The sequence below is a fragment of the Taudactylus pleione genome, unplaced genomic scaffold (assembly GCF_031769625.1).
Source record: "Taudactylus pleione unplaced genomic scaffold, aTauple2 ptg001463l, whole genome shotgun sequence".
Lineage (NCBI taxonomy): Eukaryota > Metazoa > Chordata > Amphibia > Anura > Myobatrachidae > Taudactylus > Taudactylus pleione.
Genome location: NW_028285861.1, coordinates 74,330 through 133,207, shown reverse-complemented (window position 1 = coordinate 133,207; position 58,878 = coordinate 74,330). Strand labels below are relative to the sequence as shown.

The 58,878-nt window shown below is 49.1% G+C and overlaps 1 protein-coding gene across 1 annotated transcript; it reads left to right on the top strand.

Moving 5' to 3' along the window:
- Nucleotides 1-20,924: 20,924 nt before the first annotated feature.
- Nucleotides 20,925-58,299, top strand: STX4 (syntaxin 4). Its single transcript, XM_088463804.1, has 10 exons — nucleotides 20,925-21,110; nucleotides 24,410-24,511; nucleotides 24,628-24,727; nucleotides 27,493-27,567; nucleotides 28,616-28,683; nucleotides 29,097-29,205; nucleotides 32,745-32,818; nucleotides 54,735-54,872; nucleotides 56,905-57,015; nucleotides 57,103-58,299. Exons 1-10 carry the CDS (start codon nucleotides 21,081-21,083, stop codon nucleotides 57,181-57,183), a joined length of 888 nt encoding a protein of 295 aa, XP_088319930.1. The 5' UTR covers nucleotides 20,925-21,080; the 3' UTR covers nucleotides 57,184-58,299.
- The last annotated feature ends 579 nt before the right edge of the window (nucleotides 58,300-58,878 follow it).

Here is a 58,878-nt window from a genome sequence, read left to right as displayed (position 1 = left end):
CACTTATGTCATGCTGTAATGTTACTATGGTATACTGAGGTAACATCTGACACTTATGTCATGCTGTAATGTTACCTCAGTATACCATAGTAACATCTGACACTTATGTCATGCTGTAATGTTACCTCAGTATACCATAGTAACATCTGACACTTATGTCATGCTGTAATGTTACCTCAGTATACCATAGTAACATCTGACAAAAAGGTCTAAAAACACTGAAGCAGCAGTAAACTTTGTGAAAACCAATACTCGTGTCATTCTCAGAACTTTTGCCCATGACTGTAAATAATTGACATAGAAGCCTATGAATAAGCTGACAGCAAAACGCGTCAGCCCATACACTGCACAGGCTGGCTAATGTGCTCAGTGTATTTTAAATTACTGTGTTCCATCACTAATCACACTTTTCCTTATGATGTTAAGTTGCAATTGTGCTTTAATGGGTGTTCATGTTACTAGCAGATTAGCTCTACTGGGCAGGTTATAACATGTGAGTAGGATCCACGATACAATGTATCCAAAACTATTGGCAATTACATACACGGTTGCATATTAATGGATCACTACCTGCTGACTGCTGCATATGGCAAAATTAAGATCATGAAGTTCAGTAACCATAAAGGCAATTCAAAACTTTTGACAGCACAGAATGTGCAATCGATTGACGAGCGGTCATAAAGGCTAATCAGTGCCGGAGCTTTGTAGTGCTCCGAGTACATATGTACTATAGATTGTAAGCTTGCCCTATAGATTGTAAGCTTGCGAGCAGGGCCCTCTTACCTTTATGTATGTCTTTTATGTATGTATGTCTTTTATGTATGTATGTATGTCTTTTATGTATGTATGTATGTCTTTTACAACCCAGTAAAATGTTACTGTTGATTCAAATTGTAAAGTGCAACGGAATTTGCTGCGCTATAACAGAAACTGTTAATAAATAATAAATAAATATGCTCACACTGTGGATAACAAAGTATAACACAGACCACTAGTGCAGAAACAGTACAACTAAACACCAGTACTGGGAACTATATCTCACCCGCACTCACCGCTTATAGAATTTGGGCAACAGACATATTTAATATCTATTTTAGACTTACCACAGGTAGAAGGGTCATGGGGCCCGATTCAGCACGGATCGCAATTGGAACTGCGTTCGCAGATCGGTCGACTGTTGCGTACACCGCATATGCGCCACACTGCCCGGCGATTGTACTGCGATTATGCACGCAGATAGGAACCCCTCACAGAGTGAGTGACAGGCCGTAAGCGTTCGGGGGGTGGCGACGAGGGAGTGGCTGCAGAAAAGCAGGCGTGCCTGTCCGATTGAATGCTGTTGCATGGGCATGCATACATTAGCCACTGCGATGGTCTACGCATCTTGTGTACTCACTGCAATTTCTGCGACGGGTCAGTCCTGCTGTAATTGTGCCCAACGGGCTGATGTTCTCCGATGTTACAGATGTATACACAGGACTGTGAGGTATTACAGATGTGAGATAGCAGAAGTGGGTGTCTCTATGCTGGCTGAGCTGTGGCTGATGTTACAGATGTATACACAGGACTGTGATGTATTACAGATGTGAGATAGCAGTAGTGGGTGTCTCTATGCTGGCTGAGCTGTGGCTGATGTTACAGATGTATACACAGGACTGTGAGGTATTACAGATGTGAGATAGCAGTAGTGGGTGTCTCTATGCTGGCTGAGCTGTGGCTGATGTTACAGATGTATACACAGGACTGTGAGGTATTACAGATGTGAGATAGCAGTAGTGGGTGTGTCTATGCTGGCTGTGCTGTGGCTTATGGTACAGATGTATACACAGGACTGTGAGATATTACAGATGTGAGATAGCAGTAGTGGGTGTCTCTATGCTGGCTGAGCTGTGGCTGATGTTACAGATGTATACACAGGACTGTGAGGTATTACAGATGGGAGATAGCAGTAGTGGGTGTCTCTATGCTGGCTGTGCTGTGACTGATGTTACAGATGTATACACAGGACTGTGTGGTATTACAGATGTGAGATAGCAGTAGTGGGAGTCTCTATGCTGGCTGTGCTGTGGCTGATGTTACAGATGTATACACAGGACTGTGAGGTATTACAGATGTGAGATAGCAGTAGTGGGTGTCTCTATGCTGGCTGTGCTGTGGCTGATGTTACAGATGTATACACAGGACTGTGAGGTATTACAGATGTGAGATAGCAGTAGTGGGTGTCTATGCTGGCTGAGCTGTGGCTGATGTTACAGATGTATACACAGGACTGAGGTATTACAGATGTGAGATAGCAGTAGTGGGCGTCTCTATGCTGGCTGAGCTGTGGCTGATGTTACTGATGTATACACAGGACTGAGGTATTACAGATGTGAGATAGCAGTAGTGGGCGTCTATGCTGGCTGAGCGGTGGCTGATGTTACAGATGTATACACAGGACTGTGAGGTATTACAGATGTGAGATAGCAGTAGTGGGTGTCTCTATGCTGGCTGAGCTGTGGCTGTTGTTACAGATGTATACACAGGACTGTGAGGTATTACAGATGTGAGAAAGCAGCAGTGGGCGTCTCTCTGCTAGCTGAGCTGTGGCTGATGTTAGCGATGTATACACAGGACTGTGAGGTATTACAGATGTGAGATAGCAGTAGTGGGCGTCTATTCTGGCTGAGCGGTGGCTGATGTTACAGATGTATACACAGGACTGTGAGGTATTACAGATGTGAGATAGCAGTAGTGGGTGTCTCTATGCTGGCTGAGCTGTGGCTGTTGTTACAGATGTATACACAGGACTGAGGTATAACAGATGTGAGATAGCAGCAGTGGGCGTCTCTCTGCTGGCTGAGCTGTGGCTGATGTTAGCGATGTATACACAGGACTGTGAGGTATTACAGATGTGAGATAGCAGTAGTGGGCGTCTATTCTGGCTGAGCGGTGGCTGATGTTACAGATGTATACACAGGACTGTGAGGTATTACAGATGTGAGATAGCAGTAGTGGGTGTCTCTATGCTGGCTGTGTGGTGGCTGATGTTATAGATGTATACACAGGACTGTGAGGTATTACAGATGTGAGATAGCAGTAGTGGTGTCTCTATGCTGGCTGTGTGGTGGCTGATGTTACTGATGTATACACAGGACTGTGAGGTATTACAGAGGTGAGATAGCAGTAGTGGGCGTCTCTATGCTGGCTGAGCTGGGGCTGATGTTACAGATGTATACACAGTACTGTGAGGTATTACAGATGTGAGATAGCAGTAGTGGGTGTCTCTATGCTGGCTGAGCTGTTGCTGATGTTACAGATGTATACACAGGACTGTGAGGTATTACAGATGTGAGGTAGTAGTGGGCGTCTCTCTGCTCGCTGAGCGGTGGCTGATGTTACAGATGTATACACAGGACTGAGGTATTACAGATGCGAGATAGCAGTAGTGGGCGTCTCTATGCTGGCTGAGCTGTGGCTGATGTATACACAGGACTGTGAGGTATTACAGATGTGAGATAGCAGTAGTGGGTGTCTCTATGCTGGCTGTGCTGTGGCTGATGTTACTGATGTATACACAGGACTGTGAGGTATTACAGATGTGAGATAGCAGTAGTGGGTGTCTCTATGCTGGCTGTGCTGTGGCTGATGTTACAGATGTTTACACAGGACTGTGAGGTATTACGGATGTGAGATAGCAGTAGTGGGTGTCTCTATGCTGGCTGAGCTGTGGCTGATGTAACAGATCTAGACTCAGGACTGTGAGGTATTACAGATGTGAGGTAGCAGTAGTGGTGTCTCTATGCTGGCTGTGTGGTGGCTGATGTTACTGATGTATACACAGGACTGTGAGGTATTACAGAGGCGAGATAGCAGTAGTGGGCGTCTCTATGCTGGCTGAGCTGGGGCTGATGTTACAGATGTATACACAGTACTGTGAGGTATTACAGATGTGAGATAGCAGTAGTGGGTGTCTCTATGCTGGCTGAGCTGTTGCTGATGTTACAGATGTATACACAGGACTGTGAGGTATTACAGATGTGAGATAGCAGTAGTGGGTGTCTCTATGCTGGCTGTGTTGTGGCTGTTGTTACTGATGTATACACAGGACTGTGAGGTATTACAGATGCGAGATAGCAGTAGTGGGAATCTCTATGCTGGCTGAGCTGGGGCTGATGTTACAGATGTATACACAGTACTGTGAGGTATTACAGATGTGAGATAGCAGTAGTGGGTGTCTCTATGCTGGCTGAGCTGTTGCTGATGTTACAGATGTATACACAGGACTGTGAGGTATTACAGATATGAGATAGCAGTAGTGGGCGTCTCTATGCTGGCTGATGTTACAGATGTATACACAGGACTGTGAGGTATTACGGATGTGAGATAGCAGTAGTGGGCGTCTCTATGCTGGCTGAGCTGTGGCTGATGTATACACAGGACTGTGAGGTATTACAGATGCGAGATAGCAGTAGTGGGCGTCTCTATGCTGGCTGAGCTGTGGCTGATGTTACTGATGTATACACAGGACTGTGAGGTATTACAGATGTGAGATAGCAGTAGTGGGTGTCTCTATGCTGGCTGTGCTGTGGCTGATGTTACAGATGTATACACAGGACTGTGAGGTATTACGGATGTGAGATAGCAGTAGTGGGTGTCTCTATGCTGGCTGAGCTGTGGCTGATGTAACAGATGTAGACACAGGACTGTGAGGTATTACAGATGTGAGGTAGTAGTGGGCGTCTCTCTGCTCGCTGAGCGGTGGCTGATGTTACAGATGTATACACAGGACTGTGAGGTATTACAGATGCGAGATAGCAGTAGTGGGCGTCTCTATGCTGGCTGAGCTGTGGCTGATGTTACTGATGTATACACAGGACTGTGAGGTATTACAGATGTGAGATAGCAGTAGTGGGTGTCTCTATGCTGGCTGTGCTGAGGCTGTTGTTACTGATGTATACACAGGACTGTGAGGTATTACAGATGCGAGATAGCAGTAGTGGGCGTCTCTATGCTGGCTGAGCTTGGGCTGATGTTACAGATGTATACACAGTACTGTGAGGTATTACAGATGTGAGATAGCTGTAGTGGGTGTCTCTATGCTGGCTGAGCTGATGTTACAGATGTATACACAGGACTGTGAGGTATTACAGATGTGAGATAGCAGTAGTGGGCGTCTCTATGCTGGCTGATGTTACAGATGTATACACAGGACAGTGAGGTATTACAGATGCGAGAAAGCAGTAGTGGGCATCTCTATGCTGGCTGAGCGGTGGCTGATGTTACAGATGTATACACAGGACTGTGAGGTATTACAGATGTGAGATAGCAGTAGTGGGCGTCTCTATGCTGGCTGTGCTGTGGCTGATGTACAGATGTATACACAGGACTGTGAGGTATTACAGATGTGAGATAGCAGTAGTGGGCATCTCTCTGCTGGCTGAGCGGTGGCTGTTGTTACAGATGTATACACAGGACTGTGAGGTATTACAGATGTGAGATAGCAGTAGTGGGCATCTCTCTGCTGGCTGATGTTACAGATGTATACACAGGACTGTGAGGTATTACAGATGTGAGATTGCAGTAGTGGGTGTCTCTCTGCTGGCTGAACGGTGGCTGATGTTACAGATGTATACACAGGACTGTGAGGTATTACAGATGTGAGATAGCAGTAGTGGGTGTCTATACTGGCTGAGCGGTGGCTGATGTTACAGATGTATACACAGGACTGTGAGGTATTACAGATGTGAGATAGCAGTAGTGGGCATCTCTCTGCTGGCTCAGCGATGGCTGATGTTACAGATGTATACACAGGACTGTGAGGTATTACAGATGTGAGATAGCAGTAGTGGGCGTCTCTCTGCTGGCTGAGCGGTGGCTGATGTTACAGATGTATACACAGGACTGTGAGGTATTACAGATGTAAGATAGCAGTAGTGGGTGTCTCTATGCTGGCTGTGCTGTGGCTGATGTTACAGATGTATACACAGGACTGTGAGGTATTACAGATGCGAGATAGTAGTAGTGGGTGTCTATGCTGGCTGAGCTATGACTGATGTTACTGATGTATACACAGGACTGTGAGGTATTACAGATGTGAGATAGCAGTAGTGGGTGTCTCTATGCTGGCTGTGCTGTGGCTGATGTTACAGATGTATACACAGGACTGTGAGGTATTACAGATGTGAGATAGCAGTAGTGGTCGTATCTATGCTGGCTGTGCTGTGGCTGATGTTACTTATGTATACACAGGACTGTGAGGTATGACAGATGTGAGATAGCAGTAGTGGGCGTCTATGCTGGCTGAGCTGTGGCTGATGTTACAGATGTATACACAGGACTGTGAGGTATTACGGATGTGAGATAGCAGTAGCGGGTGTCTCTATGCTGGCTGAGCTGTGGCTGATGTTACAGATGTATACACAGGACTGTGAGGTATTACAGATGTGAGATAGCAGTAGTGGGCGTCTCTATGCTGGCTCAGCTGTGGCTGATGTTACAGATGTATACACAGGACTGTGAGGTATTACGGATGTGAGATAGAAGTAGTGGGTGTCTCTATGCTGGCTGAGCTATGGCTGATGTTACAGATGTATACACAGGACTGTGAGGTATTACGGATGTTAGATAGAAGTAGTGGGTGTCTCTATGCTGGCTGTGCTGTGGCTGTTGTTACTGATGTATACACAGGACTGTGAGGTATTACAGATGCGAGATAGCAGTAGTGGGCGTCTCTATGCTGGCTGAGCTGGGGCTGATGTTACAGATGTATACACAGTACTGTGAGGTATTACAGATGCGAGATAGCAGTAGTGGGCGTCTCTATGCTGGCTGAGCTGGGGCTGATGTTACAGATGTATACACAGGACAGTGAGGTATTACAGATGCGAGATAGCAGTAGTGGGCGTCTCTATGCTGGCTGAGCGGTGGCTGATGTTACAGATGTATACACAGGACTGTGAGGTATTACAGATGTGAGATAGCAGTAGTGGGCGTCTCTATGCTGGCTGTGCTGTGGCTGATGTTACAGATGTATACACAGGACTGTGAGGTATTACAGATGTGAGATAGCAGTAGTGGGCATCTCTCTGCTGTCTGAGCGGTGGCTGATGTTACAGATGTATACACAGGACTGTGAGGTATTACAGATGTGAGATAGCAGTAGTGGGCGTCTCTCTGCTGGCTGAGCGGTGGCTGATGTTACAGATGTATACACAGGACTGTGAGGTATTACAGATGTAAGATAGCAGTAGTGGGTGTCTCTATGCTGGCTGTGCTGTGGCTGATGTTACAGATGTATACACAGGACTGTGAGGTATTACAGATGCGAGATAGTAGTAGTGGGTGTCTATGCTGGCTGAGCTATGACTGATGTTACTGATGTATACACAGGACTGTGAGGTATTACAGATGTGAGATAGCAGTAGTGGGTGTCTCTATGCTGGCTGTGCTGTGGCTGATGTTACAGATGTATACACAGGACTGTGAGGTATTACAGATGTGAGATAGCAGTAGTGGTCGTATCTATGCTGGCTGTGCTGTGGCTGATGTTACTTATGTATACACAGGACTGTGAGGTATGACAGATGTGAGATAGCAGTAGTGGGCGTCTATGCTGGCTGAGCTGTGGCTGATGTTACAGATGTATACACAGGACTGTGAGGTATTACGGATGTGAGATAGCAGTAGCGGGTGTCTCTATGCTGGCTGAGCTGTGGCTGATGTTACAGATGTATACACAGGACTGTGAGGTATTACAGATGTGAGATAGCAGTAGTGGGCGTCTCTATGCTGGCTCAGCTGTGGCTGATGTTACAGATGTATACACAGGACTGTGAGGTATTACGGATGTGAGATAGAAGTAGTGGGTGTCTCTATGCTGGCTGAGCTATGGCTGATGTTACAGATGTATACACAGGACTGTGAGGTATTACGGATGTTAGATAGAAGTAGTGGGTGTCTCTATGCTGGCTGTGCTGTGGCTGTTGTTACTGATGTATACACAGGACTGTGAGGTATTACAGATGCGAGATAGCAGTAGTGGGCGTCTCTATGCTGGCTGAGCTGGGGCTGATGTTACAGATGTATACACAGTACTGTGAGGTATTACAGATGCGAGATAGCAGTAGTGGGCGTCTCTATGCTGGCTGAGCTGGGGCTGATGTTACAGATGTATACACAGGACAGTGAGGTATTACAGATGCGAGATAGCAGTAGTGGGCGTCTCTATGCTGGCTGAGCGGTGGCTGATGTTACAGATGTATACACAGGACTGTGAGGTATTACAGATGTGAGATAGCAGTAGTGGGCGTCTCTATGCTGGCTGTGCTGTGGCTGATGTTACAGATGTATACACAGGACTGTGAGGTATTACAGATGTGAGATAGCAGTAGTGGGCATCTCTCTGCTGTCTGAGCGGTGGCTGATGTTACAGATGTATACACAAGACTGTGAGGTATTACAGATGTGAGATAGCAGTAGTGGGCATCTCTCTGCTGGCTGATGTTACAGATGTATACACAGGACTGTGAGGTATTACAGATGTGAGAGCAGTAGTGGGTGTCTCTCTGCTGGCTGAGCGGTGGCTGATGTTACAGATGTATACACAGGACTGTGAGGTATTACAGATGTGAGATAGCAGTAGTGGGTGTCTATACTGGCTGAGCTGTGGCTGATGTTACAGATGTATACACAGGACTGTGAGGTATTACAATTGTGAGATAGCAGTATTGGGTGTCTCTATGCTGGCTGAGCGGTGGCTGATGTTACAGATGTATACACAGGACTGTGAGGTATTACAGATGTGAGATAGCAGTAGTGGGCATCTCTCTGCTGGCTGAGCGGTGGCTGATGTTACAGATGTATACACAGGACTGTGAGGTATTACAGATGTGAGATAGCAGTAGTGGGTGTCTCTCTGCTGGCTGAGCGGTGGCTGATGTTACAGATGTATACACAGGACTGTGAGGTATTACAGATGTGAGATAGCAGTAGTGGGTGTCTCTATGCTGGCTGTGCTATGGCTGATTTACAGATGTATACACAGGACTGTGAGGTATTACAGATGCGAGATAGTAGTAGTGGGTGTCTCTATGCTGGCTGAGCTATGACTGATGTTACTGATGTATACACAGGACTGTGAGGTATTACAGATGTGAGATAGCAGTAGTGGGTGTCTCTATGCTGGCTGTGCTGTGGCTGATGTTACAGATGTATACACAGGACTGTGAGGTATTACAGATGTGAGATAGCAGTAGTGGTCGTATCTATGCTGGCTGTGCTGTGGCTGATGTTACTTATGTATACACAGGACTGTGAGGTATTACAGATGTGAGATAGCAGTAGTGGGCGTCTATGCTGGCTGAGCTGTGGCTGATGTTACAGATGTATACACAGGACTGTGAGGTATTACGGATGTGAGATAGCAGTAGCGGGTGTCTCTATGCTGGCTGAGCTGTGGCTGTTGTTACAGATGTATACACAGGACTGTGAGGTATTACGGATGTGAGATAGCAGTAGTGGGCGTCTCTATGCTGGCTCAGCTGTGGCTGATGTTACAGATGTATACACAGGACTGTGAGGTATTACGGATGTGAGATAGAAGTAGTGGGTGTCTCTATGCTGGTAGAGCTATGGCAGATGTTACAGATGTATACACAGGACTGTGAGGTATTACGGATGTTAGATAGAAGTAGTGGGTGTCTCTATGCTGGCTGTGCTGTGGCTGATGTTACAGATGTATACACAGGACTGTGAGGTATTACAGATGTGAGATAGCAGTAGTGGGTGTCTCTATGCTGGCTGAGCTGTGGCTGATGTTACAGATGTATACACAGGACTGTGAGGTATTACAGATGTGAGATAGCAGTAGTGGGTGTCTCTATGCTGGCTGTGCTGTGGCTGATGTTACAGATGTATACACAGGACTGTGAGGTATTACGGATGTGAGATAGCAGTAGTGGGCATCTCTATGCTGGCTCAGCTATGGCTGATGTTACAGATGTATACACAGGACTGTGAGGTATTACGGATGTGAGATAGAAGTAGTGCGTGTCTCTATGCTGGCTGAGCTATGGCTGATGTTACAGATGTATACACAGGACTGTGAGGTATTACGGATGTGAGATAGCAGTAGTGGGCGTCTCTCTGCTGGCTGTGCTGTGGCTGATGTTAGCGATGTATACACAGGACTGTGAGGTATTACGGATGTGAGATAGCAGTAGTGGGCGTCTCTATGCTGGCTGAGCTGTGGCTGATGTATACACAGGACTGTGTGCTGTGGCTGATGTTACAGATGTATACACAGGACTGAGGTATTACAGATGTGAGATAGCAGTAGTGGGTGTCTCTATGCTGGCTGAGCTGTGGCTGATGTTACAGATGTATACACAGGACTGAGGTATTACAGATGTGAGATAGCAGTAGTGGGTGTCTCTATGCTGGCTGAGCTGTGGCTGATGTTACAGATGTATACACAGGACTGTGAGGTATTACAGATGTGAGATAGCAGTAGTGGGTGTCTCTATGCTGGCTGATGTTACAGATGTATACACAGGACTGTATACACAGGACAAGCGCTATGCGCTCGCAAGCGGGTCGATGTTTGCCCCCTGCACATGCGCCGCCTCCGGCGTGCGCATGCGCGAGACCCGGCCAGCGAAGGAACGCCTGCCGTTTGTTGGAGGCACCACTGACATCACCAGTAATGTCAGTGGTGAGCTTTCTGCTCTATTTAGAGCAGGAAGCTTACCAGGGCTTGCGGGAATGAGACCCTACCACAAGGGTCTCGTCGCAAGCCCCGATGGTCGCGACCATCACCTGGCCGCTCGCAAAAGCTGTGGGTGGTCACAAAAACGCCCTGATTCACAGCGAGCGCTCTGAAAGAGCATCCGGCTCTGGATCAGGGCCAGTGGCTGATACAATCACTGAATATATATGTGCTCTCTCTACATGATGCATAGTATATATATATATATATATATATGAGGAAGGAGAATCACATATTAATACAGCGGCGTAAGCTATACTCCATATATGTTATATTGGAGAATATAAACAGCTTATCCTTACTATTGTTTTGAACACACAGGGAATCAGAATATTCCTCATTTGGAAAAGATAAATATCTAAGAACGCGTCAGTTGTCTATAATCCTTTGTAGATGAGACAGTTACAACGGAGGGCCTGATTCAGCAAAGAAAGTAAGGGAGAGATCGCCCGCTGCGTGTCTAGGCTAATCAATGCATACGCACGGCAACCGCAACATAAGATGTGGACACCCAGCACTACACAATGCCGCCCAACTTCCCTTTACTCAAAGCCTGAGTAGTCCGCAAGACAGCGGAAACATTGGCACCATCGGAACCATACGCACAACTGTTGTGCAGGATTTTGGCCACTTCCTGCGTGCATTGAGTCGCCTGGCTGCGTATGCCTTAATTATGCATGCCCCTAGAACGGCGCCCCAACGCACAGGCACGCCTGCGTTCACCCAACCACCGCCCCCCGTCACCACCCACAAACGGCACTTCCTGTCAATCAATATTGGAAGGGTCTGCGTACAAACTGCGTATAGTCCGCTCTCACTGGCTAGTTCACACACACGCAGTGCGATTCATGCGCAGTGCAATAATATCGGCCGAGTGCGTGCGTTCTCTCACTTGCGTTCCTTGCTGAATCAAGCCCCGAGTCTACCCCTAAAGATTAGCATCTATTATACATGCCTAGTTTATTATTATTATTATTATCCTTTATTTATATGGCGCCACAAGGCTTCCGCAGCGCCTTACATAGTACATAAACACAGTACATAAACAGTTGAACAGAACAAGAAAACACTGACATACAGTATAGGACATTGCAGGTCAAGTACATGGTATATAAAAATTACTGCAACAGTAGCAGGATGGCAAAAGTCACGGGTTAGGTGCTGTTATAAGGAGTATAGAGTAGATAATATAAGTAAAGGAAGGAAAAGCACATGAGGGAAGAGGGCCCTGCTCATGAGAGCTTACATTCTAAAGGGGATGGGCAGACAGACAGGGGTGACACAGATGGGGTAGACAGTGAGCATGGAACAGAGGGTTAGAATGACAGACGGATGGATTCCAGTTTTACATTATGTGAGCAAGTAAGATTTACACCTCTGACATTCTACTTTACGTGACAGTTTTTGTTGGTGTCTGTGGAAAGCCGTGGTTGTTACTGTAGGTGTCTGTGGAAGGCCGTGGTTGTTACTGTAGGTGTCTGTGGAAAGCCGTGGTTGTTACTGTAGGTGTCTGGGGAAAGCCGTGGTTGTTACTGTAGGTGTCTGGTGAAAGCCACGGTTGTTACTGTGTCTGGGGAAAGCCACGGTTGTTACTGTGTCTGGGGAAAGCCACGGTTGCTACTGTAGGTGTCTGTGGAAAGCCACGGTTGCTACTGTAGGTGTCTGTGGAAAGCCACGGTTGCTACTGTAGGTGTCTGGGGAAAGCCACGGTTGCTACTGTAGGTGTCTGGGGAAAGCCACGGTTGTTACTGTAGGTGTCTGGGGAAAGCCACGGTTGCTTCTGTAGGTGTCTGGGGAAAGCCACGGTTGTTACTGGAGGTGCCTGGGGAAAGCCACGGTTGTTACTGTGTCTGGGGAAAGCCACGGTTGTTACTGTAGGTGTCTGGGGAAAGCCACGGTTGTTACTGTAGGTGTCTGGGGAAAGCCACGGTTGTTACTGTAGGTGTCTGGGGAAAGCCGTGGCTGTTACTGTAGGTGTCTGGGGAAAGCCACGGTTGTTACTGTAGGTGTCTGGGGAAAGCCACGGTTGTTACTGTAGGTGTCTGGGGAAAGCCACGGCTGTTACTGTGTCTGTGGAAAGCCACTGTTGTTACTGTAGGTGCCTGGGGAAAGCCACGGTTGTTACTGTAGGTGTCTGGGGAAAGCCACGGTTGCTTCTGTAGGTGTCTGGGGAAAGCCACGGTTGTTACTGTAGGTGCCTGGGGAAAGCCACGGTTGTTACTGTGCCTGGGGAAAGCCACGGTTGTTACTGTGCCTGGGGAAAGCCACGGTTGTTACTGTAGGTGCCTGGGGAAAGCCACGGTTGTTACTGTGTCTGGGGAAAGCCACGGTTGTTACTGTGCCTGGGGAAAGCCACGGTTGTTACTGTAGGTGTCTGGGGAAAGCCACGGTTGTTACTGTGTCTGGGGAAAGCCACGGTTGTTACTGTAGGTGCCTGGGGAAAGCCACGGTTGTTACTGTAGGTGTCTGGGGAAAGCCACGGTTGTTACTGTAGGTGTCTGTGGAAAGCCACGGCTGTTACTGTAGGTGTCTGTGGAAAGCCACGGCTGTTACTGTAGGTGTCTGTGGAAAGCCACGGCTGTTACTGTAGGTGTCTGTGGAAAGCCACGGCTGTTACTGTAGGTGTCTGTGGAAAGCCTCGGTTGTTACTGTAGGTGTCTGGGGAAAGCCTCGGTTGTTACTGTAGGTGTCTGGGGAAAGCCATGGTTGTTACTGTATGGTTAAGGTGTGAACCAGCAGTCTCAGATAAATGTAGAAAGTGGTGAAAGTCATAGTTGTAAAGAGATGTTCAGGTGTAAAATAATGATAGTGTGTGAATTCCATAAGGCACATTTATTGATTTGGAGGGTGATGTCATCAATATTTCGCTGACCTAATTTTAAGGAATTCATTAAAAGTTATATTTTATTTTGGGTTTATTTGGGTCACCGGTGTATGTTACATTTTACCTAGCGTAATATTCAGATTTACCAGTCCAGGAGTTCCCCATAAAGGAACGCTTTTATTTCTGCTTTCCGGTGTATGAATCATTGTTCCAGGACGCACCTTCCTTTGTATATTTATGCGCATACACGTGTAATATATTACTGTTGGGGAAGGAAAGTTATTAGATTTTTGTCTGTGCGGACAGTCTTTTTCTCCTGCATTTCCACACTTCAATAGATTATTTTTATTCATTTCAAATAGAGGCATAAAAGAACCAAAACAAATATCTGTTCTAGGAAATAAAGGGAATGTAATAGGAGCTATTTGTTTAATAAAAATGTACAGTAGTTTGTGGTTAAAGTGAGATTAATCTGGTACATACAGTATGTAAATAACAAAAGTGACGTTATGCTTATTTGTAACACAATAATTTAATATTAAAATTTATTATTGTTTATTTATTAACAGTTTCTTATATAGCGCAGCAAATTCCGTTGCGCTTTACAATTTGAATCAAGATTAACATTATACTGGGTTGTAAAAGACATACATACATGACATACATAAGGGTAAGAGGGCCCTGCTCACAAGCTTACAATCTATAGGGAAATAGGTGTTGATACACAAGGATAGGTGCTACATATTGCAAATTGGTCCAGCCCGATTGCAGATGTTCTTGGTGGGCTATATAATCCAATCACACAGGAAAGTTGGCCTAGGGTTAGGAGAATGTTCAATTGAAGAAAGAGAAGATGTGATAGGTGTTTACTATAAGAAGAGAGTTAGATAGGGAGCTATAAAAGGTTAGGTGGGCGGTCCTGGAATCTGATAAGCTTGTCTGAAGAGGTGAGTTTTCAGAGAACGCTTGAATGTTTGGAAACTAGTGGAAAGTCTTATTGTGCATGGGAGGGCATTCCACAGGGTGGGTGCAGCCCGAAAAAAGTCCTGTAACCGTGCATGGGAACAAGTAATGCGCGGGGATGAGAGACGCAGATCTTGTGCAGAACGGAGATGTCGGGTTGGAAGATATTTTGAGATAAGTGAAGAGATGTATGTTGGTGTGGTTTGGTTAATAGCTTTATGTGTGAGTGTAAGTATTTTAAATTGAATACGGTAGAAGACCGGCAGCCAATGGAGGGACTGACAGAGTGGATCAGCAGACACTGAACGTTTGGTGAGAAAGATCAACCTCGCAGCTGCATTCAAAATGGATTGTAGTGGGGAGAGCCTGTTTTTGGGAAGACCAATAAGGAGACTATTGCAATAGTCAATGCGGGAAATTATGAGTGCGTGTATAAGAGTTTTTGCAGTGTCTTGCGTAAGATATGATCGAATTTTGGCTATGTTTCTTAGATGTATGTAACAGGATTTAGAGACAGATTGAATGTGGGGAACAAAAGACAGTTCAGAGTCAAGGATGACACCTAGGCAGCGAGCTTGTGGGGTGGGGTAGATTGTCGAGTTGTCAACAGTAATAGAGATATCAGGTTGGTAACTGCTATTGGCTGGTGGAAATATAATTAATTCTGGTTTGGATATATTAAGTTTGAGGTGGCGAGATGACATCCAAGATGAAATGGCAGAGAGACATTCAGTGACACGGACCAGCACAGATGGTGAAAAATCTGGGGAGAATAGGTAAATTTGAGTATCGTCCGCGTACAGATGATACTGAAAACCAAAAGAGCTGATTAGTTTGCCAAGAGAGGTGGTATATATTGAGAAAAGCAGAGGACCTAATACTGAACCTTGTGGTACTCCAACTGATAGAGGTAGCGAAGTGGAGGTAGAATCAGAAAAGCGAACAGTGAAAGAGCGATTAGATAGGTAAGATGAGAACCAAGAAAGGGCTGTGTCTTGAAGACCTATGGATTGTAGTGTTTGTATGAGAAGAGAGTGGTCAACAGTGTCAAAGGCAGCTGAGAGATCTAGAAAAATTAGAAGTGAATAATGGCCTTTAGCCTTGGCAGTGACCAGATCATTTACTACCTTAGCCAGTGCTGTCTCAGTGGAGTGTTGGGAACGAAAGCCTGACTGAAGTGGATCCAATAAGTTGTGGGTGTTAAGAAAGTGTGTGAGGCGAGTGTAGGCAAGTCTCTCCAGTAGCTTGGAGGGGCAAGGTAGCTGGGAGATAGGACGGTAATTTGAGAGAGAGTAATGGAGCGTACACACGGTCAGATTTGTCAGATGAACGACTGAACGACTAAACGATTTGAACGATTTTTGACTGCATTAAAATGAATGGAATCGTCCAAGTCTGACTGCAAACCCATCAGATGTCAGATATCGTTATCTGACAAACGGGAACGCGCATCGTTGATCGTCCATCGTTCAGGCATGTCAGATATGAACGATTTTCCTTCAGATATGAACGACTGAACGATTTTTAAATCGTTATCGTCCATATCTGAAGAAAAAATCTGATCGTGTGTATGCACCATTAGGGTCAGAATTTTGTTTTTTCAAAATGGGAGTGATCACTGCATGCTTGAACAGTGATGGAAAGATACCAGTAGAGAAAGAGAGATTACAGATTTTAGTTAAGTGTGGAATGAGCACAGGAGACAGAGCTTTACTGATTTGTGAGGGTATAGGATCAAGAGGAGAGGTAGTAGAGTAGGAGGATGAGAAGAGTGTAGCTACTTCATCTTCATTAGTGGGGTCAAATGATGAGAACGTGCCATTGGGTTCAGGTAGGGAATTGAACAAGACCCTGGCTGAGGAAGTGCATACCATTTCATTTCGGATATTATCAATCTTGTTTTTGAAATAGGAAGCAAGATCTTGTGCACTGATAGTAGCAGGTGGGTTGGGTGATGGAGGGTTAAGAAGTGATTTAAATGTATTAAAAGTTGCTTGGGGTTAGAGGCTTGGGCAGAGATAACAGATTGGAAATATATCTGTTTGGCATTATCCAGTGCATTACAATAAGAGTAGTAGATAGTCCTATATGTGAGGAAGTCACTTGGAGTATGAGACTTTCGCCACTGACGTTCTACTTTACGTGAGAGTTTTTGTAGGTGTCTTGTGAATTTGGAATGCCACGGCTGACGTCTAAGTCTACGCGGAATGTGATGGGTAGCTGGAGCTACTTCATCAAGGGCTAGTTCTAGGGTCTGGTTCAGGTGTGATACAGCAGTCTCAGGAGAAGTGAAAGTAGAAATAGGTAAGAGTGATTGTTGCAGAGAGGTGGATAGTTGTTCAAAATTAATAGCATTAATATCTCTGCGGGTTTGAGGAGGTTTGGTTGATTTGCTTGACATTGAGGCTGATGTAATGGAGGAGAGTGTGCAGGTGATAAGGTTATGATCTGAGAGAGGGAAAGGAGAATTAGTGAAATCAGAGACTGAGCATAGTCTGGTAAATACAAGATCAAGGCAGTGGCCATCTTGATGAGTAGAGGAGTCAGTCCATTGGGAGAGGCCAAGAGAGGATGTTAAGGAGAGAAGTTTGGAGGCATGAGGGGATTGTGGACTGTCAATGGGGATATTGAAATCACCCATGATGATGGTGGAGATGTCAGAGGATAGGAATTGAGGGAGCCAGGCAGAAAAATGTTCCAGAAATTGATTGGGTGGTCCAGGTGGACGATAGATAGCAGCAATGCGCAGAGAGAAAGGAGTGAAAGTCCTAATAGAATGTACTTCAAATGATGTAAATGTAAGGGATAGTACCTGTGGAATAACTGTGTATGTAAAAGATTGGGACAGTAGTATTCCTACTCCACCTCCTTTACTATTACCAGGCCTGGAGGTATGTGTGAAGTGTAGACCACCATGTGAGAGTGCTGCAGGAGAGGCAGTGTCTGTTTGTGTGAGCCATGTTTCTGTTAATGCCAGAAGATTGAGGTTATTAGAAATAAAGAGGTCATGGATGGATGTTAGTTTGTTGCAGACAAATTATTCGCATCACCAGAGATGTACATTAGGCCCTGGAGCTAGCAGGAAGTGAAACGCACGCCCTGTCACCTCCCCATTGGGCACAAACGGGACCTTCCGCCATACCATGGTCCAGTCGGTATACCAATACCAGTGAGGTAAAAATCCCTCTCTCTTTACTTATCGTACTTACGGCACTCTCATTGTGTGTCTTATGCTGGGCATACACGGCCAGATAAAATGCCTGTCAGACCGACAGACATTTTATCTGGCCGGCTGCCAGCCGCATATGTCGCCGGCATACACTGTGATATTTCCCTCACAGTGTATCAGCCCGACATCCGCGCTCTGCCCCCGGGGGAGGAGACATTTCCCTGTTCCTTCCGTAGGAAGGAACACAGGAAATGTCTGTCTGTCGGCCGCGGCTGGGCATACACGGCCCGATGCGGCCGACAGTTTACCGGTAAATATCTCATCGGATGGGCATGCTGGACAATCCGGCATGCCCGACCGAGCAATATTTAACCCTCGGTCGCCGCCCCACACGCTACAATTACAGGGGCGATCCGCCGATATTAGGCGGATCGCCCTGATAATTGTAGCGTGTACAGCCAGCTTAAGTACTAAGTGATGCCTTGTTCTGCCGGAGGGCCGGCTCCAGGCCTACTAGCACCCTGTGGGAGAACCTTTGGAGCACGCCCCCCTCCAACTATATCCATAATTAATACTTTATTTATTTATTTTATTTTTAAATACACATTGTCCCCACAGAAAATAAAAAAAACATCACATTGGTCCCCAAAGGGAAAAAAACAAACAAACACACACATTGGACCACACAGGAATAAAAGAAATCACATTGGCCCTCCCAGGAAAAAAAAAACCACACACACACACACACACACAAAACCACAGCGACTCCCCCAGAAACGGAAACCTACACATTAACCCCCACGGGAAAAAACAAAACAAACATACACGTTGACAGGTAGAAAATAAAACACATTGGCCACCACAGAAAACACAAATTAAACACATTAATTATTGCCCCAGCACCCCAAAGAAGACTTACCTGACCTGTCGGTAGCAGAGGTGAGAGAGGGGCTCCCAGTCTCTCCCTGCCCCTTAATCGCAGGTGGCATTAGCACCCAGCAGTGGCTGCAGCTTAACTGACTAATGGCTTGACTAAGAGATGGACAGTGTTACACAGCAGCAGCAGATGTTCCCAAACGCGGTCCTCAAGGCTCCCCAACAGTACAGGTTTTAGCGATATCCATGGTTGAGCACAGGTGTTAAATCAAATTGACTGGAGGCACTAATTAAGTCACCTGTGCTCAACCATGGTTATCTCTAACACCTGTACTGTTGGGGAGCCTTGAGGGCCGCGTTTGGAAACCTCTGGTCTAACTCAAACGCAACAGGAGGGGCCTGTAGGTAATAGACATCTCCTTGCTGCATTAGCGATTCGAGTGCAGCGTCTGTAAATGCTAACTCAGATCACCACCACGGCTGCTTCTTTGGCCAGTCTGCGTAGGCTGAGACTTACTCCGGCTGGCCGGTTCCCGGCAGCTTGCGAGGCCAGGAAACCTGCGTCCACCAATGCAGACCCTAGCTTTGTCTCACCCGGAAAACGAGGGCAATACGTCCCCGTTTTGAGGGAACGCTGGCCAGCACCGCCAATCAAACTTGTGAGATCCGCAAGTGATAAGGCACGACCCGTTCTGCAAATGGGTCCTGTGCACGTGCAGACCCCAAAATATCGGAGGTGTACACAGAGCCAATTATCCCAGCTGGCCCCCCTTATCTCCGTCACATGTCCACTTTTCCACCATCAGACTAAACAATATACTAGTATGGGCACTACTGACATTGCTTGTATCCGTCACGGCTGCAGAGATCCCACTGCGAGATCTCCTGCCCAATGTACTTATACCACTTACAGTATAATACAGGAAACCAGTGACTGCACTGTGCTTAAATACAGGGACAAGAGGTTACAATCCCTGAAAATTAGATTCAGTTTACACTATGCCGTATTGAATAGTGGCCAAATTATGCAGAAATACAAGATTATTATTTTAATGTTTGCAAAGCAATATGGCTTATGCAAATATTCTGGTAATTTTTGGGTGTGGTACTCGGTATGTTCTCCTGGGGGTGGGGGAACTACAGGAGGAGCATACATAGCACCCAGGGTTGCTAGATTATCCCTTTAATCAGGGACACATATGAATGATATGCATTACACAGGTCCTGTGGCTGATCAGGTGGAAGGCAGACTAGATGTCAGCCACCCACAAAACCAGTGTACGCCCTTTGCCTCCCTGATTAAAGGGATATTATAGCAACCCTGCCAGCACCCCTCCCAAAATGTGTATACGGTACATGCTGTGCAGATTCATGCTGAATTTATAGGATCCTACTTAGACACCGTATTAGCATTTACAGCTAAATCTGCATTTCTGTATTATTTATTTATGCAGCTGTATCTGTATTATTTATATATCTGTAGCTGTATCATGTATTTATATATCTGTATCATGTATTTATATATCTGTATCATGTATTTATATATCTGTAGCTGTATCATGTATTTATATATCTGTATCATGTATTTATATATCTGTAGCTGTATCATGTATTTATATATCTGTATCATGTATTTATATATCTGTAGCTGTATCATTTATTTATATATCTGTATCATTTATTTATATATCTGTATCATGTATTTATATATCTATTATTTATTTATATAACTGCCTATTGCTATAACAAAACAAAAATGAATTACAAAGACTCACTGACTTTACTATGTAATATCTGGGTAGTAGAGTGCCCCCCCCCCCCCCCCTGCACAGGGGGAAGGGGCACATTGTATATGACATTGCATGAAGCCCCCCACCCTGCACAGGGGAAAGGTTACATTGCATGAAGCCCCCCACCCTGCACAGGGGAAAGGTTACATTGCATGAAGCCCCCCACCCTGCACAGGGGAAAGGTTACATTGCATGAAGCCCCCCACCCTGCACAGAGGAAGGAGCACATTGTAAATTATATTGCTTGTAGCCCCCCACCCTGCACAGGGGAAAGGTTACATTGCATGAAGCCCCCCACCCTGCACAGGGGGGAAGGAGCACATTGTACATGACATTGCATGTAGCCCCCACCCTGCACAGGGGAAAGGTTACATTGCATGAAGCCCCCCACCCTGCACAGGGGGGAAGGAGCACATTGTACATGACATTGCATGTAGCCCACCCATCCTGCTAAATAACCACATCATATACATTTAGATACTACAAACACACAACCATCACTGATCTGTAGATCCGGGTCCTTCAGTATCCCAGCATGCACCTGTCCTGCCCCCTCCCTTCCTTTGTATGACGTCTGTGCCGCAGGAAGGGTGCAGTGGGCGGGGCCCGCACTGGGCATGCGCAGTGTGTTTGGAACTAAGTTCTTGTCTCTCAGAAGTGGAGTACTGAGGAGTGATACATTGTATCAGGCAGTGCAGCAGCAGCAGCAGCATGAGGGACCGCACCAAGGAGCTCGGATATGTGAGACATCCCATACTGTATGTTTCTGTATAGCTGGGGGGGACTACATGTCCCAGCACGCCCTGCTAGCCAAGGCAAGGCTGAGACCTGTAGTTCCACTCCAGCTGGGTAAGCCTGCCTGTAGCCTGGGGGTACTACATATTGTATATGTACTGGGAGAACCTCCACCTTACTGTACTGTAGGGAGACTGGCCAGGGTTATATCTGCCCCTCCAGTGGTGTCAGTCAGCCAGCCTATTGGTGTGTCAGTCAGCTAGCCAGGAGGCCCCCAGCCATCCCCAAACCCAGCATAACCCTGTCCCTGGCATGTAGCTGGTTATAGTGACTGACAGTGCAGCAAGGAATGAGGTCAGTGTTCTCATGTCTGACGTCAGAGTTGTGTTATTCCCCCCCTCCCCCCAATACCACTCCAAACCCAGCCTAAGGCCACCCATACACGGTATGTTATTTTTATACGATTTCGATCGATAGTAACGAGCGATTGTACACATCGTATGTTGTTTTGGTGTACATACGATGGTGATGCGCGAGGATAATTGAATATCCTCTCGTACTGGAAAACCGTACGAGGGCGCCCTATCTTACCACGATGTGACACACATCGTATCACTTTTGACAGGTAATACGATCCGATGTCTGATTTACGATCCACTCGCCTCCTCCATTTTGTCATGAGAGACGGCGTTCCGAGCAGCAGCATCGCAACCAAGCTTCACTAGTCACAGAGCAGAGTATATAACATACCTAAAATGGTGGCTGCCTATTATACCCCCTAGATAAGCCCTTCCCTATTCACATACCAGCAGATTAATCGTAATTGTTATGTGCACAACCGATCGCTCGTTTACGTTTTGTAGTCGTGAAACAAAGCATTGGATCGTATGATCGTATGAGAAATCGTACACCTTTTGAACACATCGTATGTAAAATTTCAAGGTAAATCTTATAAGACATGTTGTACGTCTTCTTTTTATCGCACCGTGTATGGGTGGCATAACCCTGTCCCTGGCATGTAGTTGGTCACATTGTGCATAGTGACTGACTGTCCAGCAAGGAATGAGGTCAGTGTACTCATGTCTGACAGAGTAGTGCCCCCCTATTCCCAAACCCAGCCTAACCCTGTCCCCTGGCATGTAGCTGGTCACATTGGGCCTAATTCACCACGGATCGCGATATTGTGTACGCACGCAGTTCCACTGTGATAGCAAGCTAATCCTTTGTGATCGCAATGCAAACTCAGCCTAACATAAGGACGCCCACTTTACCTTACACACATCCGTAATGTTTAGCAGAATAGCGAAACCATCTGTACCATCGCAGCCTCACGCGCACTCGCACAAGCCCTGACCTTACTCGGGAATTGCTAACAGCCACGCGCGCTATGAGGCTGCACACTGCGCAGGCCATCGCAGTGGCTAATTTATGCACACCCCCACGCCATGCGAACGCACTGGCACGCATGCTTTCGGCCAACCCCTCCCATTACCACTCGCGAACGGTGCTTCCTGTCAATCACTCTGCAATAGGTCTGCGTAGCTGCCCCAATCGCAGTCCCCATTGTAGCGGCCAGTTCGCGCACTGCGGTGCGAAACAATCGGCAGAATGCGTGCGTATATGCAGCTGCGCACGGTAGTGAAGCAGGCCCATTGTGTATAGTGACTGTCCAGCAAGGAATGAGGTCAGTGTTCTCATGTCTGACATCAGAGTAGTGCCCCCCTATTCCCAAACCCAGCGTAACCCTGTCCCTGGCATGTAGCTGGTCACATTGTGTATAGTGACTGATTGTCCAGCAAGTAACGAGGGCAGTTCTCTCATGTCTGATGTCAGTGTTGTGTTAACCCCCCCAAATCCCATCCCCAAACCCGGCCTAAACCTTTCCATGCCATGTAGCTGGTTACAGTGTGCATAGTGACCAGCGCATTACAGGGCAGGTTGATCTGACAGCCGACACCATGGTTCTGGTTGCATGGGGGGAATGACATATCGGGCAGTGTGTATGGATCACCCGATGTATTGTCCAGCACGTGTGCCATTGCTGGGTACACACATTGTCTAGTGTTTACCAAGATTTCAATGCACTTAATGTGTTTAGAGTAAAATAACGGCCCCCGTACATCAACAACGGATCGCCGCAAGCGATGAAATCCAACATGTTGGATTTCACAGATTTGCCGATCATGATCAAAATATGATCGAGATTTGCAAGTCGGTGAAATTAAACAGGGTGGGTTTCACCGATGCTGCAACGGATTGCAGAACATCAATGGCCGCCGGTCTGCATTTCCGTCGGCTTCTCCGATCCCATCGCAGGATCACGCAATCCATTAGATGTATTGGGGCCTTAAGATCCACTAGTGGGCGCTGTCTTATTATTTAGATGCTGGATTGACTTCTCCCAACGGCAGGGTAAATTTACTAAGTCGGTTGATGTTTAGAAATCGTTGGGTATCGCCCGCGATGCACGGTATTTACTAAGCATCGGATTTGATGCTGTTTTGTAAACCTCTGCTGATGTCCCATTCCCGCCGGGAAAATGACGGGATTTTAAAACCGCTGCGCAGAACCTTTTTCTGTGTGTGTTATCAATACAATTTTTTCTTTTTTTTTTCTTTTTAGTGCTTGGGGTCCCCTCCCAAATTGATAACCAGCATTAGGCTTCACCAGCCAGGGTTAGTGGCACTATAACAGGAGGGACATGTGGCGTGGGATCTCCGGCCTTGGTGCTGAACAGGCCAGTCAGCGCAGGGGTGAAATCCCTGGGGAAATTTGCCACATAGAGGTGTACGGGACAGCGTCTGTCGTGTCACAGACTGTTATAGATAAATTACAGTTAGAAACTGATTGGTTGCTCTGGGCAACTCCTGCACTTTATCTCTCTCCAAAGCTTGATACAACTCCCCCCATTGTGTTATAACGATATTATATTTCATACTTGGATATTTCAGCTTTGGGGTTAGTTCTCGTTTAATGGTTGTAACCGATACGGACAGCGAGAAATGCATTTGAGGCGTTGAAATTTGCGTTGCTGCAAAACATAAGACGCGTCATCGGTTGTTATTGGGACGTTCACTTTGAGAAAAGTAGAGAAAGGTTTGAGGGACATCGGAGAGTGTCAGAAAAGTCTCCGGCTATTGCTGCGGTGCGGCCAGTGGTTCTCGCGGTCTAAGGAGCCGGTGAGCCACATTGCTGCATTCTTATTGGATGACAAATTGGCTGCCCCCCGCTGCATGTGGGCGATGGGTAAATTAGGGCTGCCCGTCTCCCGCCGTTTGTGCCACTTTGTGTGTTTTATGTTTCAGGGCGACTCTGATTCTGAATCCGATGAGTGTAAGGTTTTTATCGATAGCCGCCCAAATGGCAGCCCTGAGGAAAAGGAGATCGACCAACAGTTGTTCCAAATGGTAACGTGTAACCCATGCCACTGATTATTGCAGCTTGGAGAGGGGCGGACCGAGGCACGCCGTGCCCATGCCACCAGCATAATTGGCTGACTGCCGACCGCTTTGTCTTCATTCAGATTCGAGAGATCCGGGAGTCGCTGCAGACCCTCAGCCGCAAAGTAAAAGAACTGGAAGCCAGTCAGGTGAAGATCCTCAGCCAGCCGCTGCCTGAAGATAGTAAGTGATACCCCATGCCATGTACATACTGGCCGAACCACTCTGCCAGTAGCTGATCACTGCACCCTCATACCGCCTACACTTCACAGATAACCGATAACTGCACCCGCATACAGCGCTCCCTTCCCTAATAGCTGCATCCTGTTACTGACCTCATTACACTGATCACTGCACCCTCATACCGTCTACACTTCACACATAACCGATAACTGCACCCGCACACAGAGCTCCCTTCCCTAATAGCTGCATAACGTTACTTACCTCATTACACTGATCACTGCACCCTCATACCGCCTACACTTCACACATAGCCGATAACTGCACCCGCATACAGCGCTCCCTTCCCTAATAGCTGCATTCTGTTACTGACCTCATTACACTGATAACTGCACCCTCATACCGCCTACACTTCACAGATAACCGATAACTGCACCCTCATACAGCGCTCCCTTCTCTAATAGCTGCATCCTGTTACTGACCTCATTACACTGATAGCTGCACCCTCATACCGCCTACACTTCACAGATAACCGATAACTGCACCCACATACATAGCTCCCTTCCCTAATAGCTGCATCCTGTTACTGACCTCATTACACTGATCGCTGCACCCTCATACCGCCTACACTTCACAGATAACCGATAACTGCACACGCATACAGCGCTCCCTTCCCTAATAGCTGCATCCTGTTACTGACCTCATTACACTGATCACTGCACCCTCATACCGCCTACACTTCACAGATAACCAACAACTGCACCCACATACAGCACTCCCTTCCCTAATAGCTGCATCCTGTTACTGACCTCATTACACTGATCGCTGCACCCTCATACCGCCTACACTTCACAGATAACCGATAACTGCACCCGCATACATAGCTCCCTTCCCTAATAGCTGCATCCTGTTACTGACCTCATTACACTGATAACTGCACCCTCATACCGCCTACACTTCACAGATAACCGATAACTGCACCCACATACAGAGCTCCCTTCCCTAATAGCTGCATCCTGTTACTGACCTCATTACACTGATCACTGCATGCTCTCACTGACTGTACAGCAGTGATATCTGCGCCCTCATACCAATGTGACATTACTGGAAGCCAATAGATGCAAACTTGTACCAACTAGACTTCACAAATAACTGGTAACTGCATCCTCATACCGCCTTCACTTCACTGATAGCCAATCACAGCACTCTTGTACTGATCGTTGCATTCTCATACCAACCACACTTACCTGATAACTGCACCCTCATACCAGCTGCACATCACTGACCCCTGCACCTTCATACCAGCTGCACATCACTGACCCCTGCACCTTCATACCAGCTGCACATCACTGACCCCTGCACCCTCATACCAGCTGCACATCACTGACCCCTGCACCCTCATACCAGCTGCACATCACTGACCCCTGCACCCTCATACCAGCTGCACATCACTGACCCCTGCACCCTCATACCAGCTGCACATCACTGACCCCTGCACCCTCATACCAGCTGCACATCACTGACCCCTGCACCCTCATACCAGCTGCACATCACTGACCCCTGCACCCTCATACCAGCTGCACATCACTGACCCCTGCACCCTCATACCAGTTGCACATCACTGACCCCTGCACCCTCATACCAGCTGCACATTACTGACCGTTGCACCCTCATACCAGCTGCACATTACTGACCGTTGCACCCTCATACCAGCTGCACATCACTGACCCCTGCACCCTCATACCAGCTGCACATCACTGACCCCTGCACCCTCATACCAGCTGCACATCACTGACCCCTGCACCCTCATACCAGCTGCACATCACTGACCCCTGCACCCTCATACCAGCTGCACATCGCTGACCCCTGCACCCTCATACCAGCTGCACATCGCTGACCCCTGCACCCTCATACCAGCTGCACATCGCTGACCCCTGCACCCTCATACCAGCTGCACATCGCTGACCCCTGCCCCCTCATACCAGCTGCACATCGCTGACCCCTGCCCCCTCATACCAGCTGCACATCGCTGACCCCTGCCCCCTCATACCAGCTGCACATCGCTGACCCCTGCCCCCTCATACCAGCTGCACATCGCTGACCCCTGCACCTTCATACCAGCTGCACATCGCTGACCCCCTGCATCTTCATACCAGCTGCACATCGCTGACCCCCTGCACCTTCATACCAGCTGCACATCGCTGACCCCCTGCACCTTCATACCAGCTGCACATCGCTGACCCCCTGCACCCTCATACCAGCTGCACATCGCTGACCCCTGCCCCCTCATACCAGCTGCACATCGCTGACCCCTGCCCCCTCATACCAGCTGCACATCGCTGACCCCTGCACCTTCATACCAGCTGCACATCGCTGACCCCCTGCACCTTCATACCAGCTGCACATCGCTGACCCCCTGCACCTTCATACCAGCTGCACATCGCTGCCCCCTGCCCCCTCATACCAGCTGCACATCGCTGACCCCTGCCCCCTCATACCAGCTGCACATCGCTGACCCCCTGCACCTTCATACCAGCTGCACATCGCTGACCCCTGCACCCTCATACCAGCTGCACATCACTGACGCCTGCACCCTCATAGGGACCTGTACATGGGTCAGTGGCTTGCTTGTACATGGAAGATAGAATATGAGGCATACATGCGTATGTGATGGTACATATGACTCCTGTATCTTGTGTGTCTCTAGAGGTGCTGTAAATACCTAGATAAGGCTGTGATTAATCCTCATAGATATGTCTGTATCCCAGGTATGAAAAAAGATTTACAGACCGCGCGTGAAGAGATAAAACACTTAGCAAAAGATATCCGCAGCAAACTGCAAAGTAAGTACAGTGCCTGGTGTGTGACTGTATAGCCTGTCTCTGCTGCCTGTGCCTCCTGCCTCTGAGCCTCGTCCTTCCCTGCTGCCTGTGCCTCCTGTCTCTGCTGCCTGTGCCTCCTGTCTCTGCTGCCTGTGCCTCCTGTCTCTGTGCCTCGTCCTTCCCTGCTGCCTCTCCAGTCTGTCTCTGCTGCCTGTGCCTCGTCCTTCCCTGCTGCCTCTCCAGTCTGTCTCTGCTGCCTGTGCCTCCTGTCTCTGAGCCTCGTCCTTCCCTGCTGCCTCTCCAGTCTGTCTCTGCTGCCTGTGCCTCGTCCTTCCCTGCTGCCTCTCCAGTCTGTCTCTGCTGCCTGTGCCTCCTGTCTCTGAGCCTCGCCCTTCCCTGCTGCCTGTGCCTCCTGTCTCTGAGCCTCGCCCTTCCCTGCTGCCTGTGCCTCCTGTCTCCGAGCCTCGTCCTTCCCTGCTGCCTGTGCCTCCTGTCTCCGAGCCTCGTCCTTCCCTGCTGCCTGTGCCTCCTGTCTCCGAGCCTCGTCCTTCCCTGCTGCCTGTGCCTCCTGTCTCCGAGCCTCGTCCTTCCCTGCTGCCTGTGCCTCCTGTCTCCGAGCCTCGCCCTTCCCTGCTTCCTGTGCCTCCTGTCTCCGAGCCTCGCCCTTCCCTGCTGCCTGTGCCTCCTGTCTCCGAGCCTCGTCCTTCCCTGCTGCCTGTGCCTCCTGTCTCCGAGCCTCGTCCTTCCCTGCTGCCTGTGCCTCCTGTCTCCGAGCCTCGTCCTTCCCTGCTGCCTGTGCCTCCTGTCTCCGAGTCTCGTCCTTCCCTGCTGTCTGTGCCTCCTGTCTCCGAGCCTCGTCCTTCCCTGCTGCCTGTAATAATCTTTATCTGTGCCCGATGCTGCCTTGTTGTATCTGTGCCCGATGCTGCCGTGTTTTGGTGACTGCATTTGGGTCATTACATGCCTCATACCTCTTTGTGTAAGTGTATATCTCCGGGGATATCTATTGGTGAGGCCTCACCTTCCAGCTTGTCAACCACTACAGTACTCGTCTCTTACTTTGTTGCAGAATTAGAGGTGAAGGAGGATGACGAGGAGATCAGGGGGTCAGTCCATATACGTATGAAGAAGACACAGGTACAATCTGGTTACCGGGACAGGTGTACGGTGACTGCAGGACTAGTAAAGCCAATATACAAGAAAGCATGTGTATTACAGAACAGGTTTCCAATTCCATTGATTCCCGTACCTTATATGTAACTAAATAGTTCTGGCTTCCGTACCCTCACTTTGATGACCGTTGGAAAGGTGACGTTCCTCTATCTTTCATCACTAAACTGCTGCAATAACCTGAGTCTGGCAGACCAGACAAACATTCCCTACAAAGATTAGTAGGTCGATGTCCCCACAAGATAAAAATAAACTGGGCAGCATTTCAGGATTTGCTTTGTGTCCCATCTGAGTTTAGTTGCTCTGTTAAACTGCTATCATGTATTAGATGAAATGTGTTTTTATTCATTGACGGCCTATTCTCCCCTTGTCTCTCGCAGCACGGGGTCCTCTCTCAGCAGTTCATCCAGCTCCTGAATAGATGCTACACAGTACAGACCCAGTATAGAAACAGCAACGTCAACAGGATCAAACGCCAGCTACAGATCAGTACGTCGTGTCTGACATTGTGATGTATGTTAATGCAATGTTGTATTCCTGGCCCAGGCAGCTAGTCGGCTACAGTAACCTTAGTAATAAGATGACTGCATTGCTGCACAACTGCTGTGTGACTGCAGATCAGACTGCTGCTCTATGACATAGCAGAGACAGGACAGAACACGATGCATCTCTGCCACGGACTGCCCCCCTGTGCACACCCGCAACAGCCCTGGACCTTGTGCGAAAGATCAATCAGATAAAGGTCTGGTGGGGTAATGTGGCTGGCCTATATAGGTCTGGTGGGGTAATGTGGCTGGCCTATATAGGTCTGGTGGGGTAATGTGGATGGCCTATACAGGTCTGGTGGGGTAATGTGGCTGGCCTATATAGGTCTGGTGGGGTAATGTGGCTGGCCTATATAGGTCTGGTGGGGTAATGTGGCTGGCCTATACAGGTCTGGTGGGGTAATGTGGCTGGCCTATATAGGTCTGGTGGGGTAATGTGGCTGGCCTATATAGGTCTGGTGGGGTAATGTGGCTGGCCTATACAGGTCTGGTGGGGTAATGTGGCTGGCCTATATAGGTCTGGTGGGGTAATGTGGCTGGCCTATATAGGTCTGGTGGGGTAATGTGGCTGGCCTATACAGGTCTGGTGGGGTAATGTGGATGGCCTATACAGGTCTGGTGGGGTAATGTGGCTGGCCTATATAGGTCTGGTGGGGTAATGTGGCTGGCCTATACAGGTCTGGTGGGGTAATGTGGCTGGCCTATACAGGTCTGGTGGGGTAATGTGGCTGGCCTATATAGGTCTGGTGGGGTAATGTGGCTGGCCTATATAGGTCTGGTGGGGTAATGTGGCTGGCCTATACAGGTCTGGTGGGGTAATGTGGCTGGCCTATATAGGTCTGGTGGGGTAATGTGGCTGGCCTATATAGGTCTGGTGGGGTAATGTGGCTGGCCTATACAGGTCTGGTGGGGTAATGTGGCTGGCCTATACAGGTCTGGTGGGGTAATGTGGCTGGCCTATACAGGTCTGGTGGGGTAATGTGGCTGGCCTATACAGGTCTGGTGGGGTAATGTGGCTGGCCTATACAGGTCTGGTGGGGTAATGTGGCTGGCCTATACAGGTCTGGTGGGGTAATGTGGCTGGCCTATATAGGTCTGGTGGGGTAATGTGGCTGGCCTATATAGGTCTGGTGGGGTAATGTGGCTGGCCTATATAGGTCTGGTGGGGTAATGTGGCTGGCCTATATAGGTCTGGTGGGGTAATGTGGCTGGCCTATACAGGTCTGGTGGGGAATGTGGCTGGCCTATATAGGTGTGGTGGGGTAATGTGGCTGGCCTATACAGGTCTGGTGGGGAATGTGGCTGGCCTATATAGGTGTGGTGGGGTAATGTGGCTGGCCTATATAGGTCTGGTGGGGAATGTGGAGGGCCTATATAGGTCTGGTGGGGAAAGTGGAAGGTCAGCCTATATAGGTCTGGTGGGGAATGTGGACAGTCGGCCTATATAGATCTGGTGGGTAATGTGGCCGGCCAGTATAGGTCAGGTGGGGAATGTGGACGGTCGGTCTATATAGGTCTGGTGGAGAATGTGGATGGACGGTCTATGTAGGTCTGGTGAGGAATGTGGATGGCCTATATAGGTCTGGTGGGGAATGTGGCCGGCCTATATAGGTCTGGTGGGGAATGTGGACGGTCGGCCTATATAGGTCTGGTGGGGAATGTGGATGGACGGTCTATGTAGGTCTGGTGGGGAATGTGGACGGTCGGCCTATATAGGTCAGGTGGGGAATGTGGAGGGACAGTCTATGTAGGTCTGGTGGGGAATGTGGACGGCCTATAATAGGTCTGGTGGGTAATGTGGACTGCCTATGTAGGCCAGGTGGGGAATGTGGATGGTCGGCCTATATAGGTCTGGTGGGGAATGTGGATGGATGGTCTAAGTAGATCTGGTGGGGAATATGGATGGTCGGTCTATGTAGATCTGGTGGGGAATGTGGATGGTCGGTCTATGTAGATCTGGTGGGAGAATGGGGATGGTTTGTCTATGTAAGTCTGGTGGGGAATGTGGACGGTTGACCTGTGTAGATCTGGTGGGGAGTGTGGATGGTCGTGCTATGTAGATCTGGTGGGGAATGAGGATGTATGGTCTATGTAGATCTTATGGGGAATGTGGATGGATGGTCTATGTAGATCTGGTGGGGAATGTGGATGGATGGTCTATGTAGATCTGATGGGGAATGTGTTTAATCAGTTTATATAGGTCTGTTGGGAATGTCCATTTATATAGACCTCATGAGAATAGAGGATGGTTTGGGTATATTGGTCTGACGTGGTTGGTTGACAATTACTTTGTAGTTATGGTGGTAGAGTGGGTGGATGGCTATCAACTTTAGGCCGAGTGGGGTGGGTGGATGACTCCCTGCTCTAGGTTGTGTGGGTGGATGAATGTCTGCTGTAGTGAGGTGAGTGGATGACTGCCTGCTCTAGGTTGGGTGGGTGGATGACTGCCCGCTCTAGGTTGGGTGGATGGCTGCCCTCTAGGTGGGGTGGGTGAATGACTGTCTGCTCTAGGTGGGGTGGGTGGATGACTGTCTGCTCTAGGTGGGGTGGGTGGATGACTGTCTGCTCTAGGTGGGGTGGGTGGATGACTGTCTGCTCTAGGTTGGGTGGGTGGATGACTGTCTGCTATTGGTGGGGTGGGTGGATGACTGTCTGCTCTAGGTGTGGTGGGTGAATGACTGTCTGCTCTAGGTGGGGTGGGTGGATGACTGTCTGCTCTAGGTGGGGTGGGTGGATGACTGTCTGCTCTAGGTGGGGTGGGTGGATGACTGTATGCTCTAGGTGGGGTGGGTGGATGACTGCCTGCTCTAGGTGGGGTGGGTGGATGACTGCCTACTCTAGGTGTGGTGGGTGGATGACTGCCTGCTCTAGGTGGGGTGGGTGGATGACTGCCTGCTCTAGGTGGGGTGGGTGGATGACTGCCTGCTCTAGGTGGGGTGGGTGGATGACTGCCTGCTCTAGGTGGGGTGGGTGGATGACTGCCTGCTCTAGGTGGGGTGGGTGGATGACTGCCTGCTCTAGGTGGGGTGGGTGGATGACTGCCTGCTCTAGGTGGGGTGGGTGGATGACTGCCTGCTCTAGGTGGGGTGGGTGGATGACTGCCTGCTCTAGGTGGGGTGGGTGGATGGATGACTGCCTGCTCTAGGTGGGGTGGGTGGATGGATGACTGTCTGCTCTAGGTTGGATGGGGTGAGTGGATGATTGCCTGCTGTAGGCCAGGTGAATGGTTGCCCTCTCTAGGTGGGGTGGGTGAATGGCTGCCCACTGTAGCATTATAGCTGCCTGATATAGGCTAGGTGGGGGTGGGTAAATGGCCGCTGGGCGGGATGGGTGGACGACAACCCTTTGTGGATATTGTGTTGCTTCCTGTGCTTATACAATGGTAAATTATGAGCTGGACAGAAGAGATTACACTAAGCGGACTGCAGGGGGCGCTGCAATGTGATGTTTTGAGGGTCCCAAGATGCTTTTCTTGTTCCACAGCTGGAAACAGTGTTACCGATGACCAGTTCGAAGAGATGCTGGAGAAAGGAGAGACTGACGTGTTCACATGTAATGTAAGAGGGATCATATGGTGTGGGGGGGCACGTCCATGTGTGAGGCTATTATCACATAGTGGTGTCAGTAATTCTGTTATATGAATTCCTAGGTGAGGTGTGTATGCGTGTCATTAAATGTGATGTTATATGACATACTAAGTGATGTGTGTAGCAGAGGATGCTGTGTGAGGTGTGTAACAGAGGATGCTGGCTGGTATGTTATAGTGTGTAGGGCAGGATGCTGTGTGAGGTGTGTAGCAGAGGATGCTGGCTGGTATGTTATAGTGTGTAGGGCAGGAGTCTGTATGAGGTATGTAGCAGAGGATGCTGTGTGAGGTATGTAGCAGAGGATGCTGGCTGGTATGTTATAGTGCGTAGGGCAGGATGCTGTGTGAGGTGTGTAGCAGAGGATGCTGGCTGGTATGTTATAGTGTGTAGGGCAGGATGCTGTGTGAGGTATGTAGCAGAGGATGCTGTGTGAGGTGTGTAACAGAGGATGCTGGCTGGTATGTTATAGTGTGTAGGGCAGGATGCTGTGTGAGGTGTGTAGGAGAGGATGCTGGGTGGTATGTTATATTGCATAGGGCAGGATGCTGTGTGAGGTGTGTAGCAGAGGATGCTGGCTGGTATGTTATATTGCGTAGGGCAGGATGCTGTGTGAGGTGTGTAGTAGAGGATGCTGGTTGGTATGTTATATTGCATAGGGCAGGATGCTGGCTGGTATGTTATATTGCGTAGGGCAGGATGCTGTGTGAGGTGTGTAGCAGAGGATGCTGGCTGGTATGTTATAGTGTGTAGGGCAGGAGTCTGTATGAGGTATGTAGCAGAGGATGCTGTGTGAGGTGTGTAGCAGAGAATGCTGGCTGGTATGTTATAGTGCGTAGGGCAGGAGTCTGTATGAGGTATGTAGCAGAGGATGCTGGCTGGTATGTTATAGTGCGTAGGGCAGGATGCTGTGTGAGGTGTGTAGCAGAGGATGCTGGCTGGTATGTTATAGTGTGTAGGGCAGGATGCTGTGTGAGGTATGTAGCAGAGGATGCTGTGTGAGGTGTGTAGCAGAGGATGCTGTGTGAGGTGTGTAGCAGAGGATGCTGGCTGGTATGTTATAGTGCGTAGGGCAGGAGTCTGTATGAGGTATGTAGCAGAGGATGCTGGCTGGTATGTTATAGTGCGTAGGGCAGGATGCTGTGTGAGGTGTGTAGGAGAGGATGCTGGGTGGTATGTTATATTGCATAGGGCAGGATGCTGTGTGAGGTGTGTAGCAGAGGATGCTGGCTGGTATGTTATATTGCGTAGGGCAGGATGCTGTGTGAGGTGTGTAGTAGAGGATGCTGGTTGGTATGTTATATTGCATAGGGCAGGATGCTGGCTGGTATGTTATATTGCGTAGGGCAGGATGCTGTGTGAGGTGTGTAGCAGAGGATGCTGGCTGGTATGTTATAGTGTGTAGGGCAGGAGTCTGTATGAGGTATGTAGCAGAGGATGCTGTGTGAGGTGTGTAGCAGAGGATGCTGGCTGGTATGTTATAGTGCGTAGGGCAGGAGTCTGTATGAGGTATGTAGCAGAGGATGCTGGCTGGTATGTTATAGTGCGTAGGGCAGGATGCTATGTGAGGTATGTGAGGCAGGATGCTGTGTGAGGTGTGTAGCAGAGGATGCTGGCTGGTATGTTATAGTGTGTAGGGCAGGATGCTGTGTGAGGTATGTAGCAGAGGATGCTGTGTGAGGTATGTAGCAGAGGATGCTGTGTGAGGTGTGTAGGAGAGGATGCTGGCTGGTATGTTATAGTGTGTAGAGCAGGATGCTGTGTGAGGTGTGTTGCAGAGGATGCTGGCTGGTATGTTATAGTGTGTAGGGCAGGATGCTGTGTGAGGTGTGTAGCAGAGGATGCTGGCTGGTATGTTATAGTGCGTAGGGCAGGATGCTGTGTGAGGTATGTAGCAGATGATGCTGTGTGAGGTGTGTAACAGAGGATGCTGGCTGGTATGTTATAGTGCATAGGGCAGGATGCTGTGTGAGGTATGTAGCAGAGGATGCTGGCTGGTATGTTATAGTGCGTAGGGCAGGATGCTGTGTGAGGTGTGTAGCAGAGGATGCTGGCTGGTATGTTATAGTGTGTAGGGCAGGATGCTGTGTGAGGTATGTAGCAGAGGATGCTGTGTGAGGTGTGTAACAGAGGATGCTGGCTGGTATGTTATAGTGCGTAGGGCAGGATGCTGTGTGAGGTGTGTAGCAGAGGATGCTGGCTGGTATGTTATATTGCGTAGGGCAGGATACTGTGTGAGGTGTGTAGCAGAGGATGCTGGCTGGTATGTTATATTGCGTAGGGCAGGATGCTGTGTGAGGTGTGTAGTAGAGGATGCTGGTTGGTATGTTATATTGCATAGGGCAGGATGCTGGCTGGTATGTTATATTGCGTAGGGCAGGATGCTGTGTGAGGTGTGTAGCAGAGGATGCTGGCTGGTATGTTATAGTGTGTAGGGCAGGAGTCTGTATGAGGTATGTAGCAGAGGATGCTGTGTGAGGTGTGTAGCAGAGGATGCTGGCTGGTATGTTATAGTGCGTAGGGCAGGAGTCTGTATGAGGTATGTAGCAGAGGATGCTGGCTGGTATGTTATAGTGCGTAGGGCAGGATGCTGTGTGAGGTGTGTAGCAGAGGATGCTGGCTGGTATGTTATAGTGTGTAGGGCAGGATGCTGTGTGAGGTATGTAGCAGAGGATGCTGTGTGAGGTGTGTAGCAGAGGATGCTGTGTGAGGTGTGTAGCAGAGGATGCTGGCTGGTATGTTATAGTGCGTAGGGCAGGAGTCTGTATGAGGTATGTAGCAGAGGATGCTGGCTGGTATGTTATAGTGCGTAGGGCAGGATGCTGTGTGAGGTGTGTAGCAGAGGAAGATGGCTGGTATGTTATAGTGGGTAGGGCAGTAGACTGTGTGAGGTGTGTAGCAGAGGATGCTGGCTGGTATGTTATAGTGCATACTGCAGGATGCTGTGTGAGGTATGTAGCAGAGGATGCTGGCTGGTATGTTATAGTGCATAGGGCAGGATGCTGTGTGAGGTGTGTAGCAGAGGATGCTGTGTGAGGTGTGTAACAGAGGATGCTGGCTGGTGTGTTATAGTGCGTAGGGCAGGATGCCGTGTAAGGTGTGTAGCAGAGGTTGCTGGCTGGTATGTTATAGTGTGTAGGGCAGGATGCTGTGTGAGGTATGTAGCAGAGGATGCTGTGTGAGGTGTGTAGGAGAGGATGCTGGCTGGTATGTTATAGTGCGTAGGGCAGGAGTCTGTATGAGGTATGTAGCAGAGGATGCTGGCTGGTATGTTATAGTGCGTAGGGCAGGATGCTGTGTGAGGTGTGTAGCAGAGGATGCTGGCTGGTATGTTATAGTGTGTAGGGCAGGATGCTGTGTGAGGTATGTAGCAGAGGATGCTGTGTGAGGTGTGTAGCAGAGGATGCTGTGTGAGGTGTGTAGCAGAGGATGCTGGCTGGTATGTTATAGTGCGTAGGGCAGGAGTCTGTATGAGGTATGTAGCAGAGGATGCTGGCTGGTATGTTATAGTGCGTAGGGCAGGATGCTGTGTGAGGTGTGTAGGAGAGGATGCTGGGTGGTATGTTATATTGCATAGGGCAGGATGCTGTGTGAGGTGTGTAGCAGAGGATGCTGGCTGGTATGTTATATTGCGTAGGGCAGGATGCTGTGTGAGGTGTGTAGTAGAGGATGCTGGTTGGTATGTTATATTGCATAGGGCAGGATGCTGGCTGGTATGTTATATTGCGTAGGGCAGGATGCTGTGTGAGGTGTGTAGCAGAGGATGCCTGCTGGTATGTTATAGTGTGTAGGGCAGGAGTCTGTATGAGGTATGTAGCAGAGGATGCTGTGTGAGGTGTGTAGCAGAGGATGCTGGCTGGTATGTTATAGTGCGTAGGGCAGGAGTCTGTATGAGGTATGTAGCAGAGGATGCTGGCTGGTATGTTATAGTGCGTAGGGCAGGATGCTGTGTGAGGTATGTGAGGCAGGATGCTGTGTGAGGTGTGTAGCAGAGGATGCTGGCTGGTATGTTATAGTGTGTAGGGCAGGATGCTGTGTGAGGTATGTAGCAGAGGATGCTGTGTGAGGTATGTAGCAGAGGATGCTGTGTGAGGTGTGTAGGAGAGGATGCTGGCTGGTATGTTATAGTGTGTAGAGCAGGATGCTGTGTGAGGTGTGTTGCAGAGGATGCTGGCTGGTATGTTATAGTGTGTAGGGCAGGATGCTGTGTGAGGTGTGTAGCAGAGGATGCTGGCTGGTATGTTATAGTGCGTAGGGCAGGATGCTGTGTGAGGTATGTAGCAGATGATGCTGTGTGAGGTGTGTAACAGAGGATGCTGGCTGGTATGTTATAGTGCATAGGGCAGGATGCTGTGTGAGGTATGTAGCAGAGGATGCTGGCTGGTATGTTATAGTGCGTAGGGCAGGATGCTGTGTGAGGTGTGTAGCAGAGGATGCTGGCTGGTATGTTATAGTGTGTAGGGCAGGATGCTGTGTGAGGTATGTAGCAGAGGATGCTGTGTGAGGTGTGTAACAGAGGATGCTGGCTGGTATGTTATAGTGCGTAGGGCAGGATGCTGTGTGAGGTGTGTAGCAGAGGATGCTGGCTGGTATGTTATATTGCGTAGGGCAGGATACTGTGTGAGGTGTGTAGCAGAGGATGCTGGCTGGTATGTTATATTGCGTAGGGCAGGATGCTGTGTGAGGTGTGTAGTAGAGGATGCTGGTTGGTATGTTATATTGCATAGGGCAGGATGCTGGCTGGTATGTTATATTGCGTAGGGCAGGATGCTGTGTGAGGTGTGTAGCAGAGGATGCTGGCTGGTATGTTATAGTGTGTAGGGCAGGAGTCTGTATGAGGTATGTAGCAGAGGATGCTGTGTGAGGTGTGTAGCAGAGGATGCTGGCTGGTATGTTATAGTGCGTAGGGCAGGAGTCTGTATGAGGTATGTAGCAGAGGATGCTGGCTGGTATGTTATAGTGCGTAGGGCAGGATGCTGTGTGAGGTGTGTAGCAGAGGATGCTGGCTGGTATGTTATAGTGTGTAGGGCAGGATGCTGTGTGAGGTATGTAGCAGAGGATGCTGTGTGAGGTGTGTAGCAGAGGATGCTGTGTGAGGTGTGTAGCAGAGGATGCTGGCTGGTATGTTATAGTGCGTAGGGCAGGAGTCTGTATGAGGTATGTAGCAGAGGATGCTGGCTGGTATGTTATAGTGCGTAGGGCAGGATGCTGTGTGAGGTGTGTAGCAGAGGAAGATGGCTGGTATGTTATAGTGGGTAGGGCAGTAGACTGTGTGAGGTGTGTAGCAGAGGATGCTGGCTGGTATGTTATAGTGCATACTGCAGGATGCTGTGTGAGGTATGTAGCAGAGGATGCTGGCTGGTATGTTATAGTGCATAGGGCAGGATGCTGTGTGAGGTGTGTAGCAGAGGATGCTGTGTGAGGTGTGTAACAGAGGATGCTGGCTGGTGTGTTATAGTGCGTAGGGCAGGATGCCGTGTAAGGTGTGTAGCAGAGGTTGCTGGCTGGTATGTTATAGTGTGTAGGGCAGGATGCTGTGTGAGGTATGTAGCAGATGATGCTGTGTGAGGTGTGTAACAGAGGATGCTGGCTGGTATGTTATAGTGCATAGGGCAGGATGGTGTGTGAGGTATGTAGCAGAGGATGCTGGCTGGTATGTTATAGTGCGTAGGGCAGGATGCTGTGTGAGGTGTGTAGCAGAGGATGCTGGCTGGTATGTTATAGTGTGTAGGGCAGGATGCTGTGTGAGGTATGTAGCAGAGGATGCTGTGTGAGGTGTGTAGGAGAGGATGCTGGCTGGTATGTTATAGTGCGTAGGGCAGGAGTCTGTATGAGGTATGTAGCAGAGGATGCTGGCTGGTATGTTATAGTGCGTAGGGCAGGATGCTGTGTGAGGTGTGTAGCAGAGGATGCTGTGTGAGGGGTGTAGCAGAGGATGCTGGCTGGTATGTTAGTGTGTAGGGCAGGATGCTGTGTGAGGTGTGTAGCAGAGGATGCTGGCTGGTATGTTATATTGCATAGGGCAGGATGCTGCGAGGTATGTAGCAGAGGATACTGGCTGGTATGTTAGTGCGTAGGGCAGGATGCTGTGAGGTATGTAGCAGAGGTTGCTGGCTGGTGTGTTATAGTGCGTAGGGCAGGATGCTGTGTGAGGTGTGTAGCAGAGAATGCTGTGTGAGGGATGTAGCAGAGGATGCTGGCTGGTATGTTAGTGCGTAGGGCAGGATGCTGTGAGGTATGTAGCAGAGGATGCTGGCTGGTGTGTTATAGTGCGTAGGGTTGGATGCTGTGTGAGGTGTGTAGCAGAGGATGCTGGCTGGTATGTTATATTGCGTAGGGCGGGATGCGGTGTGAGGTGTGTTATAGTGTGTAGGGCAGGATGCTGTGTGAGGTGTGTAGGAGAGGATGCTGGCTGGTATGTTATAGTGTGTAGAGCAGGATGCTGTGTGAGGTGTGTTGCAGAGGATGCTGGCTGGTATGTTATAGTGTGTAGGGCAGGATGCTGTGTGAGGTGTGTAGCAGAGGATGCTGGCTGGTATGTTATAGTGCGTAGGGCAGGATGCTGTGTGAGGTGTGTAGCAGATGATGCTGGCTGGTATGTTATATTGCGTAGGGCAGGATGCTGTGTGAGGTGTGTAGCAGAGGATTCTGGCTGGTATGTTATAGTGTGTAGGGCAGGATGCTGTGTGAGGTGTGTAGCAGAGGATGCTGGCTGGTATGTTATATTGCGTAGGGCAGGATGCTGTGTGAGGTGTGTAGCAGATGATGCTGGCTGGTATGTTATATTGCGTAGGGCAGGATGCTGTGTGAGGTATGTAGCAGAGGATGCTGGCTAGTGTGTTAAAGTGTGTAGGGCGGGATGCTGTGTGAGGTGTGTAGCAGAGGTGGCTGGCTGGTGTGTTATAGTGTGTAGGGCAGGAGTCTGTGTGAGGTGTGTAGCAGAGGATGCTGGCTGGTGTGTTATAGTGTGTAGGGCAGGATGCTGTGTGAGGTGTGTAGCAGAGGATGCTGGCTGGTATGTTAGTGCGTAGGGCAGGATGCTGTGAGGTATGTAGCAGAGGATGCTGGCTGGTATGTTATATTGCGTAGGGCAGGATGCTGTGTGAGGTGTGTAGCAGAGGATGCTGGCTGGTATGTTATAGTGCGTAGGGCAGGATGCTGTGTAAGGTGTGTAGCAGATGATGCTGGCTGGTATGTTATATTGCGTAGGGCAGGATGCTGTGTGAGGGATGTAGCAGAGGATGCTGGCTGGTATGTTATATTGCGTAGGGCAGGATGCTGTGTGAGGTTTGTAGCAGAGGATGCTGGCTGGTATGTTATAGTGTGTAGGGCAGGATGCTGTGTGAGGTGTGTAGCAGAGGATGCTGGCTGGTATGTTATAGTGCGTAGGGCAGGATGCTGTGTAAGGTGTGTAGCAGATGATGCTGGCTGGTATGTTATATTGCGTAGGGCAGGATGCTGTGTGAGGGATGTAGCAGAGGATGCTGGCTGGTATGTTATATTGCGTAGGGCAGGATGCTGTGTGAGGTATGTAGCAGAGGATGCTGTGTGAGGTATGTAGCAGAGGATGCTGTGTGAGGTGTGTAGCAGAGGATGCTGGCTGGTATGTTATAGTGTGTAGGGCAGGAGTCTGTATGAGGTATGTAGCAGAGGATGCTGTGTGAGGTATGTAGCAGAGGATGCTGGCTGGTATGTTATAGTGCGTAGGGCAGGATGCTGTGTGAGGTGTGTAGCAGAGGATGCTGGCTGGTATGTTATAGTGTGTAGGGCAGGATGCTGTGTGAGGTATGTAGCAGAGGATGCTGTGTGAGGTGTGTAACAGAGGATGCTGGCTGGTATGTTATAGTGCGTAGGGAAGGAGTCTGTGTGAGGTGTGTAGCAGAGGATGCTGGCTGGTATGTTATAGTGTGTAGGGCAGGATGCTGTGTGAGGTGTGTAGGAGAGGATGCTGGTTGGTATGTTACATTGCATAGGGCAGGATGCTGTGTGAGGTGTGTAGCAGAGGATGCTGGCTGGTATGTTATATTGCGTAGGGCAGGATACTGTGTGAGGTGTGTAGCAGAGGATGCTGGCTGGTATGTTATATTGCGTAGGGCAGGATGCTGTGTGAGGTGTGTAGTAGAGGATGCTGGTTGGTATGTTATATTGCATAGGGCAGGATGCTGGCTGGTATGTTATATTGCATAGGGCAGGATGCTGTGTGAGGTGTGTAGCAGAGGATGCTGGCTGGTATGTTATATTGCGTAGGGCAGGATACTGTGTGAGGTGTGTAGCAGAGGATGCTGGCTGGTATGTTATAGTGCGTAGGGAAGGAGTCTGTGTGAGGTGTGTAGCAGAGGATGCTGGCTGGTATGTTATAGTGCGTAGGGCAGGATGCTGTGTGAGGTGTGTAGCAGAGGATGCTGGCTGGTATGTTATAGTGTGTAGGGCAGGATGCTGTGTGAGGTATGTAGCAGAGGATGCTGTGTGAGGTGTGTAGCAGAGGATGCTGTGTGAGGTGTGTAGCAGAGGATGCTGGCTGGTATGTTATAGTGCGTAGGGCAGGAGTCTGTATGAGGTATGTAGCAGACGATGCTGGCTGGTATGTTATAGTGCGTAGGGCAGGATGCTGTGTGAGGTGTGTAGCAGAGGAAGATGGCTGGTATGTTATAGTGGGTAGGGCAGTAGACTGTGTGAGGTGTGTAGCAGAGGATGCTGGCTGGTATGTTATAGTGCATACTGCAGGATGCTGTGTGAGGTATGTAGCAGAGGATGCTGGCTGGTATGTTATAGTGCATAGGGCAGGATGCTGTGTGAGGTGTGTAGCAGAGGATGCTGTGTGAGGTGTGTAACAGAGGATGCTGGCTGGTGTGTTATAGTGCGTAGGGCAGGATGCCGTGTAAGGTGTGTAGCAGAGGTTGCTGGCTGGTATGTTATAGTGTGTAGGGCAGGATGCTGTGTGAGGTATGTAGCAGATGATGCTGTGTGAGGTGTGTAACAGAGGATGCTGGCTGGTATGTTATAGTGCATAGGGCAGGATGCTGTGTGAGGTATGTAGCAGAGGATGCTGGCTGGTATGTTATAGTGCGTAGGGCAGGATGCTGTGTGAGGTGTGTAGCAGAGGTTGCTGGCTGGTATGTTATAGTGTGTAGGGCAGGATGCTGTGTGAGGTATGTAGCAGAGGATGCTGTGTGAGGTGTGTAGGAGAGGATGCTGGCTGGTATGTTATAGTGCGTAGGGCAGGAGTCTGTATGAGGTATGTAGCAGAGGATGCTGGCTGGTATGTTATAGTGCGTAGGGCAGGATGCTGTGTGAGGTGTGTAGCAGAGGATGCTGTGTGAGGGGTGTAGCAGAGGATGCTGGCTGGTATGTTAGTGTGTAGGGCAGGATGCTGTGTGAGGTGTGTAGCAGAGGATGCTGGCTGGTATGTTATATTGCATAGGGCAGGATGCTGCGAGGTATGTAGCAGAGGATACTGGCTGGTATGATAGTGCGTAGGGCAGGATGCTGTGAGGTATGTAGCAGAGGTTGCTGGCTGGTGTGTTATAGTGCGTAGGGCAGGATGCTGTGTGAGGGGTGTAGCAGAGGATGCTGGCTGGTATGTTAGTGCGTAGGGCAGGATGCTGTGAGGTATGTAGCAGAGGATGATGGCTGGTGTGTTATAGTGCGTAGGGTTGGATGCTGTGTGAGGTGTGTAGCAGAGGATGCTGGCTGGTATGTTATATTGCGTAGGGCGGGATGCGGTGTGAGGTGTGTTATAGTGTGTAGGGCAGGATGCTGTGTGAGGTGTGTAGGAGAGGATGCTGGCTGGTATGTTATAGTGTGTAGGGCAGGATGCTGTGTGAGGTGTGTTGCAGAGGATGCTGGCTGGTATGTTATAGTGTGTAGGGCAGGATGCTGTGTGAGGTGTGTAGCAGAGGATGCTGGCTGGTATGTTATAGTGCGTAGGGCAGGATGCTGTGTGAGGTGTGTAGCAGAGGATGCTGGCTGGTATGTTATAGTGTGTAGGGCAGGATGCTGTGTGAGGTGTGTAGCAGAGGATGCTGGCTGGTATGTTATATTGCGTAGGGCAGGATGCTGTGTGAGGTGTGTAGCAGATGATGCTGGCTGGTATGTTATATTGCGTAGGGCAGGATGCTGTGTGAGGTATGTAGCAGAGGATGCTGGCTAGTGTGTTAAAGTGTGTAGGGCGGGATGCTGTGTGAGGTGTGTAGCAGAGGTGGCTGGCTGGTGTGTTATAGTGTGTAGGGCAGGAGTCTGTGTGAGGTGTGTAGCAGAGGATGCTGGCTGGTGTGTTATAGTGTGTAGGGCAGGATGTTGTGTGAGGTGTGTAGCAGAGGATGCTGGCTGGTATGTTAGTGCGTAGGGCAGGATGCTGTGAGGTATGTAGCAGAGGATGCTGGCTGGTATGTTAGTGTGTAGGGCAGGATGCTGTGTGAGGTGTGTAGCAGAGGATGCTGGCTGGTATGTTATAGTGCGTAGGGCAGGATGCTGTGTAAGGTGTGTAGCAGATGATGCTGGCTGGTATGTTATATTGCGTAGGGCAGGATGCTGTGTGAGGGATGTAGCAGAGGATGCTGGCTGGTATGTTATATTGCGTAGGGCAGGATGCTGTGTGAGGTGTGTAGCAGAGGATGCTGGCTGGTATGTTATAGTGTGTAGGGCAGGATGCTGTGTGAGGTGTGTAGCAGAGGATGCTGGCTGGTATGTTATAGTGCGTAGGGCAGGATGCTGTGTAAGGTGTGTAGCAGATGATGCTGGCTGGTATGTTATATTGCGTAGGGCAGGATGCTGTGTGAGGGATGTAGCAGAGGATGCTGGCTGGTATGTTATATTGCGTAGGGCAGGATGCTGTGTGAGGTGTGTAGCAGAGGATGCTGGCTGGTATGTTATAGTGTGTAGGGCAGGATGCTGTGTGAGGGGTGTAGCAGAAGGATGCTGGCTGGTATGTTATAGTGCATAGGGCAGGATGCTGTGTGAGGTGTGTAGTAGTAGAGGATGTGGGCTGGTATGTTATAGTGTGTAGGGCAGGATGCTGTGTGAGGTGTTTAGCAGAGGCTGCTGGCTGGTATGTTATAGTGCATAGGGCAGGATTCTGTGTGAGGTGTGTAGCAGAGGATGCTGGCTGGTATGTTAGTGTGTAGGGCAGTAGACTGTGTGAGGTGTGTAGCAGAGGATGCTGGCTGGTATGTTATAGTGCGTAGGGCAGGATGCCATGTAAGGTGTGTAGCAGAGGATGCTGTGAAAGGTGTGTAGCAGAGGATGGTGGCTGGTATGTTATATTGCATAGGGCAGGATGCTGTGTGAGGTAGCAGAGGATGATGGCGGGTATGTTATAGTGCGTAAGGAAGGATGCTGTGTGAGGTGTGTAGCAGAGGATGCTGGCTGGTAAGTGATAGTGTGTGTAGGGCTGGATGCTGTGTGAGGTGTTTAGCAGAGGATGCTGTGTGAGGTGTGTAGCAGAGGATGCTGTGTGAGGTGTGTAGCAGAGGAAGCTGGCGCTGGTATGTGATAGTGTGTAGGGCAGGAGACTGTGTGAGGTGTGTAGCAGAGGATGATGGCTGGTATGTTATAGTGCATAGGGCAGGATGCTGTGTGAGGTGTGTAGCAGAGGATGCTGGCTGGTATGTTATATTGCGTAGGGCAGGATGCTGTGTGAGGTGTGTAGTAGAGGATGCTGGTTGGTATGTTATATTGCATAGGGCAGGATGCTGGCTGGTATGTTATAGTGTGTAGGGCAGGATGCTGTGTGAGGTGTGTAGCAGAGGATGCTGGCTGGTATGTTATATTGCGTAGGGCAGGATGCTGTGTAAGGTGTGTAGTAGAGGATGCTGGTTGGTATGTTATATTGCATAGGGCAGGATACTGGCTGGTATGTTATAGTGCATAGGGCAGGATGCTGTGTGAGGTATGTGAGGCAGGATGCTGTGTGAGGTGTGTTGCAGAGGAAGCTGGCTGGTATGTTATAGTGTGTAGGGCAGGATACTGTGTGAGGTGTGTAGCAGAGGATGCAGGCTGGTGTGTTATAGTGCGTAGGGTTGGATGCTGTGTGAGGTGTTTACAGAAGATGCTGGCTGGTATGTTATAGTGCGTAGGGTTGGATGCTGTGTGAGGTGTGTAGCAGAGGATGCTGGCTGGTATGTTATAGTGCATAGGGCAGGATACTGTGTGAGGGTTGTAGCAGAGGATGCTGGCTGGTGTGTTATAGTGCGTAGGGCAGGATGCCGTGTAAGGTGTTTAGCAGAGGATGCTGTGAAAGGTGTGTAGCAGAGGATGCTGGCTGGTATGTTATAGTGCATAGGGCAGGATACTGTGTGAGGGTTGTAGCAGAGGATGCTGGCTGGTGTGTTATACTGGGTAGGGCAGTAGACTGTGTGAGGTGTGTAGCAGAGGATGCTGGCTGGTGTGTTATAGTGCATAGGGCAGGATGCTGTGTGAGGTGTGTAGCAGAGGATGCTGGCTGGTAAGTGATAGTGTGTGTAGGGCTGGATGCTGTGTAAGGTGTTTAGCAGAGGATGCTGTGTGAGGTGTGTAGCAGAGGATGCTGTGTGAGGTGTGTAGCAGAGGAAGCTGGCGCTGGTATGTGATAGTGTGCAGGGCAGGAGACTGTGTGAGGTGTGTAGCAGAGGATGATGGCTGGTATGTTATAGTGCATAGGGCAGGATGCTGTGTGAGGTGTGTAGCAGAGGATGCTGGCTGGTATGTTATATTGCGTAGGGCAGGATGCTGTGTGAGGTGTGTAGTAGAGGATGCTGGTTGGTATGTTATATTGCATAGGGCAGGATGCTGGCTGGTATGTTATAGTGTGTAGGGCAGGATGCTGTGTGAGATGTGTAGCAGAGGCTGCTGGCTGGTATGTTATATTGCGTAGGGCAGGATGCTGTGTGAGGTGTGTAGTAGAGGATGCTGGTTGGTATGTTATATTGCATAGGGCAGGATACTGGCTGGTATGTTATAGTGCATAGGGCAGGATGCTGTGTGAGGTATGTGAGGCAGGATGCTGTGTGAGGTGTGTTGCAGAGGAAGCTGGCTGGTATGTTATAGTGTGTAGGGCAGGATACTGTGTGAGGTGTGTAGCAGAGGATGCTGGCTGGTGTGTTATAGTGCGTAGGGTTGGATGCTGTGTGAGGTGTGTAGCAGAGGATGCTGGCTGGTATGTTATAGTGCGTAGGGTTGGATGCTGTGTGAGGTGTGTAGCAGAGGATGCTGGCTGGTATGTTATAGTGCATAGGGCAGGATACTGTGTGAGGGTTGTAGCAGAGGATGCTGGCTGGTGTGTTATAGTGGGTAGGGCAGTAGACTGTGTGAGGTGTGTAGTAGAGGATGCTGGCTGGTATGTTATAGTGCGTAGGGCAGGATGCCGTGTAAGGTGTGTAGCAGAGGATGCTGTGAAAGGTGTGTAGCAGAGGATGCTGGCTGGTGTGTTATAGTGTGTAGGGAAGGATGCTGTGTGAGGTGTGTAGCAGAGGATGCTGGCTGGTGTGTTATAGTGCATAGGGCAGGATGCTGTGTGAGGTGTGTAGCAGAGGATGCTGGCTGGTAAGTGATAGTGTGTGTAGGGCTGGATGCTGTGTAAGGTGTTTAGCAGAGGATGCTGTGTGAGGTGTGTAGCAGAGGATGCTGTGTGAGGTGTGTAGCAGAGGAAGCTGGCGCTGGTATGTGATAGTGTGCAGGGCAGGAGACTGTGTGAGGTGTGTAGCAGAGGATGATGGCTGGTATGTTATAGTGCATAGGGCAGGATGCTGTGTGAGGTGTGTAGCAGAGGATGCTGGCTGGTATGTTATATTGCGTAGGGCAGGATGCTGTGTGAGGTGTGTAGTAGAGGATGCTGGTTGGTATGTTATATTGCATAGGGCAGGATGCTGGCTGGTATGTTATAGTGTGTAGGGCAGGATGCTGTGTGAGGTGTGTAGCAGAGGCTGCTGGCTGGTATGTTATATTGCGTAGGGTAGGATGCTGTGTAAGGTGTGTAGTAGAGGATGCTGGTTGGTATGTTATATTGCATAGGGCAGGATACTGGCTGGTATGTTATAGTGCATAGGGCAGGATGCTGTGTGAGGTATGTGAGGCAGGATGCTGTGTGAGGTGTGTTGCAGAGGAAGCTGGCCGGTATGTTATAGTGTGTAGGGCAGGATACTGTGTGAGGTGTGTAGCAGAGGATGCTGGCTGGTGTGTTATAGTGCGTAGGGTTGGATGCTGTGTGAGGTGTGTAGCAGAGGATGCTGGCTGGTATGTTATAGTGCGTAGGGTTGGATGCTGTGTGAGGTGTGTAGCAGAGGATGCTGGCTGGTATGTTATAGTGCATAGGGCAGGATACTGTGTGAGGGTTGTAGCAGAGGATGCTGGCTGGTATGTTATAGTGCGTAGGGCAGGATGCCGTGTAAGGTGTGTAGCAGAGAATGCTGTGAAAGGTGTGTAGCAGAGGATGCTGGCTGGTGTGTTATAGTGTGTAGGGAAGGATGCTGTGTGAGGTGTGTAGCAGAGGATGCTGGCTGGTGTGTTATAGTGCATAGGGCAGGATGCTGTGTGAGGTGTGTAGCAGAGGATGCTGGCTGGTAAGTGATAGTGTGTGTAGGGCTGGATGCTGTGTAAGGTGTTTAGCAGAGGATGCTGTGTGAGGTGTGTAGCAGAGGATGCTGTGTGAGGTGTGTAGCAGAGGAAGCTGGCGCTGGTATGTGATAGTGTGCAGGGCAGGAGACTGTGTGAGGTGTGTAGCAGAGGATGATGGCTGGTATGTTATAGTGCATAGGGCAGGATGCTGTGTGAGGTGTGTAGCAGAGGATGCTGGCTGGTATGTTATATTGCGTAGGGCAGGATGCTGTGTGAGGTGTGTAGTAGAGGATGCTGGTTGGTATGTTATATTGCATAGGGCAGGATGCTGGCTGGTATGTTATAGTGTGTAGGGCAGGATGCTGTGTGAGGTGTGTAGCAGAGGCTGCTGGCTGGTATGTTATATTGCGTAGGGTAGGATGCTGTGTAAGGTGTGTAGTAGAGGATGCTGGTTGGTATGTTATATTGCATAGGGCAGGATACTGGCTGGTATGTTATAGTGCATAGGGCAGGATGCTGTGTGAGGTATGTGAGGCAGGATGCTGTGTGAGGTGTGTTGCAGAGGAAGCTGGCCGGTATGTTATAGTGTGTAGGGCAGGATACTGTGTGAGGTGTGTAGCAGAGGATGCTGGCTGGTGTGTTATAGTGCGTAGGGTTGGATGCTGTGTGAGGTGTGTAGCAGAGGATGCTGGCTGGTATGTTATAGTGCGTAGGGTTGGATGCTGTGTGAGGTGTGTAGCAGAGGATGCTGGCTGGTATGTTATAGTGCATAGGGCAGGATACTGTGTGAGGGTTGTAGCAGAGGATGCTGGCTGGTATGTTATAGTGCGTAGGGCAGGATGCCGTGTAAGGTGTGTAGCAGAGGATGCTGTGAAAGGTGTGTAGCAGAGGATGCTGGCTGGTGTGTTATAGTGTGTAGGGCAGGATGCTGTGTGAGGTGTGTAGCAGAGGATGCTGGCTGGTAAGTGATAGTGTGTGTAGGGCTGGATTCTGTGTAAGGTGTGTAGCAGAGGCTGCTGTGTGAGGTGTGTAGCAGAGGATGCTGTGTGAGGTGTGTAGCAGAGGATGCTGTGTGAGGTGTGTAGCAGAGGATGCTGTGTGAGGTGTGTAGCAGAGGAAGCAGGCGCTGGTATGTGATAGTGTGTAGGGCAGGAGACTGTGTGAGGTGTGTAGCAGAGGATGATGGCTAGTATGTTATATTGCGCAGCACAGCCCTGACGAAACCCGCACAAAGACTATCAGATGAAATGCGAGGGCCCACCATCACCATCACAGTGCTTCACTTTTTCCACATTTTGTTATGTTACAGCTTTATTTCAGAATGGAATAAATTCATTTTTGTCCTCAAAATTCTACACACAATACCCCATAATGATAATGTGTAAAAAGTTTTGTTGAGATTTTTGCAAATTTTATAAAAAAAAAAAAAAACCCACTAAGAAATCACATGTGCATAAGTATTCACAGCCTTTGCCACGAAGCTCAAAATTGAGCTCAGGTGCATCCTGTTTCCACTGATCGTCCTTGAGATACTTCTGAGGAAGCCGCTGAACCTAAATGGAGGCGGAGAAACACGTAAAAACTGGTTCCAGTCTGCACAAAAAGGGATCTGAAAGGTTTTAATTGCTTGCTCTTTGGACTGCCTACTAACACTCTGGGCAAAAGACTTCTATCCTATAACAATAGAACCAAAGTCTGGATGCATGAATGCCTAATACTAATCGCAGTACAAATCAATCTATGGACTTGTCTGTGAGAAATATTTACTAACATTCTTTGCTTTGGGCATGAACTAAACATATACTCTGTACTGACAGAGGACCTCATTCAGAGCCGCTCGCAAAATGCGAGCGCTTGCTCTGAATGAGGGCGGCCGCTTCTTCTTTAAAATCCGGCCTCCTGGCCGCTTGCTAAGCTGTGGGTGACAACCCACAGCTTTAGCGAGCGACCAGGTGATGGTCGCGATGGTCTAACAGAGCAGGAAACTACCTACTGACATCACTGCTGATGTTTAGGGCCGCCTAGAAACGGCAGGCGTTCCTTCAGGAACGCCTCCGTTTGTCTGGCCAAACCCCCCCCCCCTTCCCCGTCTACAAAACGGGGCGAGCTGTCGATCAACATCGACAGCCGCCCCTTTTGTAGCGAGCCCTGGAGCGAGTGAATTTGTCACTCGCTCCGGGGCTAGCGCACACGCACTGCGGCCGCTGCGCGTGCGCAGGGCCTCACCATTGACCCGCTTGCGAGCGGGTCTGAATGAGGTCCAGAGTCCTAGCCTAAGTTATATCTATGCTTGCTATTCTCTTAAATACTACTATTCATGATGTGTTTGTAACATCTATAGCTATTCTGTTTTTTAAAGTAGCTTGCCTGAGCTATTACTAATCTATGTACATAGCAGATTAGTCTTTTGTTCACTACAAATCTGCCTGATTATTGTTATTAGAGTCTACCAAATTCCATTCAGAATCATATGGCTTATTGCTTTTTTTATGGATATATATTTTTTTAGCTGGTTTTTGTTCATGAGTGTTTATACCGGCCGGTCACATACACTTAATCATTTTTAATTGTGTACAATGCTGTATTCTTATTAATTATTCATATGGTATTTTTTCTGTATTTCTGTCAAGTAGCGCTGTCTATATGTTTTGCTATCCTTGAGATGTTCCTACAGCTTAATTGGAGTTCACCTGTGGTAAACTCAGTTGATTGGACATGATTTTGAAAGGCACACATTTATCTATATAAAGACCCACAGTTGACAGTGCATGTCAGAGCACAAACCAAGCAAAAAGTCCAAGGAATTGTCTGTAGACTTCCGAGACAGGATATTCTCAAGGCACAAATCTGGGGAAGGGTACAGAAAAATATCTGCTGCTTTGAAGGTCCCAATGAGCACAGTGACCTCCATCATCCGTAAATGGAGGAACGTCGGAACCACCAGGACTCTTCCTAGAGTTGGCCGGCCGTCTAAACTGAGCGATCGGGGGAGAAGGGCCCTAGTCAGGGAGGTGACCAAGAACCCGATAGTCGCTCTGTCAGAGCTACAGCATTCCTCTGTGGAGAGAGGAGAACCTTCCAGAAGGAAATCCTTCTCTGCACCAAACCACCAATCAGGCCTGTGGGATCGGTATGAAATAACGCCGACCATGTGGCCGGCAGTTCGCATCCTGGCAGCGGCAGGCCAACAAAAGCAGAGTTCCCGGCAGCGGAAGCCCGACAGCGCTGGAAATCCCGATCGTCCTAAAGGTAAGTAAAAACTAACCTAACCTAACACCCTAACCCTCCTTAGGGGTGCCTAACCCTAACGCCCCCCTCCTCGCTGCCTAAACCTAAATACCCCGGGGGGCTGCCTAAACCTAATTCCCCCCCGGGGGTGTCTATCCCTAACCCTCCCTCCCCCTAGCCTAACCCACCCGAGGGGGGCCTAACCCTAAGTCCCCCCCCGGGTGCCCTAAACCTAAACCACCCCCCCCCCCGCCCCTGTCCGCTCGCGGCGCCCGGCATCCCTTCGATCGGCCAGGGCGCCAGTCTCCCAGCGTCGGGAAAATGACAGGCGTCTAGATATAGACGCCTGTCATTTAACCCATGCCGGGATAAAGCAATCGGGATGCCGGCTGCCAGGTTTAAGACAGCCGGCTTCCCGATTGCATCCCCAGGCCTGTATGGTAGAGTGGCCAGACGGAAGCCACCCCTTAGTAAAAAGCACATGGCAGCCCGTCTGGAGTTTACCAAAATGCACCTGAAGGACTCTTAGACCATGAGAGACAAAGATTGAACTCTTTGGCGTGAATGCCAGGCGTTATGTTTGGAGGAAACCATGCACCGCTCTTCACCAGGCCAATACCATCCCTACAGTGAAGCATGGTGGTGGCAGCATCATGCTGTGGGGATGTTTTTCAGCGGTAGGAACTGGGAGACTAGTCAGGATAGAGGGAAAGATGAATGCAGCAATGTACAGAGACATCTTGGATGAAAACCTGCTCCAGAGCGCTCTTCACCTCAGACTGGGGCGACGGTTCATCTTTCAGCAGGACAATGACCCTAAGCACACAGCCAAGATATGAAAGGAGTGGCTTCAGGACAACTCTGTGAATGTCCTTGAATGGCCCAGCCAGAGCCCAGACTTGAATCCGATTGAACATCTCTGGAGAGATCCGAAAATGGCTGTGCTCCGACACTTCCCATCCAACCTGATGGAGCTTGAGAGGTGCTGCAAAGAGGAATGGGCGCAACTGCCCAAAGATAGGTGTGCCAAGCTTGTGGCATCATATTCAAAAAGACTTGAGGCTGTAATTGCTGCCAAAGGTGCATCAACAAAGTATTGAGCAAAGGTTGTAAATACTTATGTACATGTGATTTCTTAGTTTTGGTTTGTTTTTTTTATTTGCAAAAATCTCAAAAAAAAAACTTTTTACACGTTGTCGTTATGGGGTATTGTGTGTAGAATTTCGAGGACAAAAATGAATTTATTCCATTTGGGAATAAGGCTGTAACATAACAAAATATGGAAAAAGTGAAGCGCTGTGAATACTTTCCGGATTTACTGTATATATTTTTTATGACTGCTATACATTAAGCTAAATTCATGGTATATTCAGTACATATTATGTTCCATTATTTTTCACATTATTGTCTTAAACACCACCTTTCAGCCGATTTTAGCAGACATTAATTATTTTAAAACAAATAAACATTTGGATTATATAATACTGCAGACTCAATTTTAGTCACGTTTTGCGCCTATACTAGACACATTCTATTATATAATATATGAGATATACATATAATATACCCACTGTAGCAGAAGGATGCTGGCTGGTATGTTATAGTGCATAGGGCAGGATGCTGTGTGAGGGGTGTAGCAGAGGATGCTGGCTGGTATGTTATAGTGCATAGGGCAGGATGCTGTGTGAGGGGTGTAGCAGAGGATGCTGGCTGGTATGTTATAGTGCATAGGGCAGGATGCTGTGTGAGGGGTGTAGCAGAGGATGCTGGCTGGTATGTTATAGTGCATAGGGCAGGATGCTGTGTGAGGTGTGTAGCAGAAGGATGCTGGCTGGTATGTTATAGTGCATAGGGCAGGATGCTGTGTGAGGTGTGTAGCAGAGGATGCTGGCTGGTATGTTATAGTGTGTAGGGCAGGATGGTGTGTAGCAGAGGATGCTGGCTGGTATGTTATAGTGCGTAGGGCAGGATGGTGTGTAGCAGAGGATGCTGGCTGGTATGTTATAGTGCGTAGGGTAGGATGCTGTGTGAGGTATGTGAGGCAGGATGCTGTGTGAGGGGTGTAGCAGAGGATGCTGGTTGGTATGTTATAGTGTGTAGGACAGGATGCTGTGTGAGGGGTGTAGCAGAGGATGCTGGCTGGTATGTTATAGTGCATAGGGCAGGATGCTGTGTGAGGTGTGTAGCAGAAGGATGCTGGCTGGTATGTTATAGTGCATAGGGCAGGATGCTGTGTGAGGTGTGTAGCAGAAGGATGCTGGCTGGTGTGTTACAGTGCGTAGAGCAGGATGCTGTGTGAGGTGTGTAGCAGAAACATGCTGGCTGGTATGTTATAGTGTGCAGGGCAGGATGCTGTGTGAGGTGTGTAGCAGAGGAAGCTGGTTGGTGTGTTATAGTGTGTAGGGCAGGATGCTGTGTGAGGTGTGTAGCAGAGGAAGCTGGCTGGTATGTTATAGTGCATAGGGCAGGATGCTGTGTGAGGTGTGTAGCAGAGGATGCTGGCTGGTATGTTATAGTGTGTAGGGCAGGATGCTGTGTGAGGTGTGTAGCAGAAGGATGCTGGCTGGTATGTTATATTGCGTAGGGCAGGATGCTGTGTGAGGTGTGTAGCAGAGGATGCTGGCTGGTATGTTATAGTGTGTAGGGCAGGATGGTGTGTAGCAGAGGATGCTGGCTGGTATGTTATAGTGCGTAGGGCAGGATGGTGTGTAGCAGAGGATGCTGGCTGGTATGTTATAGTGCATAGGGCAGGATGGTGTGTAGCAGAGGATGCTGGCTGGTATGTTATAGTGTGTAGGGCAGGATGGTGTGTAGCAGAGGATGCTGGCTGGTATGTTATAGTGCGTAGGGCAGGATGGTGTGTAGCAGAGGATGCTGGCTGGTATGTTATAGTGCGTAGGGCAGGATGGTGTGTAGCAGAGGATGCTGGCTGGTATGTTATAGTGCGTAGGGTAGGATGCTGTGTGAGGTATGTGAGGCAGGATGCTGTGTGAGGGGTGTAGCAGAGGATGCTGGTTGGTATGTTATAGTGTGTAGGACAGGATGCTGTGTAAGGGGTGTAGCAGAGGATGCTGGCTGGTATGTTATAGTGCATAGGGCAGGATGCTGTGTGAGGTGTGTAGCAGAAGGATGCTGGCTGGTATGTTATAGTGCATAGGGCAGGATACTGTGTGAGGTGTGTAGCAGAAGGATGCTGGCTGGTGTGTTACAGTGCGTAGAGCAGGATGCTGTGTGAGGTGTGTAGCAGAAGGATGCTGGCTGGTATGTTATAGTGTGTAGCAGAGGATGCTGGTTGGTGTGTTATAGTGTGTAGGGCAGGATGCTGTGTGAGGTGTGTAGCAGAGGAAGCTGGCTGGTATGTTATAGTGCATAGGGCAGGATGCTGTGTGAGGTGTGTAGCAGAGGCTGCTGGCTGGTATGTTATAGTGTGTAGGGCAGGATGCTGTGTGAGGTGTGTAGCAGAAGGATGCTGGCTGGTATGTTATATTGCGTAGGGCAGGATGCTGTGTGAGGTGTGTAGCAGAGGAAGCTGGTTGGTGTGTTATAGTGTGTAGGGCAGGAGACTGTGAGGTGTGTAGCAGAGTATGCTGGCTGGTGTGTTTATAGTGCGTAGGGCAGGATGGTGTGTAGCAGAGGATGCTGGCTGGTATGTTATAGTGCGTAGGGCAGGATGGTGTGTAGCAGAGGATGCTGGCTGGTATGCTATAGTGCGTAGGGTAGGATGCTGTGTGAGGTATGTGAGGCAGGATGCTGTGTGAGGGGTGTAGCAGAGGATGCTGGTTGGTATGTTATAGTGTGTAGGACAGGATGCTGTGTGAGTTGTGTAGCAGAGGATGCTGGCTGGTATGTTATAGTGCGTAGGGCAGGATGGTGTGTAGCAGAGGATGCTGGCTGGTATGTTATAGTGTGTAGGGCAGGATGCTGTGTGAGGTGTGTAGCAGAGGATGCTGGTTGGTATGTTATAGTGCGTAGGGTAGGATGGTATGTGAGGCAGGATGCTGTGTGAGGTATGTGAGGCAGGATGCTGTGTGAGGTGTGTAGCAGAGGATGCTGGCTGTTATGTGAAAGTTGGTAAAAGGATGTAGTGAGTTTAGTAGAGGATGCTGTGTCATTGGTGTATTCCTCTCCACAGATTCTGAAGGACACACAGGTTAGTAAACAGGCCCTAAATGAAATTGAAGCTCGACATGAGGAGATACTGAAATTGGAGAAGAGCATTGTGGAGTTACACGATATGTTTATGTATCTGGCCATGGAGGTGGAGTCACAGGTAAGTCCTACACACCCACTTATCTCAGATATATAGTTCTACTCTGCGGGGCCTCTGCCACAGATCACACGTATCTATATTGTCTATTCTCATAAATCAGTCTTTACTTTCTAAATTAGGTATGGCCCAGTTAGGTTCTGCTCTGTCTGCTGGCTGTCTTCCCACTAGAGTTGGTTCCCCTCACTGGCCAAGGTCAGAATTCCCCGCTATCCATTGTACTGCTAAGGTCCCAACTCCCCGCTACCCATTGTACTGCTAAGGTCCCAACTCCCCGCTATCCATTGTACTGCTAAGGTCCCAACTCCCCGCTATCCATTGTACTGCTAAGGTCCTAACTCCCCGCTAACCATTGTACTGCTAAGGTCCATACCCCCCGCTATCCATTGTACTGCTAAGGTCCCAACTCCCCGCTATCCATTGTACTGCTAAGGTCCCAACTCCCCGCTAACCATTGTACTGCTAAGGTCCGTACCCCCCGCTATCCATTGTACTGCTAAGGTCCCAACTCCCCGCTAACCATTGTACTGCTAAGGTCCCAACTCCCCGCTAACCATTGTACTGCTAAGGTCCATACCCCCCGCTATCCATTGTACTGCTAAGGTCCCAACTCCCCGCTAACCATTGTACTGCTAAGGTCCGTACCCCCCGCTATCCATTGTACTGCTAAGGTCCCAACTCCCCGCTAACCATTGTACTGCTAAGGTCCCAACTCCCCGCTAACCATTGTACTGCTAAGGTCCCAACTCCCCGCTAACCATTGTACTGCTAAGGTCTGTACTCCTCACTATCCATTGTACTGCTAAGGTCCCAACTCCCCGCTATCCATTGTACTGCTAAGGTCCCAACTCCCCGCTATCCATTGTACTGCTAAGGTCCCAACTCCCCGCTATCCATTGTACTGCTAAGGTCCCAACTCCCCGCTATCCATTGTACTGCTAAGGTCCCAACTCCCCGCTAACCATTGTACTGCTAAGGTCCCAACTCCCCGCTATCCATTGTACTGCTAAGGTCCCAACTCCCCGCTAACCATTGTACTGCTAAGGTCCCAACTCCCCGCTAACCATTGTACTGCTAAGGTCCCAACTCCCCGCTAACCATTGTACTGCTAAGGTCCCAACTCCCCGCTATCCATTGTACTGCTAAGGTCCCAACTCCCCGCTAACCATTGTACTGCTAAGGTCCCAACTCCCCGCTATCCATTGTACTGCTAAGGTCCGTATCCCCCGCTAACCATTGTACTGCTAAGGTCCGTACTCCCCACTATCCATTGTACTGCTAAGGTCCCAACTCCCCGCTAACCATTGTACTGCTAAGGTCCCAACTCCCCGCTAACCATTGTACTGCTAAGGTCCGTACTCCCCGCTATCCATTGTACTGCTAAGGTCCCAACTCCCCGCTATCCATTGTACTGCTAAGGTCCCAACTCCCCGCTATCCATTGTACTGCTAAGGTCCCAACTCCCCGCTAACCATTGTACTGCTAAGGTCCGTACTCCCCACTATCCATTGTACTGCTAAGGTCCCAACTCCCCGCTATCCATTGTACTGCTAAGGTCCCAACTCCCCGCTATCCATTGTACTGCTAAGGTCCCAACTCCCCGCTAACCATTGACCCACTAGTGTCCGTATTCTCCACTGTCCATTGTCAGGCTAAGGTCCAAACTTCCTGCTAATCAATGTCCCCTTTAGGGACTGTACTCCTCATTGGCTGTTGTCCTGCTAGGGTCCCTGCTTCCTGTTGACTAGCCATTGTCCCTTTAGGGACTGTATTCCTCACTAGCTACTGTCCTGCTAGGGTCCCTGCTTCCTGCTGGCTGGCCATTGTCCCTTTAGGGACCACAGTCCTCACTGGCTACTGTCTTTCTAGGGTCCCTGCTCCCCACATATTTTCCATTAGCCATTGTCGTGTTAGGGGCCGTACTCCCCTGAGGTCATTGCCCCGTCTAGTACAGCAGGACCTGCTGGCTGCATCATCCCCATAATACCTGGCTTAGAATCTCTCCCGCCTTCTACATGATTCTTTGTTGTTACAGGGAGAGACAATAGACAACATAGAGAAGAATATATTCCTGTCCACTGATTATGTGGTGAAGGCCAATAAACAGCTGGTCCAGGCGGTGGAGAACAGACAGAAGGCCCGTAAGGTGAGGCTGGCCCATCCTGCCGGTAATGTGTGAGATTAGTAATGCCCGTGTGGAGACATTGTACATACCAGTCTCTTCTCCCTGCAGAAGAAAGTATTTATTGTCATCTGCGTGGCTGTCTTCCTCATCATCCTCATCCTCGCCATCACCCTGGGCGTCCTCCTCTGAGAGAACATTGCTCCCCCTACATGAACTGGATGCTGATGCACCGAGCTACTGCCGTCCTGGTCTTGGACCCAGTCTCCACCACTTGAATGGTTATCTGACGTTCTCCCTGCAGGTTGAGCTGGGTATAGGCTGATAACCGGACTATTTACAGTGGGTCCAGGGGGGCGGCGCTATACCTGAAACTCTGTGGAGCCTTATTTTTATTACTACCATCTGTGTGTTTTGCAAGTGTGCCTTATTCTGCTGCTAACCCATTGTTTCACTGATTTATAGATCTCTGTATAATTTAGCTGAGCGTCACCGTTACTGTTTGTACATCACGGTCTAGCCACTTATGAGGGGCAGACTGGCACTGCCTCAGGTGCATAATCCTCTCGGTATATCTGTCTGGTCAGGGGCATAGGTGCGGCCTGTCATAGGGCAGTTCAGCTGCATTACCTGGGCATTTATTTTACTGCTAGGCCTTTGCTGGATTCTGAATGCTGGGAAGACCAACTAGGCCTGTGAATACTGTTTCTAGCCTGGTTTTGTAAAGAGTAAAAAAGTCGTTGTGCTATGAGAAACCAATTTCATAATTTAAAATGGTTATTGATTTTACCAGTGATCCCAAATGACAAAATGTCTCCGTCGTGGCTAAGCCCCGATATAGCAGAGCAGGAGAGTTAGTGTAGTAGTGAATGAGCCTCGTGCGGTCCTGTAATATTTCATAGGGTGTCCGTCAGAAGTTGTCTTTTTGGCTACAGTAGTGCCCTGCTGAAATGAACCGGTTTCTCACAACTGAGGCAGCCATTTTGTGTGCTGAACCAGTGACAACATTGAGGTGCGAGAACCCTGATTCATCACAGAAAATGGCTGCCGCCGTTTTTGGTAAGGGGTCCAGTTATATTCCCCACTTTATCTCTGCCCTTTTACACTTTCTGCTCTTCAAGTCGTGGACGCTTCGAGCAGTGTAGCTTCACGCACTGCGGCCAAAGGGACAAGCCTCGGACTGGTCATCTCTGGAACTTTGAACACTGTGTAGTGTGGCTGGACACTGGCACCTCACTCTGGCCTGTTCCACAAAATATCCTTTATATACGTATTTTACATTAAATAAAAGTATATTTCTACATTTAATTGAAAATTGCTGTCTGTTCTTCCACAGGGAATGAGATAACCGTACATATTGCTGCCTGACCATATCTCAGCCTGTTCAGGTGCAGCCATTGTTGATAACCACTGTATAGGCAGACATTTTGTGAGCAGAACAAAATGGCTGCTTGAATCTCAAGTAGGTGACTGATACACGTTAATATAGAGAAAAAGAGAGCACACCTCTTTACTGCGTTGTCTCCATTACAGAGAAGATGGAAATTTTGGGTATTCGCCGAGTACTAGTGTCCAGCAATTTATCTTTTCTCCGGCAGCGTTATATATAAATCCCTACCCATCATCCCTTGCAGTTGTCGCTCATCAGTCATGACTACATAAGATTATACAAATCCACTAAATAATGTGATATCGAATTGGACATGACTGACACAAATGTTGGTGGAAGTCGATATAGTGGTATAAGATCTGACTCGCTTCAGAGAACACTTGTACACTCTTTATATAGTGTGCGGTACCACAAATATTCCAAAGGCACCACAAAAGGGCCACGTAAGAATTTTTTGTTGATGATTATTTCTAACTTACCACAATGCTGGCCCGGTA

What these genes read in the sequence shown, in the direction of transcription:
- STX4 (XM_088463804.1), top strand. Translation starts at nt 21,081, where the DNA reads ATGAGGGACCGCACCAAGGAGCTCGGATAT. An exon ending in TATCCGCAGCAAACTGCAAA is followed by an intron (nt 27,568 to 28,615) that starts GTAAGTACAGTG and finishes ACTTTGTTGCAG; the next exon opens with AATTAGAGGTGAAGGAGGAT. An exon ending in CAAACGCCAGCTACAGATCA is followed by an intron (nt 29,206 to 32,744) that starts GTACGTCGTGTC and finishes CTTGTTCCACAG; the next exon opens with CTGGAAACAGTGTTACCGAT.